The sequence below is a fragment of the Schistosoma mansoni genome (genome assembly GCF_000237925.1).
Source record: "Schistosoma mansoni, WGS project CABG00000000 data, chromosome 3 unplaced supercontig 0083, strain Puerto Rico, whole genome shotgun sequence".
NCBI classification, from domain to species: Eukaryota; Metazoa; Platyhelminthes; class Trematoda; order Strigeidida; family Schistosomatidae; genus Schistosoma; species Schistosoma mansoni.
The window spans coordinates 1,177,384-1,249,472 of record NW_017386008.1 but is presented as its reverse complement, the minus strand read 5'-3'; the positions used below and the strand labels follow the sequence as shown (position 1 = coordinate 1,249,472).

The 72,089-nt window shown below is 36.7% G+C and overlaps 2 protein-coding genes across 2 annotated transcripts; one reads left to right on the top strand and one right to left on the bottom strand.

Annotated features, from left to right (window-relative positions):
* Window positions 1–22,690: 22,690 nt before the first annotated feature.
* Window positions 22,691–39,771, bottom strand: Smp_138730 (unnamed protein product; the record flags this gene model as incomplete). Its single annotated transcript, XM_018791353.1, has 6 exons — window positions 22,691–23,020; window positions 24,034–24,245; window positions 30,270–30,578; window positions 30,973–31,195; window positions 33,910–34,229; window positions 39,741–39,771. The coding sequence occupies 6 exons, from the start codon at window positions 39,769–39,771 to the stop codon at window positions 22,691–22,693; spliced, it is 1,425 nt and encodes a 474-aa protein (XP_018645491.1).
* A 26,805-nt stretch (window positions 39,772–66,576) lies between these two features.
* Window positions 66,577–70,953, top strand: Smp_212520 (unnamed protein product; the record flags this gene model as incomplete). The annotated part of the gene is made up of 3 exons (XM_018791352.1): window positions 66,577–66,790; window positions 67,158–67,374; window positions 70,941–70,953. The coding sequence occupies 3 exons, from the start codon at window positions 66,577–66,579 to the stop codon at window positions 70,951–70,953; spliced, it is 444 nt and encodes a 147-aa protein (XP_018645490.1).
* Between the last annotated feature and the right edge of the window lie 1,136 nt (window positions 70,954–72,089).

Sequence of the window (72,089 nt, the reverse complement as noted above, 5' to 3'; positions counted from 1 at the left end):
GCCTTTGCATTATGCCTATCATCAAAATTGTCACTAGTTTTATATCATCATAATCATTAGTTTTTATTTGAGCATATGACTACTATAGTTCACACTCACTTAACTTTATTATTTCCTACATTATCCATTGAAAAGTTGTCCGGTTATTCTTATTTATCTGAAAGCAATGATTCAGTTCCTTCTTCAATCAATAGGAATTCAATAGATGATCTTTTTTGTTTATCTACCGTTTGCTTATTTCTGTGAACAAATTTGATTATCTTTTCTTTGTAACATTCATTTTTAAACTGACTATCCTTTCAATTTTTGGCGAATCATTTTTCATCATAATTGGTTCATCATTTAGCGTTTCGATTGTGTGGAAATCATTGTTATATAATACAAATGTCTTTCAATCCTATAAGACTACTTCGTAGACTTCGTTGATGAGTAGTAGCATGTAAACATGATTATAGTTGGAGTACCATCTCATCGAAACATATATGCTCCAGTCAATATTTTTTGAATAAAGGACTGATGTCAATGTATAGATTCACGATGGTTCGAGTTAGACATAATGAAAGTCTCCTGACTACAGTGATGAATGTATATTTTGGCAATATATGAATGATAAAACGCTTGACATATGATATAGGAATTATTATTACAAATTCCTCGTTGAGTGTTTATACCTACTTACTTAATATCTGATGCCTGTTTCACCCCATGCCCAACCCTCCTCCTTTATTCCGGCTTCGGACTGACAGTAACCCCAGAAGAACTATAAGCGGAGTTAAGCATTCATAGCGTAAAGCAATTTTCGCTCACTTTTTTCAACTGACTAACTGAGATAATCTTTTTTAAGTACTATCTTAGATGACATCGATTAGTCGTGATTCATTCTTTTTTTAATCAAGATTTATCCTCTATGATTAACCATTCCTTATGCTGAACAATACTAATATGGTATTTGCTACTTGTATCAACATACGCAGTAGTATATAACATTGAATAAATATAGAATGTTTGGCACAAGAAAATCGAGAAGGAATGAACGGGAACAGAAAGAAATAGGTGTAGAAATGCAGGAACAATCAAGTCTGAGACGTATGACTGATATTCACAAATGGAACAATAAAATTTGTGATAATTGATTGACATTTTGCAAATGAAATATTTACTGTATGTTCCTCAGATTTTACGAAGATGTCTTGTAATTTTTGGTTCAGATACATTCGATCGTCCCCACTTATGTTCTCCTTCACTATGCTACTGAACAATTGTCTATGACTGAATGATCAAACGAATCAACTGAAGCTGAAATGTTAACTATTTAAACTAATAATAAGTAAGCAGTTTGTCGAATGTTTAAATAGCAAATCATATTTCTTATGTATTAATCAAAAGGAAAACCATTCCATCTTAACTTTGTTTTAATTAAGTATTTAGGGGATAATCATCTTAATAGATGGGATTTCCTCATACTTATATTATTAGTTTTAACTTGTCTTTACAGTTCTATGAAATTCATTAAAGTTCTGGATTGAACTACTAGTTACTATTCATCTTAGCATATATATTGCCGTGGTATGTGCTACTGATTTCGACAAATATTAGTAGTATGTATCATTTTTTCGAAAATGAAATGCCTGGTGTTAGAAGGTTTAGAACGTCAAAAAGAAGAGAACGATAACAGGGAATGTTTGCTGTGGTGTGATCTGGTCTGTTTGGTTTGCATATAAACCCAGTATGTTTGAAATACATAATTCAAACAGCAGAGACTGAGATCGGTACTAAATGGCTCAACAGGCAGGGAGGACTAAGTTGGATGAAGAATCGATAGAAACTATCAACTGCTTGTACCGGTTCATATATCACTGGTCTGATCGATAAATCACTGTTCTCTAATTGGCCGTATCATCAATAGAGCTCTACACTACGAATGATGACAGTGATCATTCTAATTGTAAACTAATAAAGGTGTATTTTAAAGGTTCTAATCTCTTCTTTCATTCTGATACTTAAATTATTGTCATTTAAAATCATTATAGTCACCTTGGACTGAAAAAAACGAAATTTTTTAGAAAATATTCATTTTATACTTAATAATATGTCATAATTTAAAGTGATGTGGTATGTGCAAAAATGTTGAAGGTTCAATTGAAGGTAAATAAATGAAATAACGGTATATTATTTTCATGGATTAATTATATATGTGTGTGTGTTTCATAATGATTAGTTAGCTAAACAGAAAAAGAATTTGATAGTAGTAACGTGAATTCAATATTGTGTTTTCGACAAACTGATTTAACAACTGATATTGATTATTAAGTAGTATAACTTTTTGTAGCGAATTTGCCTAACTTGGACAAATATTCCTTCTATATATTTGTGAAAAAAAAATTACTACGAAATGAGCTAGATATAAATGTTCAGTAAAACATTACCCTATAGGTATGTATGCATGAATGTATACACAATGTCTTCATTTTATGAAGTCATTGTTCAACAAAAATGAGAATATCAACGATAATAACACAAATGACTTGAAGACATGTTGTTAATAATTATAACTACAAATTCAATAGTTTCAAATCATGAGATCCTGAGTTCAAATATTGCGAGGTGGAATCGTGGATGTACACTGTTAGGCAGTCTCACAATAGGATGAAACATAAGTCCAGTAGTTCCAGGTTTTTCATGGTGGTCTAGCTTCTCGATCGATCCTCACGAAAATTATTGAATAATCATCAGTTAGAAATTAGCAGTCCAGTCAATCGATATCCAAATAATGTACACACTTTTCGCCGTATATTTCCAGCAACCAAAATATCTCTGATTGTACCTTTGTAACTTTTACAATGAAAATTTGTACACATTTCAGAAATGCACCTAAATAGGTTATGCGAATATTTGCCATAATGATGTGTAAAAAATGACAACCTTGTTAACTTGTTGAAATATGTAGATAGCAGGAACAGATGTTTAGACAGGCCTACTTAATGTACTATGGGACCATGGTGAATTCACATTCCGTTCTGTGTATCGTTTCATATCAATCACTGTCACAATAAACTCATCTTCATCCGATGTTCTGGATAAACACATTCCAATGGATTTCTCTACAAAAAATCATTCTTCTTATTGAAGACTTTAGTTCACACGAATCTATACCGAATACACAATTAACAATAATTTTTATATCAATTTTTACTTAAGTTTTTCTATTATTATTGATGATATCGTATCCAGGTTTTGGAGTAGGGTTTGGCATGATGTTTATCATTACATCCTTCGGAGTAAAACCTTGCTCAAATGTTAACCAGAATAAAGAAATAATTTTTTTTGAACACCGACGTGGAGGTTATTGAATATTCTTTCACAATAATTGTGATGCCTAATGGGCAAAGCCGAAATTCTTCGAAATTCATGTGACCGGTTTTGTAGTGCCGTGCTTCTATCATAGTTCGCTTCGATAACCGTTATTAATACCAATCTTAACGGTGTATAATATCAGATGGCAAAGGGAAGCGGCAACTACATTTTTATTGATAATCGATGCAGATCAGAATGTTGTAAGCACATGAGCAAATGTAAGCGAGCAAAGTAAAAAATGACATGCAGTGGAGATGGCTGGGAAGCCAACTCGAGAGCGAGGCGAAAGATAATGCGTATTGGAGGTGGCTGGGAAGCCAACTCGAGAGCGAGGCGAAAGATGATGCGTATTGGAGATGGCTGGGAAGCCAACTCGATTTAAACAAGCGTTAATCAACACTTATAGTCGGACGAAAATGAGTGACAGACATATGATGAATAAGATACGAAGTGTACACATATATGCTCATGTAAAAGTATAGCCAAGGTTAATAAGCAAATGATTAACAAGATGAAAAGACGACTCAATGTACAAGTGAATTGGCTTGGCCAGCAACTAGAATAAAGTATATGGGCTTAACATATAAACTGATACTACAGTTTCTCTTCTGTACTCCACTGATTTAAAGAACCCAGGAAAGGTTCTGAACATCGTGATAGCAGGTCTAATTGCATAAACTGGAATAGAAAACACCCAGTACGAAGATATCATGGGAAGACAAGAACTGGAAGTTCGTGGAGAAAGAAAAGAAAATGAGAAGTGATTCACAAGTTCATGTACATTCAACAAGTTGGTTAAAGGCGACACAATATTCTCCCACAAACGCATCCACAAAGCTACGTGAGTCTCATTGAATCACACCATGAAAAACCAGATCGATTATATGTGCATCAGTGGAAACTTCACTAGGCCATTGGAGGACGTGAGGTTAAGAAGAGGAACTGACATAGCTTCGAATCACCACCTGCTTGTGGCTAACATGGGACTGAAGATAATTAAGAAATGGACAACTGGGAAAACAGCAATACATAGGTTCAGTGAAAGTTGTAATGTTGTCGATGCGTCCGACCACTTCACCCCCCACCCTTAGTTCAGGTGTTGACGCAGGCCAATCCTGACGCAACCGCTTACATTGAGAGCGAGGAAACGCATCTGAAGCAACCTTGCATTGTTACTCAGTCCTTATATCATTGTTGGATGCCGGTAAGCATGCCTGTGTTCTACAATCTGACAGCTAGAGAATATTTAGTCGATGCAGTCACAACCAGGTCTGAAGTTAGACTGATATATTGTGTTACAAGTTCGCAAGTCTTGATCAGGCGCCTGATAATTATTGAGGCTAGAATTTAAGATGTTGTATTAGTCAACCTAATCACAGGATGATTTTGCCCCCTTCTTATATATTGGGACAATTGGTGATTACGAACAGTCAGATGAGACTACGTCTAACTCCCAGATTTTAGCGAAAATATTAGTAAACCTAATTGCTTAAATTAGACCATCATACTTGAAGACATCTGGACCAGCTGCTCTTCCTCGTTTCACATTAGCCATGGCATTTTGAGCTTCAGATAGAGTTGATGGATCTACTTCAATGTTCCATTCAAACTGTCTGGGAATGGTAAGTAACTGTGGAGCAGCTGAACGATAGCTAAACTGTTCCTCAAAGTGTTCCGCCCATCGTTCTAAACGTCTCATGTGAGAGCAGATGGGAGTTTTCTCTGTTCGCGAGATCGTCTTGCTTACACCTGACTTCAGAAGAGTCAGAAGAGTTGTCTAGTTTTGCCTACAGCCGTTGCCTTTTCCATTTCTTTTGCTTTAGTTGCTCACCACTGCCTACGTTCATTCCGTAGAATTTTGTTTAACCTGGATCTCACTTGCTTTCTCCCTTCATCGTGTTCACAGCCTGATGTGATGAGTTTACGAGAATCCGTCGGTGCAATACACTCAGAAGAAATCCATTATTTTTTGTAACCTTTTGGTTTAAATTACTAATAGATGTTACTGTTTTTTCCACAGCTGCTCGTATATCTTTCCAAGCAACATCTGGGTCAGCCTCGTGTACAGAACTACCCAAATGTGGAACTCAATTGTTCCTGTAAGTTACGTACGATTTTCTCGTCCTTTCGTTCAATTCTGATGGTTCTTCCTAGTGTGCCTTTTCTGCGTCCGGTCAGCCGCATGCAAATGCGTGCCCGTGTCAGAGCATGTTCAGATACTACATATGTATTCCAGAACGAGCGGCCGTCTTCTATCGAGCCTGTCCAACAATGACTGATGGCAATGTGGTTTATTTGAGTTCATCATTGGTTTCTTGAAGTGGGTCACCATATTTGACGATGTCTCTCCTTATGCTTTAAATTAGTGTTTGCTAAAAGCAAAAGACTGTCTGAGCATAGCTGCAACAGACGATAATCATTTTCTGTTGTCTTTGCCGGGATGCTAAAAATAAAGGATGGCCGTCTCATCTTGGTATGAGATTCCTCAACAGTGTACATCCACCATCGCACAACGACCCAGGACCTTCTGTGACGCCCACCTACACTTAACCTCTAGCCCACCGAATCGGCATCCATCGATGTTAGTGTCTGACCTCAATCGATCAATTATCTTGCAGAACTTTTCATCCATTATTTCAGTGATGTCAAAGTATTTGGTATTTCTATGTAACTAATAAATTTTCCCTATATTTGCCTATGACATGAATCTAAACAACTGACTAACGTTAATTTTGACATTTTGTCTGTTATATTTTATTTGAATTCTAGCGGATTCTTACTAAGATTATTTACTGATCGCTATTAAAATAAATACAAATTTTCGAACTTACAAGCAAATTTATATATTCATTACGAATCACAAAAAAACACTTTTTGAGCAAAGATGGATGATGGCTAGTGGTGGAATTCAGGACGCGCGTGTTGTCCCATTCGAGACTCGTCAGCTGGATGCACTCACGTCTCACAGTTGATGTTCACATTAGGACTCGGACAAAGTACCGTTCGCTTCAAACTCCATCACGTTATCCACTCAGCTACTGAGTCATGATGGTCACCTGTTTGTGCAATGGGGTGAAGTTTATTTCAGCTGGTTTAGTTTGCTTGTATCTTCCCAACTATGCTGACGAGTCTCAAATAGGAAGAAGTTGCGTGCGTCTTGAATTCTATTACTAGCCCTCATCTATCTTTGTTTATCAATTAGATTTTCATTAGATTTTTCATTTCGTTCACTATTTAACTTTTCATTATCATTCATAAATGTATTCAACTGATATTTATTTCCTCTTTAACTGGAAATAAATGTATAGACCAACTTTTATTAGTGACAATCTGATACGCTTTTTACAAATGTGAATAGATGGCCAGTTAAGTGATATAATTTCCAGATTGTTCATTTACAGCTATCTGGAATGTCTCATATAGATTATGAATTTGTGTGTATCTTATGTCATGTCCCTATCGCCTGTTAATTATCACGCGATATGATTGCTAATTACTACATCGGCATACTGATCAGACAAATAGTACTTAAAACATTGAGGGTATTACAGGGTCTACTCTAGGTTCTTTTTGGTCCACTCAGATATTTACTTCTCTCATTACCTGACAAGTTGAGTCAGAAACATCCGACTCCGCTATACGATTCATATATTCCAGACAATTACATACAAGCAAACCGGACCGCGTCTTACTATAAAATAGAAAATAACAATTATGCTAGATCAAGCCGAAAAGTTACTGTGGTTTTGACACCTTCCTCCCCCACGAAATAATGTTTGGTCCTTACGTCGCAATGTTACAACCAATATGACGTTCTCAATTAGCATTATCTTCTCAAATCTCACGCATCGATTGCTGTATATGAGTATTTGTAGATACACACTAATATATCACTTGATGTATTCGATCATGTGACTTTGACTTGAATAAAAATTATGAAACATATTCTTTTTGTTGTTCATATCAGAATACAATAAGTAGATATGCAGTGATATGTGTAATTACCACATGTGATTCATTCAGGCTTCATTCGCTTGGAAAACAGTCGAATGGAGAACATGCTTATGCATCATACTCATTAGGATAATCATGGACTTGATTCGGATTCTCTGCCTGTACAAAATCCATATCTGGTCAAACTGGTTCTCTGACTGCTTCAGGAAAACTTGCTATTCCCTCTGATTCATCATACCACTGACTAGGGATTCTACTCAACAAACATTGAATTGAAGAATATTCAACACCTGATACAATAGCATGAGAAATGTGACTGGGATTTGACTTATTCGGAACATATTTGTCACATTCAGTAGAGATAAATTTATTGTGAGGGTAAATGACATTTCATGTGATATTAGAATTTCATTTCACTGGAATGTTTCCCTCGAATTTATTAGGAGTTTCATTAGAGAATAATGGATCATCAGGAACCGAAACTGAACCTAGTGTTTGATCATGATTTGACTCATCGAACATATTATTCTCACAGTTGTAAGAAGTTTCATCAGACGTATGTGAATTATTACGCCTAACCATATCTGGTACAATAACATGGGAAATCTGATAAGAAGTTGGTTGATTAGAAACTTTTTTCTCACAATGATTCTGGTTTTTATTCATCTCTGGACTGTTATGGGACTCTATACCGTTTCTATAAGTATTAGATTAATATAACTGATCATAAGAAACATCCATTTTAGCATTACTTTTAGCGAAATGAACCATGGTATTACAAACTCTCTGAATGTTTCCAGTTTAACCATATTTAAAGCATTTAGAATTATGAAATACACATGAGACTTGCCACAGAACAAGCATTTACTAATGTCGTGCTCATCTTCATGGACTGCTTCTCAGCCAAATAAAGTATTATCCGAATAACTTTAATTTCACATCAAACCGCAACGACTTAGTAAAGTAGTGGAATTTTTGATGTTCTGGCGAGTCATTTTATCGGATTTTTCTCCTTCACAGCATTTGAAATTTGTATTCTCCACATGGTATAACAGTAGTTCCCTGAGAGTTGCATAGCGGAGTGAAATCGGTTCGTCTGGAAGTACGAAAGTTTTTATAGGGCTGTATGCTTCTTTTCCGATATATGCAAGGAAACGAGCCACAATATTAAAATCTTCAACATCCTCCTTTGTCATAGCCCACATTTCGAACCTCTCCATGTAATCCTCAAAAGCATTAAAGTCTGAATTCTTATCAAACTGTTCCATCACATGCTCAATCGCAATGCCAAAATGATAATCAGAAGTATTTGGATTGTACTATAAACTAGTAATCAACGGAAAAACAAAATGTAATCAAGAAGTATGCGATGAGCACAAACGTATGTATTGTATTTGGAATTCAATAGTCATCCATACAAACAAATTATTGGTTCATTCAAGCATCACGACTCAAATGAGTGTAATTTAACTTATTCTCATCCGCGGAAACACTGTTTGTTCGAATAGTGAGATATACTCTTAAAAACATGGTTTCAAGGTAAACAATTATCACGTTCAATCGATTCACTCCGATTCACCAAATGATCCAATGGTCAAGTGATAATTAGAAGTCGTTGAATTATCAGTCTAACTACGAATCCTCAAATTAACTCAATCTGCACCAACACAAAATGGTGAGCACAGACGAAAATATTGTATTTGGAATTAGGAATTACACAGTCATCAAATACAAGTAAATGAATAGTTCATGCAAAAACCAACAACCCACAAGTCTAATGCATTTAGGAATAAGATTTCGAATATTGAGAATTCTGTTCAATTTACCTAATCCCATTTAACATAACATCAACTTTTATCATTTCTGCTACATCCTATAAAATTCTCAAAGTAGAATTCATTATCTTTTCTTATCAGTATTAATTATAGGAGTGTTTAATTACACAAACACATTTCTGTTGACCTCAATTGTTTACAGAAATATCAATGATTGTACTTTGTTGTTGTCTACCACCTCATTCTATCTCATTAACCAAATCATATGGTATTCTCTAGTCTCTATCCTGTATATAAAGCGTCATATAAATCTTGTTTAGAAATAGAACATGCCGCATTCTTATATAATAAGTTGTTGTTTATATGACTGACAATCATCTACATACTGACACACAAGCGCAAAACAAACATCAGTGAAATTCTCATTTTACAAAACATTACTACTTTTCTAAACAGAAAATGAAGTGAAACAAATCATTTGACTGTCCATCCGTAGAAAGTATTGCTCCACTTATGAGCAAACCCTGTTATCATTTACCATTCCATTTCAAATGAGTTTGCTGGTCGGTTTCTCAAAGCATCATCTAATTTTCACGTCATCACTTTTTAAATCTATCGAATGCTATATTGATAATCTAGATTCTTTGAGATTGCACTAGTTATAGCGTCCTGTAAATATTTGTGTATATTTGAGACTCTTGAATCATCCTGATGATATAATCCACATCACGTTCTGTGTATCGCTACTTAACAATCAGTGTGACCGATAAACTCGTCTGAACCCAATATTCTGGATAAACACATTTGACTTTTCACGAAATCTATGTGTTCCATTAAATATTAATTAGGATTGGATGTCATCACTCCGTGACAGCGATCAAATTTTACGTGAGGTTCAAAACATTGTGACATATCATTTGATGTTGAAATTCGCATTCATTTCTGAACAGTATTCAAATGGATGTCAGTACTTATAATCGTGATTGTTTTGAAAGACCTCAGTTCAGTCAAAGATATTTTGATTGGACAATTTACATCAATTTTCAGTTTGGTTTTTCCTCTTGCTAATCTAGGGTTATTGTCGATGACAAATCTGGGCTAAGAAGGCGGGTTCGGCATGAAGTTAATATTCTCGTTCTGTAGACTAGAACCACGGTACAGTTGTTATTTAGATTTAGAAAATTACAGCGTTTGAACTGTGATCTGGAAGCTTAGTGATGTTTTTTCATAAGAATTGTGATGCTTCTCGAAACCGTTTTCTCTCCTGACATCCCGAGCAACAAAATAAAATTGAGGTTAATCGAATGTCCGAACAATGTGTGAGACTGGGAGGATCAGTCAATAATTACGGAAGAGAGGAAATGTAATTTGAGAGTGCTCAATTTCAGCGAAGCCGATTGGACCCAAGCTGAACAGCGAAGGCTAGATACGGTGAAGATGCTGTTTTACTCTGCTCACGACAAATAATATGCTCCTTACGCTCAGGTAGATGCTCCGATGCAGTTTAAAGAAGCACGTAAAGCACTTGTATGGCGGGGAATGTCATGGAACTAGAATCATCAAAGTATCCTGCAAAGTAAAGAAGGTGGGACTCACGGTGAATGTTATTTGATGGCATGCAACCACGAATGATGGCAACGACAGTAACGAAGATCAGTTTTACGGAAGGCTGCAATCGATCATATCGAAGTATCAAGGAAAGGCTTTGACCATCCTGATGAAAGAAGTCGCAACGAGTAACACCGGTATTGGAGATATCATGAGATGGAAAGAACTGGACTGACTGGGAGAAAGGAACGAAAGCAGAAATAGTTTTACAAATCCATGTGCATTCAACAAATTGGTTATGTGCGTCACAATTCTGAATAATTCTGTAAATATTATTTTCAGAATATATTATTATTATTATTAATCCCACACAAGCACACCTAGTGGCCATAAAAAACTACAATTCGTCTGCCCCCAAGTACCACTGCGAATTGACACTTTACGCACCGCAGTCCAAACACTGACTTACATGTTTTCTTTTATTCTTTGCTTCATACTTTCGTAACCAATGGTTTGAGACTCTAAGTGACATGGCTCAGAATCAATCACAATGGCTCAGGTGTGTATATACTCTTCATTTTCTCCTAAACCTTGAGAATTAAATCGATTCATATCTGTCTTCCCCCTATACTATTTCCTTATAAACGACCTTTCTTTTATATATTACCACCACTCGATTCACTACTTTAATTAATCCAGTGTTCATCTAGTTGTGCTAATGTGGTATGGTAACTTGAACCGATGCATAAATGTGCCTGGTCCTACGTTGTAGCTGACTGACTGACTGACTCATACTCCCTTCATATAACTATTCAATAACTGTGTTTCTTGAATTTTCATTTGATCTTCACAATCATAAATGGTGTTGTACAAGTTAGGTTTTAAAAATATTGTGCTTTACCACCAAATATAAACCTAATGTGTGGCATACATGTTTATGGTGCACTGTTTTTCCAATATTTGTGTTCAAATAAATAAGTGAATAAATAAATCATAAACATTTAAATGAATAAACACATTTATACGGGTGATCAAGCAGTTATTACTCATTTATTTGAGCATTATGTTTTCGATTGTCATTTAGGTTGCTGTCCACTTGGGCAAGTGTGGTCGTAAATATTCTTCACACAGTATTTTAGTAACAGCCACCGACAATGTAGAGTGTGGTAGGGAGATGTTGGTATATGTTTCTATTATATTGAGGGAAAATTAGTTAAATCTGACAACCAAAGGAAAAGAGATAATGTAAACTGTGAAGGAAATATAGACATAACAATGAATACAATTCTGTTCCGAGTTCTTCTTACCTGTTGTTGTTACCTGCTATTAACTCCTGTCAATTCTGCTCCCGGCATATAGTGCATTGTATTCTTTGGTCTCCCCACTTTTTGCTTTTGTCTTGAGGACTACAAGTTCGGGCTTTACTCGTAATGTAGTTTGATGATTTCTGCATACTCACCGTCTTCGCCTACGATAGTGTACATTTTTGAACAGCCATATGTTTCAAATGGAAATAATATGGTTATCTTCATTGAATCCTAGTATACAATTAAGATTAGTGAACATGTGATTTATAAACGAATAAAGACTCGAACATCATAACTATAATATTTTTTCCACAGTTGAATAAGTCTTAATCTAACGAATGATGAGATTCATGACGTGATATTCGAAAGTCTTGACTTTATTCTGGTTCACGAAATTTTTTTATACTCTAGTTTTATCGTTTCTACAAGTGACATCCATTTGTGAAAGGAAAGATTCCAAAGTTACTAGAACTGTTCTGGTCATGTTCCATCAGAATCTTCAGGTAATGTCTCAGTGATACGTTCTACTGCAAAGAGCATGGAACAGCAAAACAACGATAGCAAGTAAGAGTTTAAACATTTAAAGTTCCTATAATCTCACTTGTGGAGTAAGATACATTTACAGGCGCTAGAAAATATAATGCATTTTCAGAGAAGCAATAGGCTTTAATTGAGCGAACAAACAATGGGAAAGAGTTTAACGTACGAATAGTTTGAGGTAGATTATTCCAGAGCCTAGAAAACTTACAGGTAAAGTAATTCATGTAGAGAGAAGATCTAGAATATGTTTGTTTCGCTAAAGATAAAGAGTTACGATAGTCGTAATGTGAAGCTGGATGTGAAGGAGAGTTTGTTAAGTATTTTGAAAAAAAAGATAAGGTTAAGTTTGAGTCTCCTCATCCATAAAGGGTCAAGCCCTAGTTTACTACACCTCGAATTATATGTCAAGACACTATCAGGTCCAAGAGTACGAAATGTAAATCGTCTCTGTACTGATTCCAGTCTTAATTTATCCTTTAAGCGCGTGCTACTAAGGAGAAACGCGCAGTATTCGAGGAGTGGTCGAACACAGACTTTGTACATTAGAATACGAGATTCGCTGTTATGAAGGTTTCGAGTTATGAAACCTATAAGGCGTTGAGACTTGGACGTTTGTTTCATTACCTGTTCAGTAAACGACAAGTCATCGGAGTACCTAAGTCCTAGATCATCTACTGTGTGTAACCTAGATAACATTTCCCCATTTATGGTAAGATCGAGGTTGAGTGATGTATCACCGAAGCATAGCCAACCACATTTAGCTGTATTGAGCTCCAGCTGCCATTTTGAGCACCACTGTGCTACCTTGTTAAGCTCCGTGCTGATGCAATTTCGAATATTGCTCAGCTCATGTGGAGAAAATGAGTACACCATCTCAAGATCGTCTGCAAACAAAAGGGACTTACCCACACTAAAACACTCACAAATATCATTAATGAAAACTAAAAAGAGCAAAGGACCTAAGACACTACCCTGAATTACCCCACTTCTAACAGGGACTGAGTTCGACAATGAAGAGTTGATTTTAACTATTTGATGTCGATTGCTGAGGAAGGAATCAAACCAGGCTAGTAACGGGTTTTCGACCCCATAAGATGCGAGTTTACCTATGAGAAGTTGGTGGTTGACCATGTCGAAGGCCTTAGAAATGTCCAGGTATAGCACTAATACTAGATATCCTTGGCTACGAAGCGAATAGACTAAATTAAAGAAGTCAAAATGACATGTCATACAGGATCGATTTTTAAGAAATCCATGTTGCGAATCATCAATAAATTGTTCAGTCAATAAATAGTTGGATAGTTCGTCACTAATAATTTTTTCCATAATCCTAGAGATAACTGGAGTAATATTTATTGGCCGATAGTTGTTCATGTCAGTCTTATCTCCGGATTTGTAACGTGATATGATGTACGCGGTTTTCCAACGGTCAGGATAAGAGCCTGATTCCATAGAGAGGGTAAACAGTTTAAGGAGAAGAAGTTGGATATCTGGACCACCATATTTGTAGAGGAATGATGAAATCCCGTCTGCACCGTGACCTTTCGAAACCTTGAGCTTATTTATAACCTTACTAATTTTCAGACATGTGAAGGAGATAGATTTAATTGAGCTACCAGTCAAGCATATAACTCTAGAAACAGAGCCATTTATGGATTCTTTGTCATTTGCAAAATTACCACTGAAAAGGTCTGCTATAGTTTTTGGGTCATAAATAAAACTATTATTATGCAGGATGCATGTTATATCAACCTTTTGAGTTGATTTAGCACGTTTATTGTAAAGGTGAATTAGGTTTTGCACTTTTGAGCTAGTACGTAGTGCTAATAGCTCTTCATTGATGGCTTTTAACCTATGTTTCTCTTTAATTTGGTTAAAAATTATTGTTATTTGTGTGACTGCCGTGAAGTCGTTAGATTTAAAATAACGTTTCTTTAGGCGTCTTAGTTTATTACGATATTTAGCTGGTATATATAATTCGTAATGTTTACTAATCCTGTACGTTTAAAATGTTGCACAGGAATTTATACAAGAGTTAACAATGAAATAGAATATATTGATGGCATCTGTCAGACTATTACATGAGAAAAATTCATCCCAGTCTGACAGTTTGATCAGTGAGCGCAAGAGGTCCCAGTCTGTATGCTTATAGTCTCTATAATTGCAGGTTCTTTGAATTGGTCGGTTGTAGGAGGGATAGATGGGGAGAGCACAAGTTACTATCCTATGATCACTGCTTTCAAACTCGTTGTATACTTGTACAGATAGGGGAATGATATCTCTACTAAATATTAGATCAAGTGTATTATCACCCATTGTTGGGGTACGAACCCACTGTGACCAGCAGTACAGATTAATAATTGATAAAAATTCATCATTGCTAGACTGACAACTACCGGTACTCCAGTTAATCCCAGGATAATTGAAATCGCCAGTGATAATCTTAGCGCTGAAGTTTAGAGTAGATGCGTGTATAAATGCATTGATAGTAAGATCATTCAAATTATCAGTACTATCAGGAGCTCTATATATACAACCTAGGAGTAGACTATGCTTTAGGGTATTGGTTGATATCCAGATCTATTCTGGTAAACTATTCAAGATACTATCTTAAACTTTGTCAGTTGTTAAGGTATCCAAAGCAAATATAAGACAACCGCCTCCTAGCTTAGTTTCTCTGTCGCAGCGAAAGAGTCGATAGTTCTGGATATTTAATTTGGAATCGGCTACTGCTGGATAACACCACGTTTCAGTGATAAATATAAAAGAAGGCTTGGCTAGAAAGGCTAAGGTTCTCAAGGCTGAAATTTTGTTCAGAAGTGAACTTGCGTTAATAAGTAATAAGTTTAAAAAGGGAGTATGTAGTGTGAAAAAAACCGAGAGCATCCTTATCGAAGGTATGATTTCTAGCTATACCTGGACTATGGTTCAATGTGTTTGCTGGATCGCATGGGCTATAGCATGAGCGAATTGTAGCGCTAGTGGAACAAGGGATTTCTAGATGCCGAGAAAAAAATCCTTATTTTGGTAAGGTGGAATAGTTTGTTGTAATTGTTTTAGTGGACAATTAAGACAGGTGCCTACATGTTTGGGTTACGTTGATTGTGCATAACCTAGTATACCATCTTCTCCATTGCGAGAGTGATGATAAGAGTTACATATTGCAGGTTTATTATTTATTACATATGGGGGAAACCATGGGGCACGTTGGTTTATTGCCGTCTGTCTAATAGTAGGCCTGCTTACATGATGGTTGTTAAGAACATTTTTACATAGAAACAAAAAGTCGACAAAACTTAAAATGGGAGATAAAAGAAAAGTAAGTTAATAATAAAGTTGATAATATAAAAACATTCAAAATAAAACTTTTTGTTTTAATTTTAATGTGAAAACAGTTTGAAACCTAATCACTCCGGATAATAAGCTAATAGTATTACCAGGATAGGTTTAAGGTGAGAACAAACTGTTTTTGAATACACAAAAGAGTTTGAATTTTCGTATGGTTTAGGCTTTATTTACCGTGATTATGCACCCTGTTACATTTTTATACAACACCACAAAAGCCGAGTTAACATCAATCTTATGACCTGTTTAGATTGTATGTTTGACAATCCAGGATGATGTATGGTTTTCTATGCGTCATATGGTTATTTCATATTTCCTATTCTTGCAGCTTTTCAAATGTCATTCCTAACTCTTCCACATAGTTCTGCCTGTCACTTCAACGACTCCTCCTCACCTGCTTCTTTGCTTCTGTGTATTCACCTTGTGCTTTGACTTTTTCCGTTCTTCTTCGACTGTAGTCGTAAGCATGACTCTCGTTTCCACAACGTCTAAATGAATCCTATGTCCAGACATGAAGTAACCAACTAGCACGACAAAAAATGAGGTATTCAACGGAAATAGTATTGAAGAGCCCACGCTGGTCAACTTAGTTCTGCACGATTGTTTGCAGATGATTCATTTGTTGGTGAAGCAAGTCGCTACAGGTCTGGTTTAAAGACGTTACTGTCAACTCCGTATTCTTGACATTCAGAACTAAATACGAAAATGAACACTTTTTTGGATTTACGGTGACATTCTTCTCAGTCAAACGACACAATAAAGCGGTAAGTCTCTGATTTTATTCAGTGGATTTGTTATTTTGAACCAAAGTTAGTGCTAATATCAACACCTATAAAACATTGATTGCTTTCTCGTTTTGTATTTTATCAAAGGAGTCCCGGCCTGAATATATTACATCGTGCAATGTTACTCTGATCACAATCTATTGCTCACGTGTTTTTCTGTAGTCGTCTTGTCTTCTCTGTCCTTCACCGGTCCCTATGGTTTACTATATTTCCCTGCTAGATTCTCCTACGTGTCATAAGGTTGTTTCATATTTCCTTCTCTTGCAGCCTTTCCACTGTCGTTCCTAGCTCTTCCACATATTTCTGCTTGTCAGCTCAATGACTCTTCCTCACTTGCTGCTTTGCTTCTGTGTATTCACCTTGTGCTTTGACATTTTCCGTTCTTCTTCGGCTGTAGTTGATTGCTGTCCTCTTGTTCCTCCTTTCGTACATCTTATATAGGGATTCGAAAGAGATCCATTTCTTGTGGTAATGCTTCTTATGATCCGGAACCCCCTGACACGTTTGAGCTAGTGCTTGCTAGACCCCTTTCTGTTTGTACTCCATAGTAGTGTCTTCGTATCTCAGTAGATCCTGCAATGCGTGGAACCTGTTGTTGAGAGTTATCTTGAATTCGTTGAGTTTGTCAGTGTGTCGAAAGAATATTTTACTGCACCTTTGTAGTGCTCTTTTTCCAGTTGACCAATGTATCTTTAGCTGATGTTGATGATGTTTGTTGCAGACCATCACCTCCCGATACTTTCGAGTCAGTGCTTCTTTGGTCCCTTTCCAGTTGTACTCCATGACAGTGTCGTTTTCCTTTAGTAGACTCTGTAAAACTAAGAACCTGTTGTGAGAGCTATCTTGAATTCTTTGGATTTGTCAGTATCTTGAAAGAGCGTTTTGTTGAATATTTTTGCTGTTTCCCCAGTTGTTCTGAGATCCATAGTAGTGTCTTTGTATCTCAGTAGATCGTGTAATGCGTGGAACGTATTGTTGAGGGTCATCATGAATTCGTTGAGATTGTCAGTATGTCGAAAGATAATTTTATTGCACCTTTGTAGTGCTGTTTGTCCAGTTGTCAAATGTATCTTCAGCATCAGCTTCACCTCGTCAATCATCAGTTAGCTGTGTTCTGAAGCTATGTCAGTTCCTCTACAGGCTCTCACATCCTCTATCGCCCTTCTGAATATGCTACTGATGTAAGTATGATTGATCTGGTTCCACATGGTGTGATTCGATGATACTCATGTAGTTGTGTGCATGCGTTTGTGTGGAAATGTTGTAACACCTGTAATCAATTTGTTGAATGCATATAGATTTTTAAATCTCTCACCATTTCATTAATTTTAACACAAACATTGCAACAAGGAGGCAACAAATATGTATGTGTGAATGCGAGGGTTTTGCGCAGGTGTTGAAACGAAAGCAGATAGTTGTCCCAGGTTGATACGCTCAGAGCCTTTGACCTATAAGTTTGATCCACAGGATGGTGGAACAACGTAAAGAGATGCAGTCCCATGGAAGCCGGTGACAAAAGATAGGTTATTACTGAAAGATCCGTTCCGAAGGTTTAGTGTGTGCAAATCCCTCCATGCATACCTTTGCAACTTGTTCCTAATGTTTTCTTTGCTTGTATATTATTTTTAGTCTTTTTGATGCTTTAGGGATTGTTATGTTTCATTTCATGATAGTTTGCTCATTTTTCTGTCGCTTTCACTGAGTTTGTATTTTTACTTATTGAACTGTATCTGTGTTGTTTTAATTGATTTTATTCTGGCGGCTGCCATAATAATTGTTGATTCTTTGATTGTGTTGTTTTATATGACTTGGATCGTGCATTTTGATTGTGAATGGGGACACTTTCTCAGAATCAGAAACAAATTAAGCAACAAATTGAGCGCATTTTTAATTGATCTATCCAGAAAAGATATGATAACTTTTATTACTTGGAGCGTTTAGTAATTTTCTTATATTTCTTATCACTTTGCCAGGTATTCTAATTTAGATTGATTATTGTGGGAACAATTATTGTTTCAATAACCGAGTGGTAATATTTGTTTAGGTAAAATTGTATATTTGTATTTATGATGAAATTTGAAACCGTTGTTACTCGAATCACCTTGTTGTGATTTCGATTGTACAACACGCGTTACTACATTTTTACCCGACAGTTATTCATCACCCAAACCTAGTTTGAATCTTATAGGTTTGGATTTTATGCATACATCATTCGTCCCCTTAAGATCATTGAGCCTATGTACACCATTAGTTTGAAATCGGGGTTTTTCAACTCCTTTAGGTGGTTTGTTCGTGTCCACCAACCCGATAAAAGCACCGAACGTTCGCTTTGCATCCTCTCAGTTCCGTCAAGAACACCCTCGCCGATAGGACGCAGTGTGCAGGACTTGCCTGGCAGTGAATGTGTGCACGTGGCTATTTTAGAGCATTCCGAGAAAAAAGTTGACTCTCACCACTGTTTCAATCACAGTCATTTCTCTCCATTCTTAGTTTCCTTCTCCCGGTCAATCTAGTCCATGTCGTTTCAACATATCTTCGGAACCGTCGTTATACATTCCGACTTTGGCGTTTTGATCTCTCGTCAGTATTGTCAGGTCCTTTCTTGGGCACTTTGTTATGATCGATTGCAGCCTCTCATATATCTGATTATTATCGCCATCATTGCTATCGCTAGTAGGTGCATAACATTGCATGATAATAATTGTAATCACATCCATTATTTTGAAGGATGCTCTCTGAATGCGTGGAGCATCTTCCTGTTCGTGACCACAGTATAACAGCATCTCTCCCGTACCTAACCTTTTCTTTCCAGATCATGTTCAATGGGTTTCACGGGTTCCGAGAACCGCCAAGATGTATCTCCACATGTCCATATCTGTTTGACTGATTCTACTAATCCATCACGTTGTCCGGATTTTCCATGTACCTACAAAACGTGTATGGTGCATATGTATCTGGTGCCTATTTGTACCAATATTCATGTGTCCCAGTAAATAATTAAAAATAGTTTCTCTGGTTGTTAGGATCAGCATTAGTCTCGCGGCCTTCGAAGTATAAAGGATCTCAACATGAGGAGATATAATTCTCCCGAAATAGGATCCTTTAACTCGAAGGATAGAGTTTAAGTGGTTTACTTTGTCTACGGTGGTTAGCGGTTATTAAACAAGGCTGTTTTCTACAGGCTCGGTATACTGATTCCACACACAACTATCGTCCTCCATCCTTACTTAAGAACGCCAGTAGCCCTATAAAAGCTACAGGAGGATTTACTAGAGCAAAACCCCTGTATCTAACGACATGGTGGATATCTCAGTAATGATTGGTGTTTTTCTATTGTCACATCTTATGAGGATGCAGTGTATAATCATTTATTCCTAGTTCTTTGTCTTGTATAGTAGGGAAATTGTTCCGTGGTAACATCTTATTATTTAAAGAGCGTAGATTGATTAGTATAACCGTAAACACACCACGATTACCTATAAACTAATACAATAGGTGGATTATTTGCCTGTTTCCCATGATGTGGTCGATAATGGATCATTGTACATTTCATAAGTGTCACAAATGCAGTTCCCTAGATTTCCTACCACATTCGGTGATGTCATGTTATCCGATATATTGTTAACGAAAGCTAGTTGTCCTCAGTTTTGATGTATTGACAGTTGATGGTCTGCTTGGCATGGGTTTTCGGACATACTGTACCGGTATCCCTTATGCGCAACTATTGATGGGCTGATAACCATTGTAACCAGAGCGTTAAGGTACTTACTGGTTAGTTAGTTAGTTTACTATTTGTATCTTCAGTCACTTATTTGTCGCCGAGTTTTAGTATTTCTGTCTTGGATTTCCTAGGAAGGGGGACAATATGTTTTTTTATTTCAACAACGTGTATTACCACAAATTTTTATGTGGCTAGGTTCGCGTCTTCCACTTTTGATCTGCTCTGTGCTAGACCATGCATATGCATTTGCACATTATGTTCAGCGATAAGGAGTTCCTCTCCGCTACTTAATTTCAGCCATATCAAAGCTCTAATTTTTCCGTTGTTGTTCGTATTTTGTCTCTTTTAGCTGCCTTTCAGCTAGTGAAGGTGCCACGGATATTCAGAGTTTGGTAAAGCCTTTGTTCCTAACACCTTTATAATCACGGAATAACAATCCAGTCAAATCATAAGTCAAGAACGTTCGGGTTCGAAGGTATACTTGAAAGTGTCGTCAAAGTGTTGAGTTGGATAGTAGATGCAATGGATGAGTAGAATGGCATACTCACTGGTGATCTGGTGTGAATGATTGTTCGAGCGCTTCATGCTAGGGTGTGTTCTGTAGAACTACAGTCAGTATCAGTACTGAACCATTGATAGGCTATTTACTTCGGTGATCGATTCACCACTACATTGTAGTAGTGGTCATTATCTTATTGTTTCTGATTTTTTGCAGCATGCCTTCATCGAGTGGTATTTGCACTTATCTTATTAGTGATCTCATCAAATATATACGTCATTTCATGACCATTTTCTATATCATATGTGATATTCAAAGCTTGAACAAACTGAATCTTGATTTTAAGGTTGGGATGTTGAATAACCGGGGTAGTATTATCATAGTTGGCTGACGCATTTCAACTAACTACATTTTCTTAATACTGTCATCTGAGCTGCTGGACTCAGATCACCTAGATCCATTGCAGGTCATTTCTCCCACTGCTAATATATCGTCTGGCTCAGTAACGTGTCTAAAGAACTGAACTATGCAGACTATTGTAGATGGTCAAAACAAGGCTACCTCACAAAAAGTATGCTAGATAAGTTAGTTATGAGAGGCACCACTATTTTAAACAGTAACAGTGAGAGTTGTACTAGATAGAAGATTGTTTAATTCCTAACACGAGAAAAAAGCGACAATTACAAACGAATCGCGGTATACTATGATAGTGTCGCTTATCATTTCAGTTGATCAGAAGCATGACTTACTACCGATCACAGGAGTGTCATACCATAATTTTTCGAATCCACTTGAAGTTCACCGTTAGGCAACATACAGTCATCATCAATAAAACTCGTGAGCGATTTTACGAGGTATTATTCATCATATATACTCAACAATTAAACAACGTGATCTGGTAGTTGTGCAGAAATCATTCTGCAATTATGAGACGAATGATAGAAATATCTCTCAAGCAACGGAACAGAAAGTCGTGTTATTTATTCATCATAAAGCACCCAGATAGTAAATAAAATCACGTTAGCTGGTCAAGTCACCCGGAAAAATTAACTTCAAAGAATATCAATAGATTTATGCTTGTAGGTGATTATGTGTTGAGCGATTCAGGTAATCAAGTCAAGCTAATGTTGTCAATAGTGAAAATCATTTATGATAGAAATTCGAAGCTTATCACACTAATCAGTCAATTTGACACTTTCTACATTCTTTTGTTCTCAGTTTCTCCTTTACGAATGTAATCACAAATGTTGTTGTTCAATTTCGCTCAAACTGCATGACGCTATCTACTGACTGGTGACTCGCACATATTAATGATACCTTTATGAAATATATTCATCGTAAAATCTACATTATCATCTGATACCATATGAAAGATGTGGCAGCTTTCTTAGGTGAACCAAGGTCTTCGTAATTACACTCTTTCAACATTGGTAACAATCACTTTCGACTTATATGATTTTCTCGGACATTCTTTTTCATTTTCATGCATATCACGTTCTTGTGCTTTGATTTTTCGATTGAATTAACATACAACTAAGAACAATAAAATATTTTCAACTTCTTTTTCTATGCATAAACAATCATAACTTTGGAACAAATATTTTCATCTTGTCAATAATGAACTGTAATTTGTCAGTGTTGTTTCATAAATCACATCTATTCAGTAGTATAGTACAATTTGAGCAAATAATTATCTGAAGGACACATAAGTGAAAGTCAACAGATTTATAAGAGTGTGAATATATATATTTCTAACTATGTGTAGGATAATGTCAGGCATCAAAAGGGACGCTGGAAAAAAGATGGTGGTGCAAAACTGAATGAAAAACGATATGTTGTCTGTTGAAATAATCTCATTTGTGTCAGTTGGACCAAGTTATGTTTATTCTGGGTCTAAACTTGTAAGCAGGTACAATGAATAATTCGTTTTCCATATACATTTGGTTGTTATTTTCTTTCTTTTTACTTGATTGGTCTAATTTTACTGACGCTAAACCGTTCCCATGATTTTTGAAGGTATCCACTATGTCACCATACTTTAAATGCCCTTTCTTATCTGGTATGATCACATCAAATTCAAGTCTTTTATAATCTTCTTCATGGAATGCAAAATCGATGGAATGACATAATTGTGTTGCATCACCCAACTCCATATGACGCGTTTGCATTAATTCATATGCTAAACGACAAATCTAAGAAAAATACAAAATGAATAATCATTATATATGGATTGTGAGAATATTTAATGAGATAATTTAGAGATTATCATCAAATTTTGAGGATGAATCTCAACCGCTGTGCTTTCAAGGCTTAGGATTTTGAGTGAAATTGTATGACCGTTGACTCAAATGTAAACAGATTCACTTTGGGGTTGTAGGGATTGTTGAACATCTTTAAAACCATGAACCGATCTACGTTTGACCTCCACAGAATACCTGAGAGCACTGGATAGGCTGTGTTGTCGTATTATCGGACTCACCGGCAGTGAGCACCCAAGATTATACACGCAGGATGCGAACAAAGGACTACCGGTGCTCACTAGTGACTAGTTAAGAGAAATAACACACGCAAAACAGCTTGACGACTAGTGAAACATTGCAACCAAAATTCCAGATATCTATAATAAAAGCTTATAATTGTTTCTCGACTCAACTTTTCTAAAATGGGGATGTAGCTACTTCGTCCTCTATGAACTGATACAGGAATGCTCCAAACACTATTCGCTTACTACTTCAAATTATAATCATAGATTAATCACAATAACCAGTTTGTAATGAATAGTACGGCATTGGGAAGAAGGAAATTCAGAATGTTAATTTATGGAATTCAAACCATAGGTTATACTGACAATATTTCAAGCAGACAAAAACTGCACGCCTTATTGTAGATTATTTTAAACCTAATTATAGTTTCTCTCCAATCCTGTGATTTTATATTCACATTCATGAGGACATTTTTCACAGAGAGCTAAGAGATATACACTTAGGGTATCAAATGCCGTTAACGGAAATCGTTCAATAGATTAGCAAAAGACCTCTGTATTTTTCGATCATTATTGATGAATGATTCTCAATCTTGTGGTAATCATAACTGCACCTCTGTAAAACTGGTGTGAACTGTTTGTTCAACGTTGTTTGTTTCATTCGAATTTCAGTCGAAACAAACAACGTAATATTGTATAAAAAAGTCAAACTGTATTACTTACATTCGATGAAAATGTACACACCAGGAAATCCGTCATTGAAAGTGCAATGACATCAATGACTGCATTATTCATTGAATTATATGTCATTCGGAATTCCACATCAGCTGAATGGGATCTACCTGGACTACCATACAGAATGTAGTTGGGATGGCTGTACGAAAATTGAGTAAAAACATTCGGATCATCTGTCGCCAAATAAACACTTCGTTTAGCTCGAAGAGCGTTTTTTCTTCCAATGCTTTTTTCAGAAATCAACCCCAATTTCTCCTCATTTAGGTCCTATTAGTTGGGAAAATGACAAAGCAGATTCATTCTCTATAATGATAATGATAAAGTGGTCGGTCTGAATTCGACGTGATAAAATTATGTATAATATAACATGAGAAACATTTTTGTTCTCAAAATGCGCAGTTTCTACTCATTCAAAAAGAATTCTTAAGAGTGAACTTGATGTTAGTTCTCCGTAAAATGAAAACTTCGTAGTTTGCATCATGAGCCAAATTTTGTTGAATAGCAGTAGAAAACGTGGATGTATGGGACGGATATTTCGTCTTATTAAAGGATTATATTGCAATCCACACCAATAACTCCCTTAAAGAATACACTGAGTAAATTTGACGACCGCTAAGATGGGCATAGCCTTTAAGATAGTGAGCTGGAATTGATTCCCAAAAGAAACATGTCCACTTCTCTCTGGATTTTAACTGTTGTCAACCTGAGATTAAACTGTGGTGTAAACGAAGAAACTCTACAGCTTCTAATCTACAATTGTAAATAAATTTTCCACAGCTATTTGCCAAACATGTTTACTAACAAATTGTTATCAAATAATCTTTAACAACATTTCATTGAATCACTATTATTTCTCGTCGAACTGGCAATGATAACGTTGAATCGTTGCATGTTGAAATCCTGAAAATCTTTCAGAATAACATCAGCGCTTCACGACACGTTTTCTACGTTTCCTTCACACTATAACAAATAAGCATAAATGCAAAATTACATTACTCAAGGAGTCAGATTAAAGTAATATAGTAATTTTCGCATTTTTAAAACCTCAATTTCCAAACGTGCAGGCGACTGACAAATTCACATCATCGTGCCTCTCTAGTTCAGAATGCTGATTGATTTTTAAATGATTCAAGTTTTCGTGTACTGCATTTTATTGATAATTTTACTGGGGAGTTGAGCACATCACAATACATTCATAATACATAATATAGCTTGTCTGAATAAGTTTATTTAAATAATGTTGAATTTTGTGAAGTGAATTGGTCACCACGGAGATAGTTAAACGCTTTCATACCTTGATTGATACTAGCAACCATCTCTCCATGAATTCGCTTTGCAGGGTCATCCATAGAAATTCCATCGCTCTTGACCTATGCTTCCGTAATCTGTTCGTTTCATACCACGAAAAGCATGGAAGCAAACATCAACAAGTTCAATGATTGTGCGCATGAAACGTATTCAGTGACCTTGGTTTTTTACTTCACTATTTGTGTATTTATATTTCTTCCACTTGTAATCAAATTTTATCTCATAATTCTCTTCTTATGTAATCTGTTGCGGATATTGAATCCCCAGATCTCACTTGATAAATGACCTATTTTTAATTTTATTTTGAAAATTTGAATTTTTTGTTTTCGCGCCAAAAGCGCTCTTTACAATTTCGAGTCGTATTTCCCACTTGGAAAATATCTTAAATTCTATTGGTCTGTTGTATCTTTCAGTGAGATATTTTGTAGCGCTGCTCAAAGCCAATATTTCGCTGTGCATATACGTTTGATTTCTTCTCATTAAGATTGCTGTGCTTCAGGCTGCTTACGGAATATACATTCTTATCTTCCATCTTACACGCTTCAGAATAGCTAGCTTATGAGTCTCTGGTCACAAGTCTTTTTCGCGTTCGCTGACTAAGTGAATTCGAAACGCTTCAGAGTTAAGTTCATAATCGAACTTTCATTTTTAAATATGTTCTTCAAGCACACATAATGAAGGATTGAATTGCAGTCAATTGATTAGCGAAGTACAATTTACTGAAAGATCACACTATCAGTTGATTGTAAATAACTGAGCTAATCTTAATGACTTACATGTCTCTTTGACATTACCAGGTGATTAGCATTTTGTCGATCAAAGAATTTATCCACTTGCTCCATGTACTCTGATAAGTTGTGAAACTTAGCCTCCAGAATTATCTAGAAAAAAAAGAACAAGTGCAAGATGTGATCATTAGAATTTATTGTGGTGTCCATCTTTTTAGAAAAGATGGTATCCGTGATGGCAAAAATTTGATCTGTCTAAAAGTGGTAGGGTTTACTATACAGACTATACATTCATCATAATCTAGCACAATTTATTGCAAAGTACTTACAAATTGATCACCGCCATTTCGGTCAACATAAAATTCTCGTTTGAAGTAGAAAAAAACAGCCGATAGAATCAGCAAAAAGAATCCTGGAACTTATTATACAGAATGACAAACCAAACTGGTTGAATACTCACCTATAGCAGCAACAACGCATTGATGCAAAGAATATATCTTATATAAACACTACTCAAAATGACAAAGACATTGAAGTACCACGGTAAATGAAAATACATGTGCTTTGAAACAATGGTTAGACGCTAAACATCATCAAGAAATGTCTGCCATCAGCATAAGCTGCAGCCTATAAGCCAGTAAAATCATTATTGTCAAATGCCAAAGGTGTAATGAGAAAAAAAGGCAGGATAAACACCAAACATAAGAAAAACTGGTGTAACTGGGACAAATACGACACAGAATATGGTGGTCAGCCTCGCGGTTTACTCTTGTATGAGTATTGGTTAGCCGCTATACGTCTTGAAGTAGATTTGTATGTACAAATGGTTGCGCATAAAGCCAACTAGGGAAATAACAAAATATTCCACAGCACAAAAATCTCAAAGAAAATTAATAAGCCTGAAATCTGATTACATTATCAATCAGTAATACTTAATCTTGCTACTCTAAATGGATCATTGGCCGTCGAGCAGCACCTTTCAACTCTCTCTACCCTGAACCTTCCTTTCTAATTCTAACCAACTTTCGTTTAGTCTTCTCATGTAATTTCATTTCTCGACGTAATGGCCTACATGATTCCTTGCCATTTGACGCAGTTGAGTGCTTTCCTCAATGTGTTTTATCCACTTCCAGCACTTCTTCCCGATTTCTTCCTTCGTTGGAATCTGGTTTGTTCTCTCCCACAGTAGAATGTTGATGATAGTGTCTGGTCAACTGATCCGAAGTATCTTGCGTAGACCACTGTTAATAAACACCTGTTTCTTCGGGATGATGGCTTTCGTATTTCTCCACGTCTCCGCCACATACATTACAACTGTCTTGACATTTGTATTGAAAATTCTGATCTTGGTGTTGGTTGGCAATTGTTTTGAGTTCCAGATGTCCTTCAGTTGTAAATAAGCTGCTCATGCTTCACCGGTCTGCACATTCACATCCACATCAGATCCACCGTGTTCACCAATGATGCTGCCCAGATGTGTAAGGAATTTTACATCCTCCAACGCTTCTTCGTCGAGTGTGATTCGATTGATGTATGTTGTGTTGTACCGGAGCACCTCCCTTTTCCTTCTGTGTGTGTTGAGACTCACTGCTGCTGAGGGTACTGCTGCTACACTGGTCTTCTTCTTCTGTATTTGTGGTTGTATGTGTGATAGAACATCCAAAACATCTGCGAAGTCTAAGTTGTCAAGCTGCATCCTAGCTGTCTATTGAATCCTTCCAGATGTTGACGTCTTCATAATGCAGTCGATCACCAGGAGAAAGAGAAGGGGTGAGAGTAAGCAACCTTGCTTAACACCGGTCATTACGTCGAGTGGGTCGGTGAGTTGTCCTCCATGAACGATTTGGCAGTTTAATTAATCATAGGAGTTCCGTATCATATTGACCATCTTCTCAGGCATGTCTTTGTGCGGAAGAAGTCTCCATAGTTTTAGCCTGTTCGAGTCCAAAAACAAGCTGTCATTCTTAGATATATTAATCACCAGAACCGACACATGAAAACTGGATACTCAAGTGCACAGGAAGCCAAACCACACCAATCGAATTCTCAACTATAATAGCAACAAACAAAGAACTCACAAAATCAACTGTAAGATTCATTTTGAAAGTTTGTGTGTGAAAGTCCCTTCATGTATAAATTCCCATTTTCTTCTAAACGGTTTCTTTAATTGTACATATTGTTAATCCAATTCATGCCAATTGAGATTGTGATGCTTCATTTCGTAATAGTTTTCTCAGTTTTTCTTATGCTTTCACTGAGTTTCTATGCTTCTTATTGAACTGTATCTATGTTGTTTCAATTGATTTTATTCTGACAGCTGCAATATTGATTGTTCCCTCTTTGATTGTGTTGTTTGATTTGACTGAGATCGTGTATTTTGGTTGTGAATGGTGGCACTTTCCCGGAATTGGAAACACTTTGTGTTATAAAGAAACTTATTGATTGAATTTTTCACTTGATCTATCCAGAAAGGATAGAATAACACTTACTTTTTGGATCGTTCGGTAATTCTCTAATATTTCTTTTCAATTTGCTGTTTATTGTAATTTAGATTAATTATTGTAAGAACAATTGTTATTTCAATAACTGAGTGGTAATATCTCTTGATGTAAAAATTGTACATTTGTATATATGATGAAGTTTGCAACCGTTGTTACCACAAATCACCTTGTTCTGATTTCGATTGAGTCGCGCGTTAATACATTTTTTGCTACAGACAGTTATTCTTCCCCGAACGTAGTTTGGATTTTATATCAACTGCGTATAAACCTTATTCAAGAGAGAGAAGACACACTGCAACACAATGACAGTGCAAAAAATGAAGAAAAACACCTAAAAACCATCTTTCAAGAGAACGCTATCCAATCAATTACATCAAAAAATACCAATCGCACACACCATCAGCAACGAAACCAAGTAAAAAAGCAACCTTATCACTCATAATAGGCATTTCAGAAACGACAACAAGGCTGCTGAAAACCTTTGAAATAGGTTTTGTCCACAAACGAACAGAATCCCTTCACTCAATCTCATGCAAACCAAATGACGAAATGACAAAAGAGGACAAAACAAACATCATCTACAAACTAAATTGTTCCAACTGCGACAAACAATACGTCGGACAAAGCGGGCGCCCTCTTCATCTTCGCCTACACGAACATCAATTAGCAGCCAAATGACATGACATTTCTTCACACATATCAATACACGTGAATAACTACGGACATATATTCGACTGGAAAAATGTGGAGATTTCGGACAGAGGCAATTCAAAAACATCAGAGAATTTTTAGATGCTTGGCACTCAGGTCAATCACCAATAAACAAGCACATTGAAATCAATCCAATTTATTAACCAATCAAGAAAATTATGCAGAAACATAGGAACAAAGATCAAACCAATAAGAGATAGAACCAAAACAATGTAATAAACAATGACAGATTCAAGCTCAGTAATAACCAATCAATATCGAGGTGCACAGGACAAGCTGTGAATCACATGTGAAGAAATTCAAACACTTCACTTCTACCCGAAGTTTGTGCTGATGATGTTGTTGAGAAGGACGATGAAAGCTCCACGGCCAAATCATACAGCTCAGAGAACAAACATACATCAAAATCACCCACCTGAGCTACAAAATCTTCTCCACTATCTCAAGTGAAAGTATATTAGGGATACGTACTGCGTTGGGTTTACTCGTGTCTACTTCTCGATATACAGCAACATGTGAAGCCAAAAAATAAACATGTTTTTTAAACAATGTACAGAACTTAATGTACTTGTGCCACGTTTCCATCTAAAATGTGAGTATTTGGATGATTTCACCCCCGAAGATTTATTCTGAAGAACAACAATACACCAGTGGTCAGTAGACCAATAGTTCGATGTTTATATCTATACGGAAATCCGACCAATAGCAGTAGCGCTTAACTAAATTACTTACGTCAAATAATGTCATTAATTATTTATTTCATTAAAACATCTGATTTAAAAAATAAACCCAAACCTTTGCAGAACCAAATCTATCAAACTCAACCAAATTTGTCAACCAGTATTCCGTTGAGAAAGATGATGATTTCTGGATGACAGGCAGAAATTTCAAACGTATTTTAATCCAGATACAAAACCACTACAACAAACTGAAAACATGCCTTACATTTTGGACATGCACTGTCAAGATTCTGAACAATTAACAATAAAATGCATCATATCATATTCTAACGAGGTATATGAACAAACACCAACCTTGTCAGTACGTCTGATATGCACACCAACTACAGGATCAACACTCGCTTTAAAGGTTTCCAAGGTTGCATTGATTAGTTCTGAAAATTTTGGCCTTGGACGCAAAATGTAGGCTGCTAGTTGGCCAGCGAACCAAACATAGGGTGCCTCATGTAAACGCAATAATTCTTCATTCATATCTATCGGTAGAACATGTGGTAACCAGTTATGTGCAACGTGATCATTTATATTATAAGGACATTCGATGTTATCTGAAGTGAACAAGAGGACGAAAATTTATATTAAGCTTGAAAAATTGTACGTGAAATTGCATTTCGAGTGTCCAACAATCTAAGATAATAACTGATTTGTGAGTCGGAAATTTACTCAGTTGTCAAAAGTGATTAATCGAGATTTTATCAATAATAGAAAGAACAATGGGACTTGAAATTTCGCTAATAATAAGATTTCTTTACACGTTCTTTTATGTAAATAGTAAAGAGCGCCATGTCGTTTGATGGGTTATAGTGAATTGTTTGCAGTATTTACATGTGCTTAGTCAAAAGATAATTGAAAATGTTCTACTGAACAATTCAATACAATCATAAAGGTCTAAAAATTACAACAAACCGATAATAAAATATATTGTTTACAAACCTGATCTACCATTTGTGTCCTCATGACTACATTTTTCAGAAAGTGGAAGTGTGTTCTGATGAAGCCATTCGTGAAAAATATCTCGGGAACGATAATTGGTCAATATTAAAACGCGTTCTTTTTCAAAAGCCAATTGAAGACAGAACATGATTTGATGCATTAAACAACCAAATCCACACATATTGGTTATGTCAAATGTCACATATTTGGCCATTTTGCAATCTGACGGATTCTATATATAGATGATTACAGGGTAAAATGCAAGTTATTCGATTAAATAATAATAGCAACGCCTATATAAATATATGCTGGTGATGTTGTAATCAACTAGTTCATGTCACACCTTACTCATACAAAATATTCAACAAAATAGGAAACTTTATAGTATTTATATTTAGCATTCAATCGATAGATTGTTTCGTAGGTGACAGTACACAATGGTTGAATGTTGGTTCACAGAGAATTATAGAAAACCAGGAAGATATCGGATTTTTTATGTGTATTTTCTAACCTTTTGTATCCAACTCCGCCTTTTGCTCCTCAGGAAGCTTCTACCGGTAACAAGGCCGAACGAAGGAGGAGAGTTGTGCATGTGGTTAGCGAACCCATCCCGTGGAAAACTAACTCTCTAAAAGAACGCTAACCAGAAAAAATAATTCAAGCCATTTAAACTCTACCTTGGGAGTTGAGGGAATAATTATGACGCCTCATGTTGAATGCCGAGTTTCTTCGGAAGCCATGAGACTGATTCACGTTCTTACAACCAGAACAAACATTTATGTGGGCACACGGAATGCTCGTACAATGTGTGAGACCGGAAAAATATCCCAAATTGCTGCAGAAACGAGGAGTTACAACCAGGGTGTGCTTGAAATCAGTGAAACACGTTGAACACAGGTTGGGCAACAACGACTAGCTTCAGCGAAGCTTCTATTTAACTCCGTCCATGAAGAAGAAAAAGGCCGCACATACACAAGTAGTTGCAATGATGCCCAACAAAGGACCTGACCATTCAGGTGGAAGATCTAGATGCCAAATTTGGAGTGGACCACACTAGGTACGAAGTGGCTATGGAACGACATGAACTTGTAGGAAGTAACAAAAATGGTGAGAGTTTAGCTAATCTATATGTCTTCGATAAACTGGTCATAGGTGTCACTATATTACCACACAAACACATTCACATAAACACATGGACTTCACCGGACAACACTACGCAGAACCAAATCGACCATATCTGTATCACCAAAATTTTCAGGAGGACGATGGAGTATGTGTGAACCAGAAGAGGAGCGAATATAGCATCATGTCATCACATGCTGGTCGACAAGATGAAATTAAAACCTAGGAAGCACTGCACACTGGTGATTGACCTCAACAATGAGTTTCGGGCCTTTCATGATCTACTCAATAGACAGGGAACTACTATGGATAGCTACTGGAAAAAGATAAAAAAAGCAACCATGTCAACATGACAGGAGGTTCTGGGCCACAAGAAGCACCACCACAATGAATGGATTACTGTTGATACTTTGTGGCAGATCTGACAATGATGGCGGAAAAGGCTGCAAGAGTAGGAAACATGAGACAATTGTATGATACAACAAAGAAACTTGCTGGAAGTTACCATAAACTGAAACGACCAAGGAAAATCAAGGAGGGTAAGGTAATCACCAACATTGAAGAACACAAGAACAGGTGGATAGAACTCTTCAAAGAACTCATGAATCAACCGGCTCTACTGAATTCACCCAACATCGAAGCAGCACCCTCTGAAATCTCAATCGATGTTGGCCCACCAACAACTGAAAAGATCAACATGGCCATCGGACAGGTCAAGTGCAGGAAAGCAGCGGGATCGGACAACAACAACAACAACATTCAGGCTGATGCACCGAAAGTAGATAAAGCAGCAACTGCAAAGATACACCACATTCTCTTCAGTAAGATTTGTGATGAAGAACAAACACCAACAGACTGGAAAGACGGACTCCTGATGAAAATACCAAAAACGGAGTTTAAACTGTCAAATCGTTCATGGAGGACAACTCAGAAGGAAAAGGAAGATGCTTCGGTACAACACAACATACATCAATCGAATCACACTCGACGAAGAAGCGTTGGAGGATGTAAAATTCCTTACACATCTGGGCAGCATCATTGGTGAACACGGTGGATCTGATGTGGATGTGAATGTGCAGATCGGTGAAGCATGAGCAGCTTATTTACAACTGAAGGACATCTGGAACTCAAAACAATTGCCAACCAACACCAAGATCAGAATTTTCAATACAAATGTCAAGACAGTTGTAATGTATGTGGCGGAGACGTGGAGAAATACGAAAGCCATCATCCCGAAGAAACAGGTGTTTATTAACAGTTGTCTACGCAAGATACTTCGGATCAGTTGACCAGACACTATCATCAACATTCTACTGTGGGAGAGAACAAACCAGATTCCAACGAAGGAAGAAATCGGGAAGAAGTGCTGGAAGTGGATAAAACACATTGAGGAAAGCTCTCAACTGCGTCACAAGGCAGGCACCGAAAATTGGATAGAACTAGAAAGAGAGGTCCAGGATAGAGAGAGTTGGAGAATGCTGTTGAGCGACCAACGCTCGATTATCCGTAAAAGTCCTAAGAATTTACACACCTTTTGTATCTACGTCTAGACGAATAAAATACATGCCATTCAGGTGAACGACGTTATCTTGTTTTAGCTGCGTTGACTTATGGTGGATGAGTTGTCGGACTGGTGTCTAGTATCAAACAAATCAATTGAATACTCAATATAATTGTTCACTGTTCATCCTATGCAAAATTTGTCACATAAGTACTTCAAGGGTAATCGAACGACATTTCACAGGTCTAATTTATTTCCGTACTTTTGCGGAATCTCAAGAACTTCATTTAATTTAAATTGGTTTAAAACTGATAGATTTCAACCTGTTGCTCCTGAATCTTCTTCTGTAGTCTCTGTGCAAGATTATTTAGGCCAATCACTCTGATTTGTGAAAATCCATCTACTTGACCTAGTTTGTTAAGTATAATTTCCAAATGTAAAATAATATCCTCAACATTCTGTCGATAGCGAATTAATGATGCTTGCATAGATGAAACTGTTTTAGTGTCCAAATCCTTGTGATTCAGTCCTCGTAATTGCGTAGAAATGCTGTTTAGGTTGTTCAAAGTGTTCTGTGCTTCATGTATGTAATTCAAAGCACGACGTCTAAGTGTTTCATGAGAAATACCAATCCGATTTTCATCTGAAATGAAAATATTCAAGTTGAATATTTCCTCTTATTATAAATTACATGCACATTTATACTAGTTTACGACAATGGAATATATCAGTCAAATCAATTACATTGATTCATTGCACAATCCTAACTAGTTATAAATCATATAATAATTCATGAGACACAAGTGCACAATGATTTTCTTATGATAATTGTTGTAGAGATCATTAAACTTTTTTTGCACTTGACAAGTTTAGGAAGCACTAGGAAGTATTTTATCCAATCAGCGTTTGACCCGTAGTCCTGCTGGGAACATCACCAGAGTGAAAAGTCACATTAAGAGTTTCCGATCGACTGATTGTTACTTATTACTTTCAATATGTTTAATAGCACTCCAGAATTTTCTGGAAAACCCAAAATTGAATGAAAGTAGGAATCATGATAAGAAAAACCATTATATATTTATATTCTTGACATTACACACTAGAGTCTTCTTCTAGTACCCACAAGCGCTGCTAGGATAAAAAAATAGTTGATCAGCATGCCTCTACACAATTCTGTACGGAACATGCTATATTCCAACCTACATCCAGCTAAAACCTCCCGGACGTTTCGTCCTATCAATAGAGTCTTCAGCAGTGCTCCTAGGTTTTTCGTGGTGGTCTAGCTTCAATCGACTCATTATCTCAACTATTAAAATTACTTTAATATCCAAAAACCTACTGATATTATTCAACATATGCTCACTAGTGACTGACTCGAAGAGGTATTTTCTGAAGTTCTAATGAGACGTAGTGACCAGTGGAGTTCAACTAGGTCTGGTGTAAGCAAATGGTAGATGTTAAGCTCGGTTTTGTGGATCAGTTAAAGTTAAACATTAACACCGTTAGATGCCGGCCGAGTGGTCTGGAGTTTAAGCATTCGCGCGCTACATCGCTATGTCCAGAGTTTGAATCTAGCTGGACGTGCTAAGTTTTAGATCAATTAGTTGAATCCAGTAATCATTTACTCTGATGAAAAATTACCATTCTGTTATGTACCAATAAGAATAATCAATGTTATCTTTCGAGATCCCTTGCTGTGATCATCTAATTCTTCTTGAATATACTGTCTTACTGCTTGAATTACTAGTTTATACTTTTATTCAAATACTGCTTAACATCACATTGGCTTCTTGATGGGACCTGTGATGGAACGGTTGGATATACATTTAGATTCTAATGCTTTTGAAGATTGCATGGAGAGGTTCTAAATCTGGGCTATGACCAAGGAAGATATTGAGGATATCATTATTGCGACCCATTTACTCACGCCCATCGGAAAATAAGCGTATAGCTTAATTAAGTATTTGGCATTTTCAGAAAAGCCGATTTAACTCCGTTATACATCTCTCAAGCAACTACTGCTGGACTATGTAAAGTATACAATTTTCAAATGCCGTAAAGGTAAAAAATTCAATGATATGCCTCGCAAGGACATCGGGAATTTCCCTACTTCACTACGTCGTCGCACTCCAATATGTTATCAGGGTTATTCAGAAAACAACTCATTAAATTATGAAATAGTTCACGAAGATGAGCACACGTTTGATAACTGCTTGTTCTGTGGCAAGTATCACCTATGTAACCCATGTGTATTTCGTAATTCCAAATGCTTTAATTGTGGCAAAACTGTGCACATTCAGTTACTTTGTAATAACATGGTTCATTTCGCTGAAACTAATGCTTTATTTTGTGACTGTGATTCTTCTTTCGTGATTGTAACAGATATGGTTTGTTATAATGCTTCATATATTTCTGATGGAATATCATGCAACTCTGAGAATAATATGTCGAATGACTCAAATAATAATCAAACAACAGATTCAGTTTTGGTCGATGCTAATTTTTCTAATGATCTATTGTTTTCCAATGAATTTCGTAATAAATTCAAAGGAAATGTCGAATTCTGATGTTATATCAAGTGCTATTCGTCATCACAATGAATTTATCTCTGGGATAACCCTAATGATTGTGACAAATATGTTCTGAGTGAGTCAAATTCTAGTCTTATTTCTGATGTTATTGTATCGGATGTTGAATATTCTCACGAACATTGTATGTCGAGTAGAAACCCCAGTCGGCAGTATGATGAATCAGAGGAGATGGCGAAATTTCCTGAAGCAATCAGAGAACCAGTTTGCTAAGAAGTGAACTTTGTACAGACAGAGAATCCAAATCAAGTCCAATAATATCCTAATGAGTATGGGGCAAATGCGTGTTCTACATTCGATTGTTACACAATTGAATGAACCAAATCCATAATCAAATGAAAATAAACGTAGGTTTCACCTACCACAAAGGTTGAAATTGGTGTAAAGAATAGTGAATGAGCAAGATGGTTTTCACAGGGATAATTCCTGTACCTATCTCACGTATATGCATATGCAGATATATTTTGCATTATGAGAAGAGTAAGATGAACTTGTGGAAATATTGTATGACCAAAGTCCATTATTTTACTGAACACAGCACTTAATAAAGCCACCATCACTTTTATTACGATTATTATTGAACAACAAAGAAAAAACCAACCTACTTGTTATCTGAACATTCCTGGTGGTTTTCATTGAGATGCGTTCACTGAAACACAGAAGTGAAAAGTTCATTAGTATTAACTAAGAAATGCTGTGTTTTGTATAAGTGTTGTTATAGTGATCTCAGTTGTTCTGCTGAAGCATATTAACATAATCTTCATCGCACAGTGCCACCGAATGGCTGGGTACCGCCAAGTGTGAGGAGCGCCCGCCCTCTGTCGAAATGCTCTCACACGGCCACACGTATACAGTCTCTATCAGGGAAAGCTTACCCACCGCCTTCTCGTGACGAAGGTGTTGTTTACAAAATTGACAGCACGAAAAGAGAATGTCTAGCAAATTAACCGGGCCGTTAGACAAGGAAAGTTCATCTAGAAGAGTTGGAAAACTGATTCCAAACCGGTGATGCACATTATCTCCAGAATCCTGAGGGATAAAATGGCGTATGAACAAACTGTTGGCCACCGGCTACCATAGGACTGCATCTCGTTACGATGCTTCACTGCCCTATGGAGCAGATCTGTAGGTCAATGGCTGGGGGTGTGACCGCATAAGAAAATCACCTGCTTCGGTCTAGGCACGCGGACAGTACAATAGCCCTCAAGCAAATCTAATGAGATGACAAGTACCGGAATACTAAATAACCAAAAGTGAATTTATTTCGGGCACAAATTTATACGTTTGATAACGAAAACCACACTTTCAATCAATCCGTCATGAATAACTTTTCAACGCCATTTGAAGTGTTAAATGTTCTCAAAAAATTCAGATTTGTGTACGATGATATAAAATGTGATATTTTCATTCACCTGAAGTCAAATAATCTACGAAGACGTGAAATCTGAGTTGGAACCCAATCTACTCCTTCTTTCGCAACTGATACATTATTAATCAGGCCTTTACAGCACAATTCTGTTTTCGAGGATGTCTTCTTTCTGAAGTAATCTTCGATACAAAGCATCAAAACTGGCAATAGAGGTAACCATAAAACAAAGGTGAAATTGAATTCTTTTCTTGAATATCTGCACGAATGAATGAACAGACTATGAAAATATCTTACCTCATGATCTGGTATTTTGGCCTGCAAAAAATCCTGTACTTTACTTCTCAAATAGTCAGAGACGAAATTGTAACCCTCCCTTAAATATGTAGACAAGAAGTGTAAATCATGCTAAACACTCAGAACTTATGGTTATGAAATTTATGAAGGGTCGTCGCCAATTCGTTATGAATTTATGTCAGGCTTTCTATCATGTAAACTATCCATCAATCCGAATACGACTTGTATAATCCAAACGCTGTATTAAATTAATGACGTTCGACCAGTATGATCTGTCTAGCGTCCTTATTGGTCCTTTATCCGCCTAGCACTTCCAATTGAGTCCAAAAACACCAATTACAGCTTCTGCTATGCGAATCATTCATTTCAAGCATACTTGGTTTATATACCAGACAAACAGACAGACCACATCACACCATAAAATAGAAAATAATATTTGTAGAAGATCGAGCGAAATGTGGCTGTGAACATGAGAGACAATAATCAATAAACTGAATATAATCTGGAGACAGTAAATCGTATTATAATAATTCAAAGGTCGAAATGAGGCATATAATAAGATGAATATAGATATACGCAATATAAATACTCGATGGTTAAACAATAAGAATATATATAGAATAATTGTCTATTAAAAGAATCTAAGAGTTACCCGTACAGATATCTTCACCAGGATATAACACTTATATTTTGTCTTTAAAATTTGCTCATCAGCAAAGCACTTAATAATAATAATATATTCTGAATATAATATTTACAGAATTCACACCAGTTTACAGGCATGATCAGATTGATATAAAAGCAACATTTATTGTAGAGGACAAACATGAAATATAAGAAAGTTCTATGTTTGCTGGTTTAGTAATTGATAAATAGTTTATATATGGCAGGCCAATGCAACACCAGGGAACTTGTCATTTTTTCTTAAGTGGATAACCTGATGTTTAATCAACGTTGTTCTGTAAGGTTATGTCCAGTGCCAAAGCGAGTTATTATTAATTATCTACAACTAGAGAAAGTAAGATTAAAGCAAAGAGCACGGAACAACAAAACAACGATAGCAAGTAAGAGGTTAAACATTTAAAGTTCCTATAATCTCACTTGTGGAGTAAGATACACTTGCAGGCGCTAGAGCATTTAATGCATTTTCAGAGGAGCAAAAGGCATTAATTGAGCGAACAAACAATGGGAGAGAGTTTAACATACGGAAAGTTTGAGGTAAATTATTCCAGAGCCTAGAAAACTTACAGGTAAAGTAATTCATATAGAGAGAAGATCTAGAATATGTTCGTTTCGCTAAAGGCAAGGAGTTACGAATGTCGTAATGTGGGGCTTTAGCATATTGAATCGCCAAGCTGGATGTGAAGGAGAGTTCGTTAAGTATTTTGAAAGAGAAGATAAGGTTAAGTTTGAGTCTCCTCTTCCATAAGGGGTCAAGCCCTAGTTTACTACACCTGGAATTATATGTCAATACACTATCAGTCACTATAAGTCCACTCCCACTATTATCTGGTGCAACAGGAGTGTCAGAGCATGGGGTATATGTACGACCAGAGTTGTTAATATCTGAAGAAATAGGAATTTTTCGAACTCGTTTTTGTGTCAGTCGAACCATTTTTCTTCAAGGGTTAATTGAATGTTACTATTGATTTATGAACTAGGGTTTAACGATATAAAAGCACTTTTTAATAAATACCGTGTAAGCGTAACGCAAACTTCAAACGTACCGCATTCGCAGTAAAAATAAAGGCATGCCGCACCATAGTTTGTAGTGCTTGTATCCCAACACATTGTCAACACACAACAACTCATAACGTTACCAGTATCAGCCACTTACAAATACGCGTGGCACGTGGCACAATAGTTACGTGTTTTGGTTTGGCCACCGTGGTTTCCCTCTAACCTACTTCTGCACCATCAATCATTAGTCGCATTGGTGTCAGCATATATAATATTGAGCAAACAGATAAAATATAACCAGGTTTTCCAGTTTCTTCTAATGTGTGTTAGCTAGAATCACATATCCACAAAAGAACATTTACGAATCCAACGCTGAATAAATTTTGTAGTGTAACGGTATTAAAATATCATTACATGCAACGTTATTAATCCGAGTTTGTTATTATTATTGCAGGGCGACAAAGAGTAAACGACTGGAAGAAGAGGAACAAGTCATATGCGATCTGAACCTGCAGAACAAGGAAGAAAACTTTTACGCATTAAGTTCCCCCTTTTAGTACTCGAACCGCGTCTTTCGACTTCAAAAATATATCTGTTGTGGAAGTACTCCGTGTTATTACTTATCGGGCGGTTACCGGTATTTTTTCCTTCCTGTTTGTCAATGGCATTTGTTCCTCCTCCAAAATATTCCTGAATAGGTGGAGCACGTCTGCAACTACTAAAATATCTGACTTCAGTGCTTCAGCCGGTACATCGGCAAGTCCCGCCGCTTTCCTGATCTTCATTTTTTGAGAGGGCAGTCTCGACGTTTTCGATGTTTGATCGAATGACATCAGTAAGATGATCTGGGTGCGCTGTTTTGAGATCCAGTTGGCTCGGTGGAACTGGTCCATTTAAAATTTCCTCGAATCGTGTTCAATCCATCTACTCTTCTGTCCTTGAATTTCAGTGATCTTCTTGTCCTCTCTGTCCCTAACCGTTCTCTCTGGTTTACTACATTTCCCTGCTAGATTCTCCTACGTGTCATATGGTTGTTTCATATTTCTTTCTCTTGCAGCTTTTCCACTGTCGTTCCTAGCTCTTCCACATATTTCTGCTTGTCAGCTCAATGACTCCACCTCACTTGCTCCTTTGCTTCTGTGTATTCAACTTGTGCCTTAACTTTATCTCTTCTTGGTCGACTGTTGTTAATTGCTGCCTTCTTGTTCTTCCTTTATTGAGTGTTGTTCAGAATTTCGATGGAGATCCATTCCTTATGATGATGTCTGTTGCAAATCACGTTCACGTTTGTGTTTGTTTGGTCCCTTTCCAGTTGTTCCCCATTGTAGCGTCTTGATCCTTCAGTAGACTCCGTAAGACTACGAGCTGTTGTTGAGAGTTATCTTGAATTCATTCAGTTTGTCAGTATACTGAAGGGGTGTTTGATTGAATCTTTAGTGCTGTTCCCCCAGTTGTTCAGTGCTTCTTGAGATTCATACCCATCTTGTTAACTACCAGTTAGTTGTGATTTGGAGCTATGTTAGTTTATCTGCTGGTTCTCGCATCCTCTATTGACCTTCTGAATATTTTACTGTATTGAATATAGTAGGTCTGGCTATCCGTGTTGTGGTCGAGTGAGATCCATATAGCTTTGTGTATGCGTTTGTGTGGTATTATTGTGCCGCCTACCAAATTATTGAATGCACATATATTTATAAACCTCTCCTTAATTATGTTCTCCTCTCGCAATCCATGTCGTCCAATTATAACTTCATATCTTTTGTTGTCCACTCTGAATTTAAAGTTTAGATCTTTCATCAGGATGGTGAGGTCCTTTATTGAACACCTAACTATGATTGATGGCATCGTGGAGTAAAACTGATCCTGATTGTCGTCGTTTCTATCATTGGTGAACATTCATTGTAATGCATTCTTTAATTGTTTTGAAGGATGCTTTGATAATTTTGGATCCTTGAGTTTTCCATCCAAAAAAGTGCATTTCATGCTTCTCTGGATAGCATAAGAGTAACTGCGGGAGTATCTAGCTTTTGCTATCCAGCTTCAGTCCAATGGGTTTCACTGATACAAAGTACTACAGATTTGAATCTACTCATTTCCATTGCTATTAGACTGGCCTTCCCGGTCTTTACCGTGTGATGATTAGATGAGCAGGTCGACTGATGAAAAATTTGAATCCGTGCGCCCCATTTTAATTCGAATGACCGCAGCACTTTGCTTTTCAATCTTAACGAAATTTTGTATATTGGTTTATTGGCACCACCTGTTTGAATAGCCTTTATGTGTCGTGAACTATCGTCTCTGTTGTTATGATTGCTATTCTACCGTCTGCACACATGACTGTCTCTAATAGTTTCCAAAGTTACGTTTCTATTATTGAAGCATCAGATATGATCTTCTACCAGTATACACTAGAAAACTTGCTGCCTGAGGAATATAAATAGTCGAACTCTTTTCGACACATTGTGATACTTGTAGTGCGAAATATTATCAACACATATAATCTTCAAGCTGCACAAACTGACAAAAAAACACACGAGAAGGGTTCAACGACAGAGAAAACACAGACAAAGACGCTCATGATAACATACCATGTGACATATGCTATCTTGCTCAACTGCATAGTGAGACAGCTGAAGGAAGCATTTGCATATTTTATCGCTGCAATGAAATAATTCATTCGTTTTGTGTTTGGAACCCACAACTGCAATATCATGGATTCCACTGTGCCACATATGGCGCGGTAACTGAAATGCACTGGAAGACATAACCATAGCAGAATGCATATCGCACAAAAACAGTACGTTCATACTTCAATGGTTAATGGAGAATTTTGGTTTTTTCTTTCTGGGTATGACAGTTCAGTACACACTTTCTCTATTTTATGCTATCACTGAAACGAATTTGCAAAACGTTAGTTAGTCCGCGACGATTATGGTTCGAAGTTCATTGTTGTTGACCAAACGTTGTAAGAAGTAGAAACTGTATTGTAGTAAAGGTCGAACTGTTTGATCACAATCATCAATTTTATTAAATTCATTTGGTATTGCTTGCTTGGACTTTTCATTGTTGTTTAGGACTGCAGTTGGTCAGTCTCTTATTGACTTATGTGTATACTGTGCGTATTGTCACGATATTGCCCAATACCACAAACATTCTGAGCAAAGATGGATAGTGATCTACAATTACTATTATTACTTTTACCAGTGATTGTTTTACTATATGTGTTTGTCCAACTGTAACAGAAACACTTTTCGTTCCGTTGCCTGTATCTTTGTTCGAACTCGAGTACGCTCAACAGTTTCGTCTGTAAATCTTCGCACGTCTCGGTAATAAATAGACGCCACGAATTCGCAAACAATTTTTTCTTATCGCAACCATCGATAGCCTTCTGGTTTTTGGTTTATCGAAGGATCCACGTCGATACCTGGCATGAATTCTTCATGTAGTGTTAATCATAGTGAATGTCGACTCGACGCCTTCTACAAACCCTTCAGCTGAATGTCCCTGTACCTCATAATGGATGTTCACTCCACAACTCCAACCCAGTACTGTTCGCTTCAAACTTGATAGACGCTTGCTTGTGCAGATGGGTGAATGATAAATTCACTGGATACTGTTTAATTCGATTTTTTTCATCAACATTACCTAGTGTTATATCAATGTCAATACTTTACGAAATCATGCGAATTACGTGAATCATACTATGTGATGAACGTTCATTGTGTAGCATCTTATTATGTCAACACAAAACATTTTCACGGGAGAAATACTAACCCTTGACGATCGGAGGTTACTGAACAGAATTTCTATTTCTAAATAACATTATCATCTCACGTTCGCATAGCAGTTTGATTTATAGATGAATGCGTGAGGGGAACTCAAATTCTACGTTACTTTTTAGTTTGATCAGTGTTTAACACAATGTAAACATTATTGATTTCGATTCAAATGGAGTTGAGCTGACAGCTAAGAACGACAATTTTGTCGCCTACCCAAAGTACTGTAATACATCATAGAAGTGAGAATGAATTACAGCAAATACGTCGAAAAGATATGGAACACATATGACAGTAAAAATGAAATCATATTTCATTTTGGTACATGTGTTCTAGAAAATATGCACAAAACTAATTCTCTTGTTCTCGATTCCTTTAGTATTGCGTCTATCATTGCAAAGCGTGCAGATTTTCTTTGAGTGTATTCCATCAGATTAAATACATGCGAATGACTGTCTTGAAATATTTCGTCCAAACTCCTTTGATTAATACCGAAGAACGTGACATCATCGATAGTCTATTATTTACTCTCAAGGTTATATTAAACTTGTGTAAACCGGTCGATATGTGATGACCTACTATGTGGTTTATCTGGTTTCATTCGACTTTCAATTCAACACACTCCAACTCCAAATTGCACTGTAGTTGTACGATGTATGCAAATAACAACTGTGGTTTACATTTTTTTAATTGAAATTCGATAAACATGCATTTATCCGTCATTTATCGAAAATGTATCTCAGTTTCAAGTGAGGTAGAAGATTTTCAAATCATTTTGTAAGGTGGTTTAAAAGAGAGTCGTTTCACTTTCTATTGATAATCAACTGTATCTTGAATGAATAGTAAACCAAAACAACATTACACACATTACAATAATCACTTTTGCTAAGTCCGTTTTCTTTCTCAGAATTGGATCACAGGATAATGGAAAGAAGTGGAATTTTCTTGTTAAACAATGTTGACGTACTAATGAGATCTGAAACCGATATCAATGGTTTGCGCACAGGATTCGATAAGCAGTAGGTACGTTTGCACGAAGAGCGTTGTTAGCGTCAGTACTGTGGGTACTAGTAAAGCTTACAACAGGTATGTCGGAAAAATTTCTATCGCGAAAAAGGCTGAAAACATTACAATAAGATTGGATGTCTCTCGAGCAACAAATACGAAAACCAATGATATCATCTTCATGAACTCAATAAATATTAGAGTGCAATTTCTTCTTTACCACACTTAAAGATGATGCCGCCAAGGTGGACAAAGTGCACCATGAAGGTTCAAAAACTGCCTTTTTAAAAACATTGTATAAACAATTGAACTAACCCAAGTTTTTTGACTACTTAAACACACGGTGACCCATAATACGGGTATATTGTCAAATAATCCTCTTTCCATTAGTTTCATAAACGAAATCTGCTAAAACAAAGGCTCCAGCACCAGACAGCAGTAAAGAGTATATGGTTTTTGATTAATCATCCGTCACATGACGGAACGTGAGACAATAGTAATAATAATAATAAAAATAATAATAACAATAATAATAATAATGAGATTGCAGAGAGCTTTATTCCCGTATACTATCATTTAACTGGGTACCTCTTCTCTAGTTGGAAGTCCAACGCCAACAAATATCCCTCAAAACATATTCTCCCCTTAACGTTTCAATTTAGACATATGAAACGACACTTATGCGGCGTTAAAATTTTTAAGAAACGGATACTTTGAAACGGAAACATTTTATTCATTTGTAAGTTAGCTTCAACTTTTTGAAATTCCCAATAAAACCTGTGGACCATACAGTCGATTCTTCATTTTGGAAAATTTCTGTGTAATTGTCTCAAACATAACTGTTCCTTCATTTCCACACAAATCACTTTTTGTTTGCGCTCTCTTATCTTCACTCTTTAATAACCCTTTGCTGCCATACATCTCACATTCGATTAACGATACATACTATTTATATCTGTCGATATCGGTAGCGCACGCCACATTACTAGTAATAATTATTCTTGCACGGTTTGTCATTACGTATATGCATTTGTTTCCCCAGTAAACTGATATAGTAAACTGTTCATAAATTTATCTAACTGAGTGAATAATCATCAGCTAAGTTGTTGTTCAAAGTGTGAAGAGTTCAGTTTCACATCACTTAGTTCAATTCAGGTAATTAATTAGTTTGATGGAAATTACCATTCTGTTATGTCCGGATAAAAATAATGAATGGTAACTTTCGTGATCCGTTTGAAGACCAATACTGTTCCGAAGCCCTGTACCTCTTCTTTGAGCTTAGTATCTTCTTAACAGAGCTCATCACCAGGTGAGAGGAAATTCATTAACCTTGATATTAATGGAAATTCCTTTAGATTGCAAATAGATACAGAATCAGACGTCATCATCCTCTCACCAAAAATTGGACGAAAATGGGCAGCCCAAGCCTTCATCATTTGTCCCAAGGCCTAATCATGTGTTCCATTAATATGATCACCATCAAACGAATTAAAAGAGAAATTGAACAGCTTCTGTTGTCTACTTTCCAATTCATAAAACTGTTGAAAATGATTTGTTTATACATATACAACATGACTGTTCACTTGATATTGTTTACTTGAATCTTCCTATTGATGTCTATGACGGCAGTTGATCAGTCTCTTATTAGCATATGTTCACACTATGCGAACCGTACTAGCTTCGAGTCCCGGAGTGGATATCGACTCCTACTGACGAGTCGTAATCGATATGTAACGTGCGCGCTAGATTCCACTACTTTCTACTAATCATAGTTTTCTGCAATATGACTGTGTTAATACAACGTTTTGATTTATTCTTATATACCTCATTGAAATCAAATCATAACTGAACTTGTCACAACTAATTATCCTTCCAAGATTTCAATTTCAGTGAATGTTTTAAGTAAGTGTGACATCAAATACACATGTGACATCATTAAACATTACAGAAACCATTTTTTTACCAGTTTACAGGATCATGCTAAGAACTTCGTCAATGTACATTTCTCTTTAATATCCCAATGTATGTTCGCTTAAGTGTGTCTGAAAGCAAGCAAAGATAATTTGACGCTTTTATATTGTTTCGTACAGCGATTCATTTGAAGTTACATAGTTATGATAATCTATGATGAGGAAATTATTCTGACGTAAATTCACTCAAGATATTCATCATCAATGAAATTCGAATGTTAAAACTAATTCTCATCAGGTAGATGGTGTCTAACTCTTTCACTTTCTCATCACTTTGTACTTCTATTGAACGTTTGAGGACATCCACTTGATGATTTTATTTTCAGATTTCTCCTAAATTATGGTATACAAGCTTTGTTGAAATGAGCCTGTACATCATTGCATTTTTAGCTTCCTAAGCGAATAACATTGTAAAACACCTTTTCATCTCTAAATATGAACATAAAAGTGAAAAACAAACTAACAGAGTTTCAGTCATATCTATGTTCTGTCAAAATTTGTTTGTCAACATACGTTTCATCAGGAAGACGACGTTGATTTATGAAATTTTCAAGACTGTTCCATATCAAAAATACATCATCAACAAACCATCGTTTATCATATTGTAGAATGACTGTTAGTAGATTTGATTATGCTCAGATTTAGTCAAAATGAATGTTCTCATCACGATGGTATTTGTGAAAAGTGTAAGTTATTTGAGATGTTAGCACACGATATTGAAGCTTCTTAGACTTAATGAGAATCTGGATTTTTATTCCGACCAAGGCAATAATAGCTCTTTATATATCAGTCCTAATGTATTTTGTCATCTAGGGAGTTAGTATGTGAAAGTATTACCTTCGTTCATTGTAGATTATATTCATCACACCGAATCGATCCATCCTTTTATCATATGTATATGTATCTACAAGTTGATAGAACTCAAAAACTTCAATACAAATAACTGACTGTTAATAAATTTGCACTGAAACTCTGAAACAATTACCGATAAATACTAAATAGATCACCATACATTTAAGGGTTGTGTAAATTGCTGATTTTCAATTGAGATCATTAACCGATCAATGCTGAACTACCATACTAGAACGAGACGGTAACATAAAGTTTCTTGGTTGTCAACGCTCTTCTTTTCATTAGTCGCTTCATCATGATCTCAAATGCAATCACAATTCAATTCATTAAATAATTGATTCCGTTACAAGCATCAAATATATTCACCATTAGTTTTCCTCCTTTATGCAAACTGATCAAATCAATATTCATTTTGTTTATTCTAATTAGCATTTTCTTGAATACATCTTTATTTATTGTCATTACTGGAAAGCCAATACCATTGGTAACATTCGGTCAGTAAAATACACTTGGTTACAGTTAGTTAATTCAATAATAATGAAAACGTATTTTTCTTAAGACAAGAAAATGGAATGTGACCTTTTTGTTGAAAAACTGAACATGTTATTAGTTATACAGAGACACTCTGAAACATCAATAACCGTAAATATTAGTAGTCTAATTATCATTGTAGATTTTTAAAAGAATTACATACTCATTAGTCTTCATTTCAATCTATGCTTGATGTTTTATGAAAATTTGAAGAGACAAGTTCTATATAGGAAATTATGGTTACTGTTTAGTTGTGTAATCCAGAATGCACGTTTCCTCCTGTTTGAGACTTCTCAGACTCGACAAATCCAGAGAGAAACGTTCAAACTCCGTATGTCATCAACCATATCCATTATGAAAATATACATAACTATGTGTGATTACAATTTATCGCATATTTCGAATGATTTTAGGTTTTGATTCTTTATATAATTCAAATAATCAATTTTAATTAGAAAAAACTTCAATGTGCACATTGAACTCTTGAAACAAATCAAACGATGACTATTACGGAAACTTTGGATTGATCTTTGTTAGACTACTATTTCAAACTCGTAAATAGTGAGTAGCCACTCAGTTTTTAATACAGGACTCCACGGAAGTGCTCATCCGTCAGCATTAAAAATCCCCTCCCCAAATACATTACCGACCGCGATAAAAACTGGCATTTCTCAGGACGTAACCGGAACCTGTTTTCACTGATGCGTTTCAGTACCTGCAGTTGTTCCAACGTTGTCGCAACAATGAGAATATCATGAAGGTAAGCCGCGACTCCCGGCATGCCAGATAAGATAGTGTCCATTAATTGTTCGAAAATACATGGAGCAGTCTTGACACCGAAAGGTAGACTGTTATACTGAAATAATCCACGATGAGTGTTAATAGTGAGCAGCTCCCTCGATGCTTTGTCTACGTCGACTTGCAAATAAGATCTAGTTTTGGGAAGAATTTTCCTTCATTCAGCATCGTAAACAAATCTGCAGAAACTGGTAAAGGATAGTGATGTTGTTCAAGAGCTGCATTTAGACCTCTAGAAAAATCTGTACATACTCGTATGGTGCCGTTTGCCTTCTTGATGACCACTATCGGTGCTGCCCAGGAGGAGTAAGAGACGGCAGTACTAACTCCTTGTTGTTGAAGGCGGTTTAGTTCTTCATCTACTGTTGGCAACGTCGCATAAGGCACAGGCCTTTTGGGACGAAAGACAGGCTTAGCTTCATGTTTCAAACGAAGCGTTGATTTAATGGCAGAACACTGTACCAAACCAGGTTGCCAAATCCATGAAAACTGCGCCGTCAGCTTCCTCGTATACTATTCAGTGTCATGTGGTTGTGATACCATGTGTCATATGGTATTCAGTGGGACATCAGCCAATTTCACCTGGTCAAACCAGTCTAAACCAAGTAAATTTAGATCAACAGGAGTTACATGACATACCCCAGTAAAAGACGAATCCCGAAAAGTTACTCTACATTTCAATTGTCTTGACAAGTGCAGGAAAGTACCACATGCGGTCCGAGGCTTTTGAGTTGTTTGCTGCAGGCTAGGGCTGCCCATTTTCGTCCAATTTTTGGTGAGAGGATGATGACGTCTGATTCTGTATCTATTTGCAATCTAAAGGAATTTCCATTAATATCAAGGTTAATGAATTTCCTCTCACCTGGTGATGAGCTCTGTTAAGAAGATACTAAGCTCAAAGAAGAGGTACAGGGCTTCGGAACAGTATTGGTCTTCAAACGGATCACGAAAGTTACCATTCATTATTTTTATCCGGACATAACAGAATGGTAATTTCCATCAAACTAATTAATTACCTGAATTGAACTAAGTGATGTGAAACTGAACTCTTCACACTTTGAACAACAACTTAGCTGATGATTATTCACTCAGTTAGATAAATTTATGAACAGTTTACTATATCAGTTTACTGGGGAAACAAATGCATATACGTAATGACAAACCGTGCAAGAATAATTATTACTAGTAATGTGGCGTGCGCTACCGATATCGACAGATATAAATAGTATGTATCGTTAATCGAATGTGAGATGTATGGCAGCAAAGGGTTATTAAAGAGTGAAGATAAGAGAGCGCAAACAAAAAGTGATTTGTGTGGAAATGAAGGAACAGTTATGTTTGAGACAATTACACAGAAATTTTCCAAAATGAAGAATCGACTGTATGGTCCACAGGTTTTATTGGGAATTTCAAAAAGTTGAAGCTAACTTACAAATGAATAAAATGTTTCTGTTTCAAAGTATCCATTTCTTAAAAATTTTAACGCCGCATAAGTGTCGTTTCATATGTCTAAATTGAAACGTTAAGGGGAGAATATGTTTTGAGGGATATTTGTTGGCGTTGGACTTCCAACTAGAGAAGAGGTACCCAGTTAAATGATAGTATACGGGATTAAAGTTTCTTGGTTGTCAACGCTCTTCTTCCCATTAATCGCTTCATCATGATCCCAAATGCGATCACAATTCAATTCAATAAATAATTGATAACGTTACAAGCATCAAATATATTCACTATTAGTTGTCCTCCTTTATGCAAACGGTTTAAAGGAACATGAATATGAATAGTTCAGTTATTCAACAATTATGCGATTACAACTAGGCGTAGTATTTGTCCAAAAACGGATCTCAAAAGTTACCATTCATTATTTTTATCGAGACATCATCATCAGAGCAATTGGTTACCTGGATTGAACGAAGTGATCTAAATCAAAGCTAATCACACTTTGAACTACAACTTTGCTAACGATTATTCACTCAGTTATGTTAATTTATCTACACTTTACCACTTTACGGGTATAAAGCTTTTTATCACTTTATAATTATTATTATTGGCCCACAGTTCCGTCATGTGACGGAAGATTATTCAAAGACCATCCTTTCTTTACTGCTGTCTGTAGCTGGAGGCGTTGTAGTAGCAGATTCGGTTTACGGAACGGATGGAAAGAGGGTCGTTTTACAATATATAACCTTTAGAGTAAAAAATAGGTTATCGATGTTCTCAAGTTCTTCGGGATCGATCAAGGAAGTTAAGACGAAGATTTTCAAGACAGTCATTCGCATGTATTGAATCTGATGGAATACACTAATAGAAAATCTGCACGTTCTGTAATGATAGACGCAATACTAAAGAAATCGAGAACAAGAGAATTAGTTTTGTGCATATTTTCTAGAACACATGTACGAGCATGGTGCCTTAAAACACACCACTTTTGACCGGCTTCCACCAAGGTAGCGTTCCATTGATCCTCACTCTCTGTATGAGGTCACATAAAAAGTTCCCTATCCTTTCCTGTATAGCACATGTTATTCTAAGGCTCCAGAGCTTCAGTTTAAGACCTTAGTGTGAAACTTTAACAAAGACCTTGCTAAAATTTATGAATATCACGTCCACAGAGAGGGCGTTCTCTAGGGCTGCTGTCCAATTCCCTCTCGCTGGTAGTTAGATACGATCTGTCTCTCATCATCCTTAAATACAGAACTGACTATAACGTCTCTCCAGTCTCTAGGGAGTTGTGCATGTGAAAAGGACAGGTTGAAGAGAGCGGTCTGAAAATAATGTCCGCAAGCAATAACAGCAAGCGTGGATGTCACCCATCGGTTTCATGCATCCTACAAGGTTTGAGGTTAGTTACCAATGGATGAACTATTTCCTCGGTCACGTGTACAGATCCTAAGGCTGGCATCTCGGTGTAAATGAGTCACGTATTTGTTACACTATACGTAAAGTATACATCATTAAAATAGTTTTGCTAGATCATATTCATTTAGAGAATCCAAATTTTCGTGTAACTGTAATGAGGGTTATACCATTACTACGTTTTGTTCATCATTTAACGTACAAAGCCAATCGCTAAGGACACGTACAGCTATCATATGCCAACTGGCGTTCGTAAGTAAGACGGGATTTAGCTATGTTCCTTTTACATATATTCCGAATTTTTTATATTCGCACTCAAATTACGCCTATCATGTCGACAAGAATAAGTCTCAGAACTGTTACATACGCCTCAACGACTTCCGGGTGTCTTTATTATTCCACGGAGGGCGATGTGATGTCTTACGTGTTGACCATGGAATAAACGGTTGTGTTGCGAACTCAGAAGTTGCCTTTAACTTATTTCATTCTACATGACCAGGATTTTTCTCGAAAACACGCCAACTGGCTCCCGGAAAACTGAGGATGGCCAAAAACGAAGGAGTCTTACAACAACGAGTTAACAACTCCTGTCAACCTTTGGGATTTCCTTCGAGACGGTTGCTAGATACTGAATAAAGGTACAGCACTTTCAGCAGGGAACTCCTAGCTATGTATTGTGTTGTGCGGCATTTTCAACTCACTATAGAAGATCGAGAATTCACTCTTTTCACCGATCACAAACCTTTTACGTTCTCTTTCGGCACATCTTCAGACAAGTGCTTGCAACTAGACTGCATTCGGCAGTCTACTTCAAATATACAACACATTTCTAAAGCACACAGTGTATTTGAAGATGCCTTATCTCGTGTAATTTCCTTAAACGGTTTTCAAGGAATAAACCTTCTCAAAGTCGCCGAGCTTCGAAAATAAGACACTGATCTTCAGCAAGAATTATCCTCATCAACACTTGAACTGCCCAGTAAACAAATGTGAACAGGAAACGAAACCTAACTATGTTACTCATCTACAGGTAGGGATCGCCTAATCGTGTCAAAACGTTATTAACAACAATATCTTCAATACGTTTCACAAACTTTCTCATCCAGGCGTTCGTGCACCCATCAAGTTCATAGCATAACGGTTTTCCTGGCCGGATATCAATAAAAATGTGAGAGAGTGAGCGCGATCCTGTGTAGGCTGCCAGATATTCAAGGTGATTAGACATAATAAATGTCTCTTAGGCTTGTTCGAAACTTCCGGTGCTCGTTTCAACTATGTTCATCTAATTTCGTATGCTAGTAGACATACAAACACAATGCGCTCACTTAAACCTATTTTCACTCGATCGCAGTCAACTGGTGTTTTCGTTCAAGCTTGTTTATGATATAGTACACATGTCTTCGTAGATCGAGACTTACAACGATAACCTCTCGAATCAACATACAAAGGACCGTTCAAAGTTCTTCAGAGGGAACTCAAGTACTACATGGTCGATAAGGACGGCACTTCGGTGCCATCGAAAGACACAAGTACCACACTAACGATACCTCATCCGATAGCAAACCTTTACAATGATACCCTAGCAGTATCTGAAAATAGACTTGAAAAAACGCGTTCTGAAAGAAGAGTAATGTTTCCGGCATACGTAAACGTTTATTGCACGTAAGATACTAACTAACATTTTGTTTCATCTCGATTTTTCTTTGAACTACATACTATGCAAAAACATCCAATTTTAATATGCTCATATGATCATATATATCTTCAAAAAAATTCTTTTGTTTGCCGACATGAAACTTTTTTAAAAATAATGGAAATAGCCATTCTTTAAAAATCGCTCTTACGCTATCACATATGTATGAGTTCATTTCTATTTCGTGAGACCGCTTTGTCTTTCTACGCGCACACGGGTGTGATTCGACATATTCATACATATCCCTGTTTTTTTTTCCAAGACGGCTTGAAGTATGAAACAAGAACGATGAAGATGACGAAGAACCGGATTTTTGATTGTACTTTGTCTCCTTATTATTATATCGTATTTCATGGTTCTTTATGGTGGAGAACGACAACCAGACGCCGCTATACACAGCAAGTTATCACAAGAGTGTTTACCAACAACAAGCTCGTTAGGTTTAAATTCCTGAATGGACACGTCATAGGGTCATTACTCCCTCACATGAGAGGAAGTGATATGTAGCTGGAAATAAATCCCCAAAATCATTAGTCCTGTAAGTCTTCGACATTGAATGCTGGCCACACTAGTTTTAGTGGGCTCACCTAGCTGAAGGCGGTCGTTCATGCATTCGCACCAGATCACGAGTGGAAACGATATGCTCAACATCCCCTGCAATCGCTAGCTGGTTTAGATCAGTGACTGCTAGATATAATGATAACCTATCAAAAATATATTCACTAGGTTGGTACGATTCAGTTTCAGAAGATGTTACTGATTAAAGAGTTGTCAAACAACAAATACCTATGAAAAATTCCGTCTAATTCAGCTTCACATGTGAGTTGAATGTGTTCGGCTTACTGCACTGAATTCAATTGTTGATTAAATATTTTGCAATAGATTTGTAATGCATTTAGGATGTTTCTGTCTTTTTGTTGTGTTTATAAGAGGCTGCGTTGTTAGCGTTTTTTTAAAATTCAGTCTTTCCCTAACTCGGTTGGAAAGGCAGCAAGACAGTTAGCTTCAATACACACAACAATTGGTGAAACGTATAAAACTAGTGGTCATGGTCGGTGATCACACACCTATAATATTCTCTAATCGAAATATCGACTGAACGTCATGTTACTTTAAATTTGGTGAATAACACCACTCAGTAGATTTTCAGTAATATGAGCATGTGATATATTCGTAAACTATTTGATGCCCATACGTCATTCCAGTAGATTATATGAATTCAAATAGAAAGTTTTCAGTCTCATCCTCACAAAACAGTGGTCGAACAACAAAACGAATCTTTCTCTACATCTCTAAATAATGCATAAATTAAAGACGGTGGTCAAACTATCTTCAATGAAGAGATTTTATTCTGTATTCAAATAACACTTGTAAAATATGTAGACTGAACAACAAAGATCATAACTTACATTTAAAATGTAGCTGATGGTCTAGTTTTGGACGAATTTCCGGCACAGACTCAGAAATTTCGAAAGTGTCGCCACTGATGTTCATTCCGTCTAGACTATGTATGATCTAGAAAATAATCATTGGTATTAAATTTGCCAACTGAGATTGAAACACACTTAACTGGTTCCCAGAATTAGATTTGATCAATTTGTCAGTTGTGTGTTTTTAAGTCATTGGTGTCTGGAATTCGAACGAAAGATTTTCCAACATTCTTCACTAGTCCATCGTTGAACCAAAGCAGCTGAGAAACGTGATAAAGGTCGTTCAAGATGATTAATGAGCTTTGAAGCCTTATGATCCGTAACTATGAAGAATTTCTTTCCAACTAATTATTTATGAAGTTTGGCGGCCCAAAACACAGCCAATCACTCTTGTCGTTCTTTTGAATAACCTTGTTCAGTAACAGTAATTTTGAGTGAATTGTATATTACTGATCTACCTTTCGGCTTCAAAACTGCATTGATACCCACAGGTGATGCATCGGTGATACGTGCATAATGCTTGCTAGGAAGAAACTCTAGTACACGTCGTAAGCATGACTCTCGTTTCCACAACGTCTAAATGAATCCTATGTCCAGACATGAAGTAACCAACTAGCACGACAAAAAATGAGGTATTCAACGGAAATAGTATTGAAGAGCCCACGCTGGTCAACTTAGTTCTGCACGATTGTTTGCAGATGATTCATTTGTTGGTGAAGCAAGTCGCTACAGGTCTGGTTTAAAGACGTTACTGTCAACTCCGTATTCTTGACATTCAGAACTAAATACGAAAATGAACACTTTTTTGGATTTACGGTGACATTCTTCTCAGTCAAACGACACAATAAAGCGGTAAGTCTCTGATTTTATTCAGTGGATTTGTTATTTTGAACCAAAGTTAGTGCTAATATCAACACCTATAAAACATTGATTGCTTTCTCGTTTTGTATTTTATCAAAGGAGTCCCGGCCTGAATATATTACATCGTGCAATGTTACTCTGATCACAATCTATTGCTCACGTGTTTTTCTGTAGTCGTCTTGTCTTCTCTGTCCTTCACCGGTCCCTATGGTTTACTATATTTCCCTGCTAGATTCTCCTACGTGTCATAAGGTTGTTTCATATTTCCTTCTCTTGCAGCCTTTCCACTGTCGTTCCTAGCTCTTCCACATATTTCTGCTTGTCAGCTCAATGACTCTTCCTCACTTGCTGCTTTGCTTCTGTGTATTCACCTTGTGCTTTGACATTTTCCGTTCTTCTTCGGCTGTAGTTGATTGCTGTCCTCTTGTTCCTCCTTTCGTACATCTTATATAGGGATTCGAAAGAGATCCATTTCTTGTGGTAATGCTTCTTATGATCCGGAACCCCCTGACACGTTTGAGCTAGTGCTTGCTAGACCCCTTTCTGTTTGTACTCCATAGTAGTGTCTTCGTATCTCAGTAGATCCTGCAATGCGTGGAACCTGTTGTTGAGAGTTATCTTGAATTCGTTGAGTTTGTCAGTGTGTCGAAAGAATATTTTACTGCACCTTTGTAGTGCTCTTTTTCCAGTTGACCAATGTATCTTTAGCTGATGTTGATGATGTTTGTTGCAGACCATCACCTCCCGATACTTTCGAGTCAGTGCTTCTTTGGTCCCTTTCCAGTTGTACTCCATGACAGTGTCGTTTTCCTTTAGTAGACTCTGTAAAACTAAGAACCTGTTGTGAGAGCTATCTTGAATTCTTTGGATTTGTCAGTATCTTGAAAGAGCGTTTTGTTGAATATTTTTGCTGTTTCCCCAGTTGTTCTGAGATCCATAGTAGTGTCTTTGTATCTCAGTAGATCGTGTAATGCGTGGAACGTATTGTTGAGGGTCATCATGAATTCGTTGAGATTGTCAGTATGTCGAAAGATAATTTTATTGCACCTTTGTAGTGCTGTTTGTTCAGTTGTCAAATGTATCTTCAGCATCAGCTTCACCTCGTCAATCATCAGTTAGCTGTGTTCTGAAGCTATGTCAGTTCCTCTCCAGGTTCTCACATCCTCTATCGCCCTTCTGAATATGTTACCGATGTAAATAAGATTGATCTGGTTCCACATGGTGTGATTCGATGATACTCATGTAGTTGTGTGCATGCGTTTGTGTGGAAATGTTGTAACACCTGTAATCAATTTGTTGAATGCATATAGATTTTTAAATCTCTCACCATTTCATTAATTTTAACACAAACATTGCAACAAGGAGGCAACAAATATGTATGTGTGAATGCGAGGGTTTTGCGCAGGTGTTGAAACGAAAGCAGATAGTTGTCCCAGGTTGATACGCTCAGAGCCTTTGACCTATAAGTTTGATCCACAGGATGGTGGAACAACGTAAAGAGATGCAGTCCCATGGAAGCCGGTGACAAAAGATAGGTTATTACTGAAAGATCCGTTCCGAAGGTTTAGTGTGTAGAAATCCCTCCATGCATACCTTTGCAACTTGTTCCTAATGTTTTCTTTGCTTGTATATTATTTTTAGTCTTTTTGATGCCTTTTGGGATTGTTATGTTTGCTCATTTTTCTGTCGCTTTCACTGAGTTTGTATTTTCACTTATTGAACTGTATCTGTGTTGTTTTAATTGATTTTATTCTGGCGGCTGCAATATTGATTGTTTCCTCTTTGATTGTGTTGTTTGATATGACTGGGATCGTGCATTTTGGTTGTGAATGGAGGTACTTTACCAGAATCGGAAACACATTAAGCAACAAATTGAGCGCATTTTTAATTGATCTATCCAGAAAGGATAAAATAACACTTATTACTTGGAGCGTTCAGTAATTTTCATATATTTCTTTTCACTTTGCCATGTATTCTAATTTAGATTGATTATTGTGGGAACAATTATTGTTTCAATAACCGAGTGGTAATATTTGTTTAGGTAAAATTGTATATTTGTATTTATGATGAAATTTGAAACCGTTGTTACCCGAATCACCTTGTTGTGATTTCGATTGTACAACACGCGTTACTACATTTTTACCCGACAGTTATTCATCACCCAAACCTAGTTTGAATCTTATAGGTTTGGATTTTATGCATACATCATTCGTCCCCTTAAGATCATTGAGCCTATGTACACCATTAGTTTGAAATCGGGGTTTTCCATTTCCTTTGGGTGGTTTGTCCGTGTCCACCAACCCGATAAAAGCACCGAACGTTCGCTTTGCATCCTCTCAGTTCCGTCAAGAACACCCTCGCCGATAGGGTGCAGTGTGCAGGACTTGCCTGGCAGTGAATGTGTGCACGTGGCTATTTTAGAGCATTCCGAGAAAAAAGGTGACTCTCACCACCTGGTCAATCAGAATCATTTCCCTCCATACTCAGTTGTCAACTTGAGGAGATATAATTCTTCCGAAATAGGATCCTTTAACTCGAAGGATAGAGTTTAAGTGGTTTACTTTGTCTACGGTGGTTAGCGGTTATTAAACAAGGCTGTTTTCTACAGGCTCGGTATACTGATTCCACACACAACTATCGTCCTCCATCCTTACTTAAGAACGCCAGTAGCCCTATAAGAGCTACAGGTGGATTTACTAGAGCAAAACCCCTGTATCTAACGACATGGTGGATATCTCAGTAATGATTGGTGTTTTTCTATTGTCACATCTTATGAGGATGCAGTGTATAATCATTTATTCCTAGTTCTTTGTCTTGTATAGTAGGGAAATTGTTCCGTGGTAACATCTTATTATTTAAAGAGCGTAGATTGATTAGTATAACCGTAAACACACCACGATTACCTATAAACTAATACAATAGGTGGATTATTTGCCTGTTTCCCATGATGTGGTCGATAATGGATCATTGTACATTTCATAAGTGTCACAAATGCAGTTCCCTAGATTTCCTACCACATTCGGTGATGTCATGTTATCCGATATATTGTTAACGAAAGCTAGTTGTCCTCAGTTTTGATGTATTGACAGTTGATGGTCTGCTTGGCATGGGTTTTCGGACATACTGTACCGGTATCCCTTATGCGCAACTATTGATGGGCTGATAACCATTGTAACCAGAGCGTTAAGGTACTTACTGGTTAGTTAGTTAGTTTACTATTTGTATCTTCAGTCACTTATTTGTCGCCGAGTTTTAGTATTTCTGTCTTGGATTTCCTAGGAAGGGGGACAATATGTTTTTTTATTTCAACAACGTGTATTACCACAAATTTTTATGTGGCTAGGTTCGCGTCTTCCACTTTTGATCTGCTCTGTGCTAGACCATGCATATGCATTTGCACATTATGTTCAGCGATAAGGAGTTCCTCTCCGCTACTTAATTTCAGCCATATCAAAGCTCTAATTTTTCCGTTGTTGTTCGTATTTTGTCTCTTTTAGCTGCCTTTCAGCTAGTGAAGGTGCCACGGATATTCAGAGTTTGGTAAAGCCTTTGTTCCTAACACCTTTATAATCACGGAATAACAATCCAGTCAAATCATAAGTCAAGAACGTTCGGGTTCGAAGGTATACTTGAAAGTGTCGTCAAAGTGTTAAGTTGGATAGTAGATGCAATGGATGAGTAGAATGGCGTACTCACTGGTGATCTGGTGTGAATGATTGTTCGAGCGCTTCATGCTAGGGTGTGTTCTGTAGAACTACAGTCAGTATCAGTACTGAACCATTGATAGGCTATTTACTTCGGTGATCGATTCACCACTACATTGTAGTAGTGGTCATTATCTTATTGTTTCTGATTTTTTGCAGCATGCCTTCATCGAGTGGTATTTGCACTTATCTTATTAGTGATCTCATCAAATATATACGTCATTTCATGACCATTTTCTATATCATATGTGATATTCAAAGCTTGAACAAACTGAATCTTGATTTTAAGGTTGGGATGTTGAATAACCGGGGTAGTATTATCATAGTTGGCTGACGCATTTCAACTAACTACATTTTCTTGATACTGTCATCTGAGCTGCTGGACTCAGATCACCTAGATCCATTGCAGGTCATTTCTCCCACTGCTAATATATCGTCTGGCTCAGTAACGTGTCTAAAGAACTGAACTATGCAGACTATTGTAGATGGTCAAAACAAGGCTACCTCACAAAAAGTATGCTAGATAAGTTAGTTATGAGAGGCACCACTATTTTAAACAGTAACAGTGAGAGTTGTACTAGATAGAAGATTGTTTAATTCCTAACACGTGAAAAAAGCGACAATTTCAAACGAATCGCGGTATACTATGATAGTGTCGCTTATCATTTCAGTTGATCAGAAGCATGACTTACTACCGATCACAGGAGTGTGATACCATAATTTCTCGAATCCACTTGAAGTTCACCGTTAGGTAACATACAGTCATCATCAATAAAACTCGTGAGCGATTTTACGAGATATTATTCATCATATATACTCAACAATTAAACAACGTGATCTGGTAGTTGTGCAGAAATCATTCTGCAATTATGAGACGAATGACAGAAATATCTCTCAAGCAACGGAACAGAAAGTCGTGTTATTTATTCATCATAAAGCACCCAGATAGTAAATAAAATCACGTTAGCTGGTCAAGTCACACGGGAAAATTGACTTCAAAGAATGTCAACAGATTTAGGTTTGTGGGTTCAATTTTGTTCAAACTGTATGACGCTAACTACTGACTGGTGACTCGCACATATCAATGATACCTTTATGAAATATATTCATCGTAAAATCTACATTATCATCTGGTACCATTTGATAGATGTGACAGCTTTCTTAGGTTAACCAGGGTCTTCGTAATAACATTCTCTCACATTGGTAATAATCACTTTAGTCTTATGTGATTTTCTTGGACATTTGTTCATTTTTATGCATATCACATTCATGTGCTTCGATTCTTCGATTGAATAAACATACAAATAATAAATTTAAACTGTTTTCAGTTTCTTTTTCTATGCATAAACAATCATAAATTTAGAACAAATATTTTCATCTTGTCAATAACGAACATTAATTTGTCAGCGTTGATTCATGAGTCAATTCTGTTCGGTAGTACAGTACAATTTGAGCAAATAATTAACTGAAAGACAAATAAGTGACAGTCAACAGATTTATTAGTGTAAATATAAGTTCCTAACTATGTGTAAATATTGGACAGAATATTGTCAGGCACCAAAAATGAAGCTGGAAAAAAGATGGCGGCGCACAATTGAATCCAAAGTGATATGTAGTCTGTTGAAATAATCTCACTTGTGTCAGTTGGACCAAGTTATGTTTATTCTGGGTCTAAACTTGTAAGCAGGTACAATGAATAATTCGTTTTCCATATACATTTGGTTGTTATTTTCTTTCTTTTTACTTGATTGGTCTAATTTTACTGACGCTAAACCGTTCCTATGATTTTTGAAGGTATCCACTATGTCACCATACTTTAAATGCCCTTTCTTATCTGGTATGATCACATCAAATTCAAGTCTTTTATAATCTTCTTCATGGAATGCAAAATCGATGGAATGACATAATTGTGTTGCATCACCCAACTCCATATGACGCGTTTGCATTAATTCATAGGCTAAACGACAAATCTAAGAAAAATACCGTATGAATAATCATTATGTATGGATTGTGAGAATATTTAATGAGATTATTTAGAGATTATCATCAAATTTTGAGGATGAATCTCATCTTTAAAATCATGAACCGATCTACGTTTGACCTCCACAGAATACCTGAGAGCACTGGATAGGCTGTGTTGTCGTATTATCGGACTCACCGGCAGTGAGCACCCAAGATTATACACGCAGGATGCGAACAAAGGACTACCGGTGCTCACTAGTGACTAGTTAAGAGAAATAACACACGCAAAACAGCTTGACGACTAGTGAAACATTGCAACCAAAATTCCAGATATCTATAATAAAAGCTTATAATTGTTTCTCGACTCAACTTTTCAAAAATGGGGATGTAGCTACTTCGTCCTCTATGAATTGATACAGGAATGCTCCAAACACTATTCGCTTACTACTTCAAATTATAACCATAGATTAATCATAATAACCAGTTTGTAATGAATAGTACGGCATTCGGAAAAGGAAATTCATGATGATAATTTATTGAATTCAAACCATACGTTATACTGACAATATTTCAAGCAGACAAAAACTGCACGCCTTATTGTAGATTATTTTAAACCTAATAGTAGTTTCACTTTAATCATGTGATTTTATATTCACATTCATGAGGACATTTTTCACAGAGAGCTAAGAGATATACACTTAGGGTATCAAATGCTGTTAATGGAAATCATTCAATCGACTAGCAAAATACTTCTGTATTTCTCGATCATTATTGATGAATGATTCTCAATCTTGTGGTAATCATAACTGCACCTCTGTAAAACTGGTGTGAACTGTTTGTTCAACGTTGTTTGTTTCATTCGAATTTCAGTCGAAACAAACAACGTAATATTGTAGATAAAAGTTAAACTATATAACTTACATTCGATGAAAATGTACACACCAGGAAATCCGTCATTGAAAGTGCAATGACATCAATGACTGCATTATTCATTGAATTATATGTCATTCGGAATTCCACATCAGCTGAATGGGATCTACCTGGACTACCATACAGAATGTAGTTGGGATGGCTGTACGAAAATTGAGTAAAAACATTCGGATCATCTGTCGCCAAATAAACACTTCGTTTAGCTCGAAGAGCGTTTTTTCTTCCAATTCTTTTTTTCAGAAATCGACCTCAATTTCTCCTCGTTTAGGTCCTATTAGTTTGGAAAATGACAAAGCAGATTCATTCTCTATATTGATAATGATAAAGTGGTCGGTCTGAATTCGACGTGATAAAATTATGTATAATATAACATGAGAAACATTTTTGTTCTCAAAATGCGCAGTTTCTACTCATTCAAAAAGAATTCTTAAGAGTGAACTTGATGTAAGTTCTTCGTAAAATGAAAACTCCGTAGTTTGCATCATAGGCCAAATTTTGTTGAAAAGCAGTGGAAAACGTGGATGTATGGGGGGCACATATTTCGTCCTATTAAAGGACTATATTGCAATCCACACCAATAACTCCCTTAAAGAATACACTGAGTAAATTTGACGACCGCTAAGATGGGCATAGCCTTTAAGATAGTGAGCTGGAATTGATTCCCAAAAGAAACATGTCTACTGCTTCCTGGATTTAAACTGTTTTCAACCGGAGACTAAACTGTGGTGTAAACAAAGAAACTCCACAGCTTCAAATCTACAATTGTAAGTTAATATTCCATAGCAATTTGCCAAACATGTTTACTAACAAATTGTTATCAAACAATCTTTAACAACATTTCATTGAATCACTATTATTTCTCGTCGAACTGGCAATGATAACGTTGAATCGTTGTATGTTGAAATCCTGAAAATCTTTCAGAATAACATCAGCGCTTCACGACACGTTTTCTACGTTTCCTTCACACTATAACAAATAAGCATAAATGCAAAATTACATTACTCAAGGAGTCAGATTAAAGTAATATAGTAATTTTCGCATTTTTAAAACCTCAATTTCCAAACGTGCAGGCGACTGACAAATTCACATCATCGTGCCTCTCTAGTTCAGAATGCTGATTGATTTTTAAATGATTCAAGTTTTTGTGTACTGCATTTTATTGATAATTTTACTGGGGAGTTGAGCACATCACAATACATTCATAAGAATACATAATATAGCTTGCCTGAATAAGTTTATTTAAATAATGTTGAATTTTGTGAAGTGAATTGGTCACCACGGAGAAAGTTGAACCCTTTCACACCTTGATTGATACTAGTAACCATCTCTCCACCATTTCGCTTTACAGAGTCATCAATGGAATTCCATCGCTCTTGACCTATGCTTCCGAAATCTGTTCCTTTCATACCACGGAAAGCATGGAAGCAAACATCAACAAGTTCAATGATTGTGCGCATGAAACGTATTCAGTGACCTTGGTTTTTTACTTCACTATTTGTGTATTTATATTTCTTCCAGCTGTAATCAGTTTTTATCTCATAATTCTCTTCTTACGTAATCTGTTGAGGATGTTGAATTCGCAGAACTCACTTGATAAATGACCTATTTAATTTTCCGTTTCGACTAGTATTTCCAATTGGAAAATATCTTAAATTCTATTGGTCTGTTGTATCTTTCAGTGTGCTTTTTTGTAACGCTGCTCAAAGTCAATTTTTCGCTGTGCATATACGTTTGATTTATTCTCATTAAGATTATTGTGCTTCAGGCTGCTTACGGAACATACATTCCCATCGTCCAACTTGGACGCCTCAGAATAGCTAGCTTATGAGCCTCTGGTCACAAGTCTTTTTCGCGTTCGCTGACTAAGTGAATTCGAAACGCTTCAGAGTCAAGTTCATAATCGAACTTTCATTTTTAAATATGTTCTTCAAGCACACATAATGAAGGATTGAATTGCGGTCAATTGATTAGCGAAGTACAATTTACTGAAAGATCACACTATCAGTTGATTGTAAATAACTGAGCTAATCTTAATGACTTACATGTCTCTTTGACATTACCAGGTGATTAGCATTTTGTCGATCAAAGAATTTATCCACTTGCTCCATGTACTCTGATAAGTTGTGAAACTTAGCCTCCAGAATTATCTAAAAAAAAGAACAAGTGCAAGATGTGATCATTAGAATTTATCGTGATGTTCATCTTTTTCGAAATGATGGTATACATGATAGCGAAAATTTGATCTGTCTAAAAGTGGTAGGATTTACTATACAGACAATACATTCATCATAATCTAGAACAATTTATTGCAAAGTACATACAAGTTGATCACCGCCATTTCGGTCTTTATACACTTCTTGTTTGAAGTAGAAAAAACTGCCGATAGAATTAGCAAAGAGAATCTTGGAACTTATTATACAGAATGACAAACCACACTGGTTGAATACTCACCTATAGCAGCAACAGCGCATTGATGCAAAGAATAGGTCTTATATGAACACTACTCAAAAGGACAAAGACATTGAAGCAACACAGGGAAATGAAAATGTATGCGTTTTGAAACAATGGTTAGACGCTGAACATCATCAAGAAATGTCTGTTAAACATACCGTCAAATATAAAATCAACATTCGTTCATTCTTCTCATGTGATATTCATTCCTTGACGTGAGGAATTTTACATCCTCCAACGCTTCTTCGTCAAGTGTGATTCGATTGATGTATGTTGTGTTGTACCGAAGCATCTTCCTTTTCCTTCTGTGTGTGTTGAGACCCACTGCTGCTGAAGGGTACTGCTGCCACACTGGTCGTCTTCTCCTGTATTTGTAGTTGTATGTGTGATAGAACATCCAAAACATCTGCGAAGTCTAAGTTGTCAAGCTGCATCCTAGCTGTCTGTTGTATCCCTCCACATGTTGACGTCTTCATGACCCAGTCGATCACCAGGAGAAAGAGAAGGGGTGAGAGTAAGCAACCTTGCTTAACACCGGTCATTACGTCGAGTGAATCGGAGAGTTGTCCTCCATGAACGATTTGACAATTTATTCTCCGTTTTTTATATTTTCATCAGGAGTCCGTCTTTCCAGTCTGTTGGTGTTTGTTCTTCATCACAAATCTTACTGAAGAGAATGTGGTGTATCTTTGCAGTTGCTGCTTTATCTACTTTCGGTGCATCAGCCTGAATGTTGTTGTTGTTGTTGTCCGATCCCGCTGCTTTCCTGCACTTGACCTGTCCGATGGCCATGTTGATCTTTTCAGTTGTTGGTGGGCCAACATCGATTGAGATTTCAGAGGGTGCTGCTTCGATGTTGGGTGAATTCAGTAGAGCCGGTTGATTCATGAGTTCTTTGAAGAGTTCTATCCACCTGTTCTTGTGTTCTTCAATGTTGGTGATTACCTTACCCTCCTTGATTTTCCTTGGTCGTTTCAGTTTATGGTAACTTCCAGCAAGTTTCTTTGTTGTATCATACAATTGTCTCATGTTTCCTACTCTTGCAGCCTTTTCCCCCATCATTGTCAGATCTGCCACAAAGTATCAACAGTAATCCATTCATTGTAGTGGTGCTTCTTGTGGCCCAGAACCTCCTGTCATGTTGACATGGTTGCTTTTTTTATCTTTTTCCAGTAGCTATCCATAGTAGTTTCCTGTCTATTGAGTAGATCATGAAAGGCCCGAAACTCATTGTTGAGGTCAATCATGAATTCGTTGAGTTTTTCGACGTCCCGAAGAAGAGCCGTATTAAACTTTTGTGATATTTTCCGCACCAGTGCTTCCTAGTTTTTAATTTCATCTTGGCGATCAGCAAGTGATGATATGATGCTATATTCGCTCCTCTTCTGGTTCACACATACTCCATCGTCCTCCTGAAAATTTTGGTGATACAGATATGGTCGATTTGGTTCTGCGTAGTTTTGTCCGGTGAAGTCCATGTGTTTATGTGAATGTGTTTGTGTGGTAATATAGTGACACTTATAACCAGTGTATCAAAGACACATAGACTCTCACCATTTTTGTTCAACGTGTTTCACTGATTTCAAGCACACCCTGGTTGTAACTCCTCGTTTCTGCAGCAATTTGGGATATTTTTCCGGTCTCACACATTGTACGAGCATTCCGTGTGCCCACATAAATGTTTGTTCTGGTTGTAAGAACGTGAATCAGTCTCATGGCTTCCGAAGAAACTCGGCATTCAACATGAGGCGTCATAATTATTCCCTCAACTCCCAAGGTAGAGTTTAAATGGCTTGAATTATTTTTTCTGGTTAGCGTTCTTTTAGAGAGTTAGTTTTCCACGGGATGGGTTCGCTAACCACATGCACAACTCTCCTCCTTCGTTCGGCCTTGTTACCGGTAGAAGCTTCCTGAGGAGCAAAAGGCGGAGTTGGATACAAAAGGTTAGAAAATACACATAAAAAATCCGATATCTTCCTGGTTTTCTATAATTCTCTGTGAACCAACATTCAACCATTGTGTACTGTCACCTACGAAACAATCTATCGATTGAATGCTAAATATAAATACTATAAAGTTTCCTATTTTGTTGAATATTTTGTATGAGTAAGGTGTGACATGAACTAGTTGATTACAACATCACCAGCATATATTTATATAGGCGTTGCTATTATTATTTAATCGAATAACTTGCATTTTACCCTGTAATCATCTATATATAGAATCCGTCAGATTGCAAAATGGCCAAATATGTGACATTTGACATAACCAATATGTGTGGGTTTGGTTGTTCAATGCATCAACTTATGTTCTGTCTTCAATTGGCTTTTGAAAAAGAACGCGTTTTAATATTGACCAATTATCGTTCCCGAGATATTTTTCACGAATGGCTTCATCAGAACACACTTCCACTTTCTGAAAAATGTAGTCATGAGGACACAAATGGTAGATCAGGTTTGTAAACGATATATTTATTATCGATTTGTTGTAATTGTCAGACCTTTATGATTGTATTGAATTGTTCAGTAGAACATTTTCAATTATCTTTTGACTGCAAACTATTCACTATATCCATCAAACGACATGGCGCTCTTTACTATTTACATAAAAAAACGTGTTAAAAAAATCGTATTATTTGCGAAATTTCAGGTCCCATTGTTCTTTCTATTATTGATAAAATCTCGATTAATCACTTTTGACAACTGAGTAAATTTCCGACTCACAAATCAGTTATTATCTTAGATTGTTGGACACTCGAAATGCAATTTCACGTACAATTTTTCAAGCTTAATATAAATTTTCGTCCTCTTCTTCGCTTCAGATAACATCGAATGTCCTTATAATATACATGATCTCGTAGCACATAACTGGTTGCCACATGTTCTACCGATAGATATGAATGAAGAATTATTGCGTTTACATGAGGCACCATATGTTTGGTTCGCTGGCCAACTAGCAGCCTACATTTTGCGTCCAAAGCCAAAATTTTCAGAACTAATCAATGCAACCTTGAAAACCTTTAAAGCGAGTGGTGATCCTGTTGTTGGTGTGCATATCAGACGTACTGACAAGGTTGGTGTTTGTTCATATACCTCGTTAGAATATGATATGATGCACTTTATTGTTTATTGCTCAAAATCCGGACAGTGCATGTTTAAAATGTAAGGCATGTTTTCAGTTTGTTGTAGTGGTTTTGTATCTGGATTAAAATACGTTTGAAATTTTTGTCTCTCATCCTAAAAACATCATCTTTCTCAACGGAATGCTGGTTGACAGATTTGGTTGAGTTCGATGTATTTGGTTCTGCATAGGTTTGAGGTTTATTTTTTAAATCAGATGTTTTAATGAAATAAATAATTAATGACATTATTTGACGCAAGTAATTTAGTTAAGCTCTACTGCTATTGGTCGGATTTCCGTATAGATATAAACATCGAACTATTGGTCTACTGACCACTGGTGTATTGTTGTTCTTCAGAATACGTGTTCGGAGTTGAAATCATCTAAATACTCACATTTTAGATGGAAACGTGGCACAAGTACATTAAGTTCATTTCATTGTTGAAAAACATGTTTATTTTCTGCCTTCAAATGTTGCTGTTTATCAAGAAATAGACACGAGTAGATCCATTTCAGTACCTATCCCTCATATACTTTCACTTGAGATGGTGGAGAGAATTTTGTAGCTCGGGCGAGTGATTTTGATGTAGGTTTGTTCTCTGAGCTGTATGATTTGGCCGTGGAGCTTCCATCGTCCTTCTCAACGACATCATCAGCACAAACTTCGGGTAGAAGTGAAGTGTTTGAACTTCTTCACATGTGATTCACAGCTTGTCCTGTGCACCCCGATGTTGTTTGGTTCTCATTGACTTTAAATCTGTCATTGTTTATTTCTTTGTTATGGTTGTATCTGTTATTGGTTTGATTTTTGTCTCCATGTTTCCGCATCATTTTCTTAATTGGTTGATAAATTGGATTGATTTCAATGTGCTTGTTTATTGGTGATTGACCTGAGTGCCAAGCATCTAAAAATTCTCTGATGTTTTTGAATTGCCTCTGTCCGAAATCTCCACATTTTTCCAGTCGAATATACGTCCGTAGTTATTCACGTGTATTGATATGTGTGAAGAAATGTCATGTCATTTGGCTGCTAATTGATGTTCGTGTAGGCGAAGATGAAGAGGGCGCCCGCTTTGTCCGACGTATTGTTTGTCGCAGTTGGAACAATTTAGTTTGTAGATGATGTTTGTTTTGTCCTCTTTTGTCATTTCGTCATTTGGTTTGCATGAGATTGAGTGAAGGGATTCTGTTCGTTTGTGGACAAAACCTATTTCAAAGGTTTTCAGCAGCCTTGTTGTCGTTTCTGAAATGCCTTTTATGAGTGATAAGGTTGCTTTTTTACTTGGTTTCGTTGCTGATGGTGTGTGCGATTGGTATTTTTTGATGTAATTGATTGGATAGCGTTCTCTTGAAAGATGGTTTTTAGGTGTTTTTCTTCATTTTTTGCACTGTCATTGTGTTGCAGTGTGTCTTCTCTCTCTTGAATAAGGTTTATACGCAGTTGATATAAAATCCAAACTACGTTCGGGGAAGAATAACTGTCTGTAGCAAAAAATGTATTAACGCGCGACTCAATCGAAATCAGAACAAGGTGATTTGTGGTAACAACGGTTGCAAACTTCATCATATATACAAATGTGCAATTTTACCTTAAGAAATATTACCACTCAGTTATTGAACCAACAATAGCTCCCACAATAATTAATCTAAATTACAATAAACAGTAAATTAAAAAGAAATATTAAAGAAATACCGAACGATCCAAAAAGTAAGTGTTATTCTATCCTTTCTGGATAGATCAAGTGAAAAATTCAATCAATAAGTTTCTTTATAACACAAAGTGTTTCCGATTCTGGGAAAGTGCCTCCATTCACAACTAAAATGCACGATCCCAGTCATATCAAACAACACAATCAAAGAGGGAACAATCAATATTGCAGCCGCCAGAATAAAATCAATTGAAACAACATAGATACATTTCAATAAGAAACATAGAAACTCAGTAAAAGCATAAGAAAAACTGAGAAAACTAGTACGAAATGAAGCATTACAATCTCAATTAACATCAATAGGATGAACAATATGTAAAACTAAAGTGACCATTTAAAAGAAATTGAAAATTCATACATGGAGGGATTTTGTGAGTTCTTTGGATGTTGCTATTATAGTTGAGATTTCGATTGGTGTGGTTTGGCTTCCTGTGCACTTGAGTATCCAGTTTTCATGTGTCGGTTCTGGTGATTAATATATCTAAGAACAGTAGCTTGTTGATCGACTCGAACAGCCTAAAACTATGGAGACTTCTTCCACACTAAGACATGCCTGAGAACATAGTCAATATCATACGGAACTCCTATGATGAATTAAACTGCCAAATCGTTCATGGAGGACAACTCTCCGATTCACTCGACGTAATGACCGGTGTTAAGCAAGGTTGCTTACTCTCACCCCTTCTCTTTCTCCTGGTGATCGACTGGGTCATGAAGACGTCAACATGTGGAGGGATACAACAGACAGCTAGGATGCAGCTTGACAACTTAGACTTCGCAGATGTTTTGGATGTTCTATCACACATACAACTACAAATACAGGAGAAGACGACCAGTGTGGCAGCAGTACCCTTCAGCAGCAGTGGGTCTCAACACACACAGAAGGAAAAGGAAGATGCTTCGGTACAACACAACATACATCAATCGAATCACACTTGACGAAGAAGCGTTGGAGGATGTAAAATTCTTCACATATCTAGGCAGCATCATTGGTGAACACGGTGGATCTGATGTAGATGTGAATGTGCAGATCGGCGAAACAAGAGCAGCTTATTTACAACTGAAGAACATCTGGAACTCAAAACAATTGTCAACCAACACCAAGATCAGAAGTTTCAATACAAATGTCAAAACAGTTGTAATGCATGTGGCGGAGACGTGGAGAAATACGAAAGCCATCATCCCGAAGAAACAGGTGTATATTAACAGTTGTCTACGCAAGATACTTCGGATCAGTTGACCAGACACTATCACCAACATTCTACTGTGGGAGAGAACAAACCAGATTCCAACGAAGGAAGAAATCGGGAAGAAGTGCTGGAAGTGGATAAAACACATTGAGGAAAGCTCTCAACTGCGTCACAAGGCAGGCACCGAAAATTGGATAGAACTAGAAAGAGAGGTCCAGGATAGAGAGAGTTGGAGAATGCTGTTGAGCGACCAACGCTCGATTGTCCGTAAAAGTCTTAAGAATGTACACACCTTTTGTATCTACGTCTAGACGAATAAAATACATGCCATTCAGGTGAACGACGTTATCTTGTTTTAGCTGAGTTGACTTATGGTGGATGAGTTGTCGGACTGGTGTCTAGTATCAAACAAACCAATTAAATACTCAATATAATTGTTCACTGTTCATCCTATGCAAAACTTGTCACATAAGTACTTCAAGGGTAATCGAACGACATTTCACAGGTCTAATTTATTTCCGTACTTTTGCGGAATCTCAAGAACTTCATTTAATTTAAATTGGTTTAAAACTGATAGATTTCAACCTGTTGCTCCTGAATCTTCTTCTGTAGTCTCTGTGCAAGATTATTTAGGCCAATCACTCTGATTTGTGAAAATCCATCTACTTGACCTAGTTTGTTAAGTATAATTTCCAAATGTAAAATAATATCCTTAACATTCTGTCGATAGCGAATTAATGATGCTTGCATAGATGAAACTGTTTTAGTGTCCAAATCCTTGTGACTCAGTCCTCGTAATTGCGTAGAAATGCTGTTTAGGTTGTTCAAAGTGTTCTGTGCTTCATGTATGTAATTCAAAGCACGACGTCTAAGTGTTTCATGAGAAATACCAATCCGATTTTCATCTGAAATGAAAATATTCAAGTTGAATATTTCCTCTTATTATAAATTACATGCACATTTATACTAGTTTACGACAATGGAATATATCAGTCAAATCAATTACATTGATTCATTGCACAATCCTAACTAGTTATAAATCATATAATAATTCATGAGACACAAGTGCACAATGATTTTCTTATGATAATTGTTGTAGAGATCATTAAACTTTTTTTGCACTTGACAAGTTTAGGAAGCACTAGGAAGTATTTTATCCAATCGGCGTTTGACCCGTAGTTCTGCTGGGAACATCACCAGAGTGAAATGTCACATTGAGAGTTTCCGATTGATTGATTATTACTTATTACTCTCGACATGTTAAATAGCACTCCAGAATTTTCTGGAAAACCCAAGATTGAATGAAAGTAGGAATCATGATAAGAAAAACCACCATATATTTATATTCTTGACATAACACATTAGAGTCTTCTTCCAGTACCCACAAGCGCTGCTTGGATAAAAAAATAGTCAATCAGCATGCCTCAACACGATCCTGTACGGAACATGCTGTATTCTAACCTACATCCAGCTAAAACCTCCCGGACGTTTCGTTCTATCAATAGAGTCTTCAGCAGCGCCTCTAGGTTTTCCGTGGCGGTCTAGCTTCAATCGACTAATGATCTTAACCATTAAAATTACTTTAATATCCAAAAACCTACTGATATTATTCAACATATGCTCACTAGTGACTGGCTCGAAGAGGCATTTTCTGGAGTTCTGATGAGACGTAGTGACCAGTGGAGTTCAACTAGGTCTGCTGTAAGCAAATGGTAGATGTTAAGCTCGGTTTTG